Source organism: Oryctolagus cuniculus, chromosome X, assembly GCF_051225735.1.
Source record: "Oryctolagus cuniculus isolate XC-2025 breed Fujian yellow rabbit chromosome X, ASM5122573v1, whole genome shotgun sequence".
Taxonomy (NCBI): domain Eukaryota; kingdom Metazoa; phylum Chordata; class Mammalia; order Lagomorpha; family Leporidae; genus Oryctolagus; species Oryctolagus cuniculus.
In genome coordinates, this window is record NC_142888.1 from 58,089,226 (window position 1) to 58,161,314 (window position 72,089).

A 72,089-nucleotide genomic window follows, 5' to 3' on the forward strand; every position below is an offset into this window, starting at 1 on the left:
TCCTTTTCCATGTCATATATATATATATATATATGTATTTCCAAGTCATATATATATATATATATATATATATGTATGTATTTCCAAAGGTTGATGGAGGCACAGGCATTTAGTGGAAAGACATCTGAATCCCACATTGGAGCAGCTGGGTTTAATTTCTGACTCTGTCTACTGACTGCTGCTTCCCACCAATGTAGATCACAGGATGCATTGGTGATGACTCAAGTAATTGGGTTCCTGCCACCGATGTGGGAGACCTAGATTCTGTTCCCAACTCCTGGCTCCAGCCCTTGCCTATCTCCAGCCATTACAGGTCTCTGAGAGTGAACCACTGAATGATACCTAGCTTGCTCTCTCGTTCTCTCTTCCTCTCTCTCTCTTTCTCTCTCTGCCTCTCAAGTAAAAACAAATAATGAAAATGCATATTATGAAAAAATTAGTAGATTTCAAATTTTTTTGCTGCAGAATAATTTTAATTCTATTTTTCATGAACTTTTTGAAATACTTTTATACTATTCCCTTCTTTTCTCTGCCTTTTGAAGTCCATCTTCCATGCTTAGCTTCATTTAACTATTTCAAGAAAGACTACTCCATTTTGGGCCCTTTTAGCTGTCTTCTATCTCTTCTTGTTTCATTCTTTTTCAGTCTATTTTATCATTTGATGATGTTCCCTTTTGTTTATGCTGTACTTATATTACTGGACCTGTTTTCTTGGAAAAGGTAAAAGATGCTGAGGAATGACTTCTGAATTTTATACTTGCAAAGAATGTAATTTTCCTTCATTCTTGTTTATTTGAATTGAATTGAAATGACCTACAATTAATTGAGTTGAGAAATGTTAGGCTGGATGAACAAATATTTAGGTTGTGTTTCTTCTTATAGCCAAGTCAGACAAGACTAACTAGTAATTCCACTGAGAGTGGACATGGTTTCACCATAGATTTGACCTTTAAGATGTAGTCTATTTTGGATGCCAACTACATTGAGTCCACAGTTAATTATTTATTCCATTAGTGTGGAATAAAAAACAGGTACATTCTTAAAGAAGATATAATTTCCAGTTCCAATCAGAACTGAAATAGGAAATAGTAAATCTAAACATCTTCTGACCAAAAGGAAAGTTTGGGGCCAGATATTTTATTTTTTACAGATCCAGAATTGTTGTATTATAAAGCCTGAGGTTATAGTTATCTTGAAGAAACATTATTTTAAACTCTGAGTATTTTAACTTCACCTAAGTATGGTGCTTTTTAAAAAAATCATCCTTTTGGTTGTTAGAAGCAATTTGCATTCAGCTTTCAACTTCAAAATTCAAACAGTGAATTGAACACATTGCTTTCTATAATATGTTATACTATTATGCAGGGAATTTTTAGATGTAGACAAGGGAGATTCCCTGCAAAGCAAATTTGTCTTCTGATCTTAACAAAGACTTAAGGTCAGTTTTTGAGGACTGGGAAAGCATGGATGACAAACCAATTATACAGCTACAACTTCTCCTATCCTAACATATATCCTCTTGGTTGAAATTATACAGACAATCATACCAGTTTTTGCTATCTGTGAAGCAAATGTACACTCATTTCCCCTTTGTACTTACAAGTTGTGGATAAATTAACACTAATGGAAACTGATGTATGAAAAATTAAAAATTCAATAAATCTCTGTTGTTACCAATATTTCATACACTATTTCCTCAACATAAATAGTATCTCCAGGGTAGCCTTTGATTTTTGTGTATACTATTAAATATTTGTTTTAAATATTTTATTTATATGAGAGGTAGATTTACAGAAAGTAAGAGGGAGAGACAGAGAGAGGTCTTCCATTTGCTGGTTCACTCCCCAAATGGCTACAATGGCCAGAGATGGGACAATCCAAAGCCGGAAGCTGAGAGCTTCTTCCCGGTGCAGGGGTCCAAGCACTTGTGTCATCTTCTACTGCTTTTCCAGGCCATAGCAGAGAGCTGGATTGGAAGAGGAGTAGCCAGGACTAGAACTGGCTCCCACATGAGATGCCGGCATTGCAGGTGAATGAGCCTACTGTGCTACAACACTGGCCCCAAATAATGTTTTATGGATTTTTAAAGAAACTATGACTAGAGAAGGTGATTTTGATAGCTAACTGCCATTCATACTATCCTACTGTCACAACATAATCAGGTACTTCCCCAAAACTTGTCTTCATTGCTACCCTGAAACTCAGGGACTTATCCTAAACATGAATTTTTGCATGTTGAACCTTGACTTTTGATTTGGTTCTTCACGATAGTAGCAGATAGTGACCTTCCAACATTTTTATAAAATTAAGACTATTTTGGATCAATTTTAGAATAAGCAGAATTGAATATAAAGTATAGAGAGCTCTCCAGGAGTTAGTAAACATAGCCTCCTCTCATCAACATTCTGCACTAATGAATGAACCAATATTGACATGTAATTTTCAAAAAAGTTCATAACTTTATTTTAGGATTCAATCATTTTGTTGTATGTTTTATGTATCTTGATAAATTCATATGGCATATATGCTCCATTACAGTATCAGACAGAACAATTTCCGTTCCCTTCAAAATCCCTGCAGCTATACTTATTTGTTCCTCTTTCCCTGACACCTCTGGTGACCAATCTTTTCACTGTCTCTGTAGTTTGCTTTTTCAAAAATGTCATATAATTGGAATCCTAGAGAATAAAGCCTTCAGATTTGACTTCTTTCACTTACTAATCGGCATTTAAGTTTCCTCCGTGTCTTTTCATAGCATGATAGATCATTTTTAGTTATATGAGAAGATTTATCATGGGAATTGGCTCATGAGATTATGGACACAAAGAAGTTCCATAAGCCGAAGAGCCCAGAAATCCAGTGATACAGTTTTGTCTGAATTCCAAGGCTGGAAAAATACAGAAGGTTACGTAACTCTCAGTTCAAGGTTGACGGCCTGAGAACTGGGATGGGATGCGGTTACTGTGAGTCCTGCAGTCTGAACAAACAACAACCAAGGAACTCAGATGTTTGAGGGCAGTAGAGAATGGATCCTCCATATTAAAAAAGGAGAGGGAGAATTCATGTTTCCTCTACCTTTTGGTTCTGTTCAGGCCATAAATTGATTGGCTAATGACCATCCACATTGGAGAGAGCAGACTTTCTTTACTCAGCCTATTGATTTAAATGCCAGTCTCTTTGAGAAACACATTCACCAACATAATTAAGAAGATTTCTTTCACTAGATATCAGAGCATCCCTTAGCCCAGGCAAGTGGACACATAAAATTAACCATCACACTATCTTCCAAAGCAGCTGCGCTGTTTTGCATTCTCAACTGCAGCAAATGAGAGTTCATACTGTTCTAGGATTTGCCAGCATTTGGCATAGTCAGTGTTCTGGATTTTGGCCATTCTAATAAGTGTGTAGTGGTATCTCATCTTAATTTGCATTTTTTCTGATTAATATGATGCTCAGCATATTTTCATATGCTTAGTTGCCATGTATAGATCTTCTTTAGAAGATGTTTGTTAAGACCTTTGGACATTCGTTATACTGTTTTCTTATTTTCTCATTTCAAGGCTTCTTTGTATAATTGGATGAAAGCCTTAGATTTTAGCCTCTGCTATATTTTAGGAGTTCTACAGTTTTGTGTTTTATATTTAGCTCTTTTATCAAATTTTGAGTTAATTCTTGTGACAGTGTATGGTCTATATCTAATTTTTTTAAAAGATTTAAAAAATACAAAAGACAGAGAGAAAGAGATATAAGCAGAAACAGAGGGATATACCATATTCTGGTCACTGCACAAATTTCCTTAATAGCAGGAACTGGGCAGACCAAATCCAGGATCATGGAACTTAATCTGGATCTCCCACATGGTCAACAGGGATTTAACTATGGAAGCCATCACCTGCTACTTCCCAGGGTGTGCATTAGCAGAAAACTGAAACTGATATTCGAACTCAGGTACTCTACAATGCAGATGTTTCAGGCACGGTCATACCTGCTGCACCAAATGCCCATTCTTTGTGTGTGTCTATTGCTGGGCCTTTTATTTTGTTCCCCATGCATTGCCTTGATTACTGTAGCTTTATAGTAAGTTTTGCAGTCAGGATATGTCAGCTCTCAAACTTTGTTCTCCTTCAATAATGTGTTTTCTGTTCAGGGCGCTTTGATTCTGCATAGAAACTTTAGAATCAGTTTGTTGATATGCACATATCAACATAATCAAAATAATTTTCTGGATTTTGATTTGGATTGCATTGAATGTGTAGATCAATTTAAAAAGAGCAGACATCTTGATAATATTGAGTCTTTCTGTCACGGATGTTTTTCAACATATTCTTTACTAATTTGTTCCCCTCTATCCCTAATTTTTTTGAGAATTTTTATTATGAATGATTTTTATTTATCAACTGCTTTTACTTTTCTTTTTTTTTAACTTTTATTTAATGAATATAAATTTCCAAAGTACAGCTTATGGATTACAATGGCTTCCCCCCCATAACGTCCCTCCCACCGCAACCTTCCCCTTTCCCTCTCCCTCTCCCCTTCCATTCACATCAAGATTCATTTTCAATTCTCTTTATATACAGAAGATCAGTTTAGCATATATTAAGTAAAGATTTCAACAGTTTGCACCCACATAGAAACACAAAGTGAAAAATAGTGTTTGAGTACTAGTTATAGCATTAAATCACAATGTACAGCGCATTAAGGACAGAGATCCTACATGAGGAGTAAGTGCACAGTGACTCCTGTTGCTGACTTAACAAATTGACACTCTTGTTTATGGCATCAGTAATCACCCTAGGCTCTTGTCATGAATTGCCAAGGCTACGGAAGCCTTTTGAGTTCACCAACTCTGATCATATTTAGACAAGGTTGTAGTCAAAGTGGAAGTTCTCTCTTCCCTTCAGAGAAAGGTACCTCCTTCTTTGATGACCTGTTCCTTTCACTGGGATCTCACTCGCAGAGATCTTTCACTTAAGTGTTGTTGTTGTTGTTTTTTTTTTTTTTTTTTTTCCAGAGTGTTTTGGCTTTCCATGCCTGTAATACTCTCATGGGCTTTTCAGCCAGATCCACGTGCCTTAAGGGCTGATTCTGAGGCCAGAGTGCTGTTTAGGACATCTGACATTCTATGGCTCTGCTGTGTATCTCGCTTCCCATGTTGGATCGTTCTCTCCCTTTTTTATTCTATCAGGTAGCATTTGCAGACACTAGTCTTGTTTATGTGCTCCCTTTGGCTCTTAGTCCTATCATTATGATCAATTGTGAACAGAAATTGATCACTGGGACTAGTGAGATGGCATTGGTACATGCCACCTTGATGGGATTGAATTGGAATCCCCTGGTATGTTTCTAACTCTACCGTTTGAGGTAAGTCAGCTTGAGCATGTCCCGAATTGCTTATCAACTGCTTTTTCTGCATCTGCTGACACTATATTGTATTTTTCTTTAATCTGGTAACCCAGGAGAATACATAAACCACTTTTTGAATCTAGAAGCAGCATTTCATTTTGGCAGCACATAATTATATACTTGGGTATGTGATAATATTTTTTGAGCACTTTTACAATTATGGTGTCTGAGATGCTGATCTTTATCTTTCTTTTCTCTCTAGTTAATTTATTTTCCTTGTGATTTCTTTAATAATTTTTTCTTTGTCTTAGGTTTTATTCAGTTTGTCTATTATAGTTCTAGGGGCAGATTTTTAGCATTTATACTGCTCTGTTCTCTCTGAGGTTTGGTGTATGCAATCCTGGGAAATTCATAGTCATTTTTGTTTCAAATATTCTAATCCAGTTTCTCTTTCTTTTCCTTATGATATTATGGTATTGCCATTATGCATATTGTATACCTTTTATAGTCCCACAATTCTTAGAAGCTCTTTTTTGTTTTTCTTTCTTTCACTCTCCCTAATTATTATTTGAGAATTTTTGTATTTTGCATTTTAGTTTGTAAAGTTTTTACCGATGTATCTTCCAGCTCACTGATGCTTTCTTAGGCCATCTTCAGTTCACTATGTACCCTTCAAAGGCATTCATTTTTTTTTCAGTTTTAAAAAAATCTTAAGGCCTACCTAAGATTGATTTATATATATATATATATATATATATATATGAATTCTAAAGCCATTTGTTTGAAACACGATTTTTGCTCCATTTTCAAAAGATCAGTTGGTATTTATAAGTTTCTGTTTCTGGATTTTCTATTTTGTGCCATTGATACATCTATGAATTTGCAAACAATACACTGGATTTTCTGATATATTCAAAATATTTTTAAACTTATTGCCCATCTTATTTGAAAGACAGTGATAGAGTGTGGTGGGTGGGTGGGGGGGGAGAGAGAGAGAGAGAAAAAAAAAATCTTCTATCTAATGCTTCACTCCCTTAATGCTTTCAACAGCCAGGGTTGGGCTGAGCTGAAGCCTGGAGACTAGAATCTAAGCCACCACTCCCACTTGTGTGGCAGGGACTCAAATGCTTGAGCCATCATCTGCTGCCTTCCAGAGTGCACATGAAATGTAACCTGAACTAGAAGCGGAGGAGCCTGGACACAGAGGACACAGATCAGGCTAGTGTGGGATGAAGGCATCACAATCAGCATATTAAATTCTATGCTAAGCACCTGCCCCTGTTTTTCATTTTTTTTAATGTTTTTGAGTTCTGGCATTCTTTCTTTGAATTTCCATCTCTCTGCTTACATTATCCATCTGTTCTTGCATGTTGTTTATTTTTACTGTTAGAGCCTTTAACATATTAATCACAGTTATTTTAAATTCTCTACCACATGATCCATAAATCTGTATCATATCTGGGACTGGTTCTGATGCTTGGTCTATCTCTTCAAACTGTATCGTCTTTTACTATAACTCTTAATTTTTCATTGAAAGCTGAAGACAATATATTAGATAAGAGGAACTATAATACATAGGTGTTTTTTTAATGTGTTGGTTGGTGGTAGTTGAAGGAGATGTATTTTTTTTTCAACTTCTATTTAATAAATATAAATTTCCAAAGTACAACTTTTGGATTAACGCCGCTTTTCCCCTCATAACCTCCCTTCCACCCGCAACCATCCCATCTCCCATTCCCTCTCCCATCCCATTCTTCATCAAGATTCATTTTTAATTAACTTTATATACAGAAGATCAGTTTAGCATATATTAAGTAAAGATTTCAACAGTTTGCACCCACACAGAAACACAAAGTGTAAAGTACCGTTTGAGTACTAGTTATACCGTTAATTTACATAGTACAACACATTAAGGACAGAGGTCCAGCCGGTGCCGCGGCTCAATAGGCTAATCCTCCGCCTAGCGGCACTGGAACTCCGGGTTCTAATCCCGGTCGGGGCGCCAGATTCTGTCCGGGTGCCCCTCTTCCAGGCCAGCTCTCTGCTGTGGCCAGGGAGTGCAGTGGAGGATGCCCAAGTACTTGGGCCCTGCACCCCATGGAAGACCAGGATAAGTACCTGGCTCCTGCCATCAGATCAGTGCGGTGCACTGGCCACAGCGCGCCAGCCACGGCGGCCATTGGAGGGTGAACCAACGGCAAAAGGAAGACCTTTCTCACTGTCTCTCTCTCTCACTGTCCACTCTGCCTGTAAAAAAATAATAATAAAATAAAAAAAAAAATAAAAGGACAGAGGTCCTACATGGGGAGTATGTGCACAGTGACTCCTGTTGTTGATTTAACAAATTGACACTCTTATTTTTGATGTCAGTAATCACCTGAGGCTCTTGTCATGAGCTTCCAAGGCTATGGAAGTCTCTTGAGTTCACAAACTCCGACCTTATTTAGACAAGGCCATAGTCAAAGTGGAAGTTCTCGCCTCCCTTCAGAGAAAGGTACCTGAAGGAGAAGTATTACATTGTTTTGTGATTTTACCTCAGCCTTTTACTACACCTGTTTCTCTGAGTTGTGACCTTTTCAAGTGCTTCTCACTCTCTTACCCCATGTTAGATGCTTTAGCAAGTCAACAAAGTCCTGAATTTGATTATTTTACTTCCTCCAGTTTAATTATCCTCTGGTAAAATCTTAGTTGGTTAGGCTTCGTTGAAAAAATTTCTATTTAGGGCAGTGTTGCTGTGGATTCGTTTCTGGGAGGAGGAGCATGGTGGGGGCAAGAGGCACGGAGTCACCACACAGACCCCAGGAGTTGGGTGAAAGCGGGCCTGAGGCAAGCAGCCTGCAGACTCATTTATTTCAGTTGCTACAACAGCTTATATATCCAAGGCAGCCAATCTGGTCAAGGGGTGGTCTATGCCCTAACCAATCACACCCTGTTGCCAGGCAGTTTCTAAAGCCATCCAATCACAGCCTGTTGTCAGGTAGACTCTGTTGCCAGCGGCCATCTTGGCATGGCGTTTTCATTCCACCACATTTCCCCCTTTTCATTTATTTTTGAGCAACGGGAGGCATGATTCTTGGCCATGCCATTGTTGACCCCGTTTCCATGTGGTCTCCATATGCAGCTGTGCCTATCTTAGGTTGTCCCCCAGGGGATCTTACCTGTCATTGACTAACCAGAGCTCAAAATGGGAGACCACAGGATTGCTTGCTCAGATAGGGGTAGGAATGAGGAACAATGGTAATCAGGAATGGCATGACCGCACACAGGCTGTGGGCTGTTCGAGTGGCTGACCAGAGCTAGTGCGGTATAAAACAGTAATGGGTGTGGCTATGGGCAGTTTCTCAGGGTAGGATGATAGGGCAGGTGCGTCTGCTAACAAGGTGGACTCAGTCTTGTTCAGCTGGTTCTGGTTGGCTGTCAGTTGCAGGCTTGATGTTTCTTGCTGGTACCCAAATGGGCTGTCCCACATTCTCTGGAAAGACACAAGCATATCCTCGGCCCTTGCTTAGCAGAAGCCTTTTTACAGGCATTGGAATCCAGGGCCTGAATTCTGCGTCCACTCCTACATTTATGGGAAACATGCAGGTGGAATGGGGTCTAGCAGCTCCCCTGAGAGCCTGGGGTGACTGGGGACTACCACAAATGTGGGGATCTTCACTGGGTGTGGATGGGATGACCTCACATGGGTTATTGCCTCGAGGTCATCTAAGTTCATCCCATGGGTATTTGGGGGGGTGGCTGACCAGGCATTGCTGCATTGTCTGCTGTCATGTCATTTTCACCATCAGAGCTCTCGCTCCCTAAGTCATCAACTGGTGTCTGTGAGACAGGGACCTGGAGTGTCAGGCTCTTATCACTCACAGATTCATTATATTTGGTAATCTGTGTGGGATTCTGAGAGGGGGGGTATCTTTCCCATGTTTGAGCACTTAAGAGCAGTGTGCCATGCCAACTCTAGCCAAAGGAAAGACACGTATAGCATTGCTGCCATAACAATGCAATTTCCTAGCACCTCAGCAGCTGATGGCATTCTGCAGGGGGTTCCCTAAGTTAGACGAACAGACAGTGGTGTATCAGATTATATGTATGTCCTATGCTTAGTGGAGGACTTCCTTGATTCATTAGGTGAATGTCGTATGCCCACACGGTAGGCATGTCAGTTGCAGGGTTCCCTCTCTCAAGTGAGGGAAGATGACTTGGTTCTGAATTCTAGGATGACCAGTCCTTATTTCAGTTGCTACAACAACTTATATAGCCAAGGCAGCCAATCCAGTCAAGAGGCGGTCTATGCCCTAACCAATAGGCAGGCTTTGTTAGAAAAAAAAAAAAAAGATGTATTTCCAGTGGCTACTTTTCCTCTCTTCCTGCTAGAATTACCAACGTACAGTTTCCTCTGGTCTTCTCTGTGAAAGCTTAATAAATCTCTTATAGGTAAGATTCACAAGAGTGCATAAACATCTCTAAGACTTCACCCCCTTGAAGTTTCTAGTTCCCTAACTTGCCTGTACCAAGCCTCTTTTTATTAATTAATTTTTTAATAACTATTCTTTAGATTTTACTACCCCAGACTGGTTAATATAGAAGTTTCTGCATGTGGGTTTCTAGTACAAAAAATGTCTTTCCTCTGTATCCACTTATCTTCTGTTCCAATTTTGGGGACAGTGGTTTCTCTCATGACCCAACAGATCAATGAAATGTTGTTGCTTTTGAGTTTGTTCAGCTTTTTCCTTGTTGTGGATGGAGGTGTTGCTCTCCATGTTCCTTACATACTAGACTAGAGACTAAAAGTTCCTTTTATGAAGTTTTCATGAGGGAGAAATCTGTGGGAATTTTCTGGTTAAGTGCTGGCACATTAGTAATTCTAATAATAGGAATTTCCTAGCATCTATGAGTAGACAATGTCACCATGTTAGTCCTTGGGAAAAATCACCAATTTAATCAGCATAGAGGGTCAATTAACAGCAACAAAAAGTAACACTATAAAAGCAATGGAATGGATAAAGACAAATATCATACTGGTAAATTTCAATTGCTTACACAACCAATTATGTTTTGTCATGTTGATAGCCATAGTATTTTATCGTTGTTGTTAAAATAATGTATCACTTAAAATGCTTTCAGCTACATGTAATGACATTAGATTGTCTTAAAGGTTTACTACTTTCACATAATAACACCAGAGATCAATGGTTCAGGTGTTGATGGCTTCTTTCATTCACTTAGTCTTCCCTTGAAGGGATCTCATCTTCTCGTGCCTATAATGGATGTTCTGGTGTTCTAGAAATCTCATCTTCAAAGCCTGCTTTTGAAGCAGGAAAGGATAAGGCAGAACATTCTCCTAGTTTATTTTCTTTTTCACAGAAGAAAGCCTTTTTTTTGTAGAAACCACACACTAGGCCAACAGATTTCCCCATTAGATCCAATTGGTCCTAATTGGATTCCAGGTCCAAACCCTAGTGAAGAAAACATAGTACAATATTAAAATCCAGGAAGTTTGTATCTGTTTCTGAATAAGAATATTAGAATAGTATTTAAAGTATTATTATAAGGGTAAAATATTATGAAGAAAATATTTCATTTCTATTTGAAATTTAACATTCAACATTGAATTTCATCTTTTGATATGGATGTTGTAAACTCATTCCCACAATTTTAAACTTACCACATATAATTCTTTTAATTTTTAGCTGTCATTGATTACTTGTAAGATTTCTGTGATGTGTGAAGAAAAGAACTGTCTTAACCATGAGAATTTCATTGAATTAACATCTTAAACTATCATCTCTTGTGAAATATATAACTACGGTATATGAGAAACAGTAAAATACAAATGTGACAGTGCTGTAAGCAATCCAGCAGTAACATATTTTGTTGCAATGAAAGGTATATATCTGCATTTTATGGACGTATTTAATTCTTTCTAGATAGCATTCAAAATAATAAACTACTTGAAAACTTATGTTGAAACTAAGGGATGGTGTCTTTGAATTCAATAAGTAGATTCTGTTTATAAACTTAATTGCATTTATTTTGTAGTGAAGTGAATACATTGAATCAGTCTCCTTAATATTAGAACATGCAAATTAATTTAAAAGTATAAAGTTGTGATTTTTCCCCTTTATCTAGAATGTTTCAGATAGAGTGACTAGCTATTCCAGTTCAGTTTGAGAAAAGAGATTTCTTGGGATATTGTACTTTTAGTAGAAAAAATGGGAAAATATCAGGAAAACAAGGAAGAATTACTCTCTCTAGTAACAGAGCTTCTAAAAGCTTGGAGGAATTCATTTTAAAAGACAATTCATGGGCTTGAAGGAAGCTGACAAATAAATGTATTCATTGGAAGATATCTTTCTCCCTTCCTTACAGTACATAAAACACTCTGCTTTGATAGACTAGTTTTGCTTTTTAAGCAGATTATTCTTTTCCTTTAATCTTTTATGCTGCTACATCTATTATTTTGGTCTTTGCTTCTTATTGTAAAATATTTCTGACACTGTTCCTCAGTGCAGCCTATTGAGGTGGCAGCCTTCTCCTAATTAGTCTTGTTCCCACCCTCAAACCACTTGTGAACTAAAAGTCATCAAAAAATAAGGGCCAGAAGTTCATCTGGCATTAGTCAGGCTGATGTGATAAGACAAAGGGTAATTGTGATAAACACAGAGGTATTGACCAACCACAGGATGTGAAAAAGAGTCAAGGGCCACATCTTGATGTTCAACAATGTTTATGGGAACAGCAAGAAAACAAAGCACATGCTACCCAATGGCTTCCTGAAGTAACTGGCATACATCATCATGGAGCTGGAAGCGCTGCTGATGTGCAACAAATCTCACTGTGCTGAGATCATTCACAACATTTCCCCTAAGAGCTGCAATGCCATCTTGGAAAGAGCAGCCCAGGCGTCAGCATTGTGGCATAGCAGGTAAAGCTGTCCACCTGTGACACTGACATCCCATATGGATGCTGGTTCAAATCCCAGCTGCTCCGCTTCTGATCCAACTCTCTGCTAACAGCCTGGGAAAGCAGTGGAAGATGGCCCAAGTATTTGGGCCCTTGCAACCACAGGGGAGACTTGGAGGAATCTCATGATTCCTGGTTTCAACCTGGCCCAGCTCTGGCAATTGTGGTCATTTGATAAGAGAAACAGTGGATGGATTCTCTCTTTCTCTCTTTCTCTCTCTCTCTCTGTCTCTTCCTCTCTCTGTATAGCTCTTTCAAATAAATAATCTTTTTTAGAAAAAGAAAAAAGGAAAAGATGGCCCAGTTGACCATCAGAGTCATTAATACTGATGACAGGCTGCATGCAGCAAAGAAAATGAATAACAGTTCATGTCCACATTCTATTTGGATTTAAATAAAACCACAAAAACTGTAATCTGCATTGTCCTCCCTTACAAAAATATTTCTTATAATAATGAAGTTACAATATAGTATGTCATTATTCCAGGAAAGGGTAGATTTTATGAGAAGCATAACTTGGGAACAGGAGCCATTGACAGTAAGTATAATATCCATCTACATATAGATGGAAAAATGTTACAAGGTGAAGGAAGTAAACTATAAAAAGGAATTTTTAAATAGAAAAACAATAATGTTTATACATATATGGTTTAACACATTTCAATAAATTCACCAAAAAATACAGAATAGTTTACTTGCAAAATTAGTCCTCATGTCAACAAATAATCAAACCTAAGTGACTGTTGAGGTGCCATAAGACCCTCTTCCAGGGTTGAATCCGAGGACTCTGCTATCTGCTGGCATCCACCCAAGACCACCCATTTTGCAGTTGAACTTGTGTTTAAAGTGTCCTGATAAAATGGCAGCTTAGTAAGTTAAAGTTTAGTTCATAGCCACATGTGCAGAAAGCCCAAAGGTATGCAACTTCCAGATGTCAATCACAAATGCTAGTCATGAACATCATGACATCATTAGTCCACATCCCTTATACTTCAGAGCTAAAAGCCCAAACCAAGAAGAAAGGGTGCCATATTTACTCTTAACTGGTCTGTTCCTCCCTTAGAACTTATTTCAATAAACCTTTGCTTTACTGCTATTGCTTTTATCTCTCTGAGCTACAATTTGTATGGTGATTGCTGTCGGTGACACTCACTCTTCCCAAAATTATTTAATAATCAGAAGTTTCTGATAATTCACGGTATTATTTTTAAGATGATATATTTGGTTAGTGGCATGTTGCAAGTTCTCTTATAAATGCATTTTTGTATTAAATACATGATTTTAAAGTGTTTACTATCCTAAATGTAGTGTTTTGCATGGAAATTCTTTAATATTTACTATATTGAGAATTAAGGAGGACATATGATTAAGGTTTTAAAAACTTGATGTACTCACAGTTTTTCAGCAACACTTCTGTTAATGATATTGTAGCTAATTAGTGTGCTGGTTTTTTACTTGCTTTCACTGGATTTATTTAAGTGCTTATTTACTTATTTGTAAATAAATAATCACTGTGTGCCAAGATCTATGCTAGTTAACACATGATAGTAGTGAACAAAATAAATCGCAGGCTCATGGTGATTTTCCAGGTTTTTTAAAATATTTCTCTCTGCCTTTCATCAATTAGATGAGATGTAATAAAACAAGAAATTTTAGTTGAAAAAGATAAATCTTAATTTATGCAAAAATTATCACATTTATTGTACTAGTAGGAAATATTTTCAAGGCAGGTAAGGTTAGTGTTCAATTGATTTCCATGAAATAAATAAAAGCTCTGGGCTCTAAGCAATTGAACAAAACTAGGTCATAATGCTAGTGATATTTTGCTTTATGTATGAGCTTTATAGTTTGTCACTGACTAAGGGAAATTGCCATAGAATCATTCACGGTTCCTCTTCATCATGCATTGACTACTTAAGTCTTGTACCTTAATGTGTCTATTCCACCTCTTAATACATTTTCTCTCTTTCCTACTTGTCTTTGTATTAGCTCAAATATTTATAGTCTCACACATGGATTAGAGTAGCCTTCATCTATTTAGGCTTCTTACCTCCAGGATTTTCTACTCTTGCCACAGTCTTTGTATTGCCCCAAGAAGAATCTATGTGTAAAATGAAAATAAAACTACATCACTCCTTTGCTTGAACACCTCCCACGGATCCAAATTACTTTGCTGTAAGTATACACTAGTCACAGAAAACAAGATGTTCATCACATGATCAGAGCCAATCCTGTCTGCTTCATTCTCCACTACTGTCCAATACACGCATACGTATCTGCTATATGCGTGGCAATGTACATTTGCTTCACGGTAATAGTCTCTTCACCATTCATAACATGTTTTTATACCACATACGCTTAGACTTCTGTGCTGGTGCTGCTGTCTAGGTTGTCTTTATCTATCTTTCCACCTGACCAATTCCTACACACTTTTCAATATCCTTCTTTGAGGTACTCCTATTATTTTCAGATGGAAGTAGTCATACCCTTGATTTCCAATAGCATATTACACAAACATATCCTATAGAATTCTCCACTCTTTATTATCTGTTTATCTGTCTTCCCCACTCAATAATCTTTTAAGATCAGAGACTAAATCGGAAGATAATTTGAACCCCTAACCCCTGCTGTAGAGACTAGATAATTAGCTAGCTTGTTAATAATATTGGTGTCTAAGAGACAGTAATATATCTCAAACATCAAAGAAACTAAATTATTTATTCATAATAACCTGATGAATAAATTATAAATTTCTCATTTGTTAAAATAATCTACTTATAAATAATTTTATTATTGAAGCACTTTGTAAATAGTGATGTAATATGCAGGGAGGATGAATATCATTAATTTTCATCTTAAATTTGCTTTAATATTTAGATCTGGACTGGTGTTGTAATGATACTCTGTAACTTATTAACAATGAGAACATGAACAAGTTGTTTAATCCCTCTAATATTCATATTGCTGTGTAATATAGAAGTAAAACAGTATATACATCATAGGGTTGCTGTGGGGGGAAATGTGATTAGCCATATAAAACACTTAATATAATTCCTGAAAGACTGCAAGCATCCAATAGCCAACCATAATAATTATTATGACTCTTTTTTACCTATTACTTTTTGTCATATACAGCTGGCTCCCTGTATCTATGGGTTCTTCATATAAAGATTCAATCAACCACAGACTAAAAGTATTTGAGAAAAATCATCTGTACTAGATCGGTATTGACCTTCTTTTCCTTGTCATTATTACATATGCAACACAGAATAGTATTTAAATAGTATTTATGTTGTATTAAATACTGTAAGTAATTTAGAGATGATTTAAACTATTATGAGAGGATGTACACAAATTATATGCAAATACTGTGCCATCTTATAGAAGAAAATTGAACGTCTTGGATTTTGGTATCCATGGGGGTCCTTGAACAAATCCCCTATGGATATCAAGACAACTGTAATTAAGAAATATCTGGGTTTTGGGTGATCTGCTTGAGATTGATTGAAATGAGGAGAAATTATCTTGTTTTATTTCCAGGGATGAATTTTCAGTAATAAATTAAGAAGTGTGGATTGTTGTCTCATCTGAGGGGGAAAAGCTGATAAATGCTTGTGAACGTCACATCTTAAGGGTTCAAGCCTAATAAAAGTATGATGTTTTATTATTAGATAAAAGAAGGCTTCCTCTATGTCCACACTTTATATGAACTATGTCCCTATATAATAATAGTCCATTACAGCTAAAAGAACTATAAGACTCTTACTTTATTTAAGAAGGAGTGTGTAAGGAAACTGAAATGGAATAGAGGAGAAAAACAAAAACATAAGAGAAAATTGTTGCCTCAGGCAGCTATAGTTCCAGGAAACAATACGCATAGCAGCCTAACTTAATGCCTGCTACATAAAACCTCACATGAAAGGTCTATCTACCTCAGTTCCTACTACTCAGTACTAAATGAATATTATATATACTAATGGTGAAAAATAAAGATTGATGAGACAAAGTAAGCATCAGAACAGAACTAGATATGACACAGATACTAGGATTACTTTATAGGGAATTTAAAGTAACTGTGATTAATATGTTAAGATCTTACAATGGTTTGAACAAGCTTTGGCTCCCTAATTCATGATTACATTTCAACTTTAATGTCATAAGTTAATGATACTGAAGAGATGGAACCCTGATCTAATTATGGAGTCTAAGAGGTAGGTCTAATGAGAGGTCCTTAGGTCACTGGGGTAGTGTCATGGGAAGGTAGTTTTCATGGGAAGATTAGTTATAAAAGCTGACTTGGGCCTAGCTTTTCTCTCTCTGCTTCCTAGATTTCCATGTGATCCTTCCTGTGCACACATTCCATCTTTTCACTGCTTTTATCAGATACCAGATCAACAGGCCCATCCAATCTTGGACTGTGAAGCTCCAAAACTATAAGCCTAAATAAGCCCTTTTCTTTCTAAGCAGCCTGTATTAGGCATTTTAATTGTAGTGATGAAGAACTAATATTGTGCTGGAATAGAAAAGATAGAGAATATGAAAGACTAGATGGGTAATGTAAGTAGAGAAAATTAAAGCTTTAAAAGAAAAGGCAGTTGGCCCAGAGATTAAGACACCCATACTGGTATCAGAGAGCCTGGATTGGAGCCCCAGTTCCATGCTTGATTATGGCTTTCTGCTAATTCACACCCTGGGAAGCAGCAAGAGATAACCCAAGTAATCTGGTCCTTGTCACTCACATGAAAGACCCAAACTGAGTTCCAGGAACCAATATGGATGGGAGATTCTCTCTCTCTCTCTCTCTCTCTCTCTCTCTCTCTCTCTCTCCCTCTCTCTCTCTCTCTCTTCCTCTAATTTTCTTTCTCTTATTTTCTCTCTCTTTCATTCTATTTCTCTCTCTCTTTCAACTAACTAAATAAATAAATGTTATAAAAGAACTAAAGGAAGATGCTAGAAACAGAAAACATTCTAACAGAAATGGAGATTGCTTCTGTTTTTGATGAGCTCACCAGTAGATAGGACACAGCTGAGAATCAGTGAGCTCAGATATACATTACAAGTAACTCCAAAAGTGAAATGCAAACAGAAAAAAATAAAGCTGATCACAATGTGAACTGTGAAACATCTCAAAATGTGTAATACTCCTTCAATAGCAATACTATTAGGAGAAAAGTGAGAGAGGAGATCAAGAAATATTTGAAGTAATTATGGCTGAGAGTTTTCAATAATTTAATGATAGAGAATGGGTGCTTAGAAAGACATTAAGACACCTACATCCTGTCTTCGAGTGGCTTGGTTTGATTCCTAGTTCTGGTTCCTGACTCTAGCTTCATATCAGTACAGACCCTGGGAGGCCATGGAGGTGGCTGGCTATTAGAGTTCCTGCCACCCACGTGGGAGATTTGGATTGTGTGCCTGGGTCCCACCTTCACTGTGAAAATTTGAGGAATGAACCAAATAAATAAATACATACATAGTTACAAACCAATACATATATAAATAAATACATGAATAAATGACAAACCACAACACCCAGGCAGACCACAGATCCAAGAAGCTCAGAGAACAAATTGGATAAAGACTGAAAAAATTGCAAATGGGTATATCACATTTATGGAAAAAGTCAAAGGCATATTTTTAAAAATGTTGAAAAAAATCAGGTGTTGTGGTTAGAATACTTGTGTCCCCCCACCAGATTCATATGTTGAAGCTAAAACAACAATGTCATGCTGTTCTTAGGTGGGGCAGTTGGGAGGTGATTAGGTTAAAAAGGAGGAGACCTTATGAATTGGATCAGTGTCTACATGAAACCGGCCCAAATAATTTTGTTTGCCCCTTCCACTCTGAAGGTCACAGCAAAAAGTGAGCCCTCACCAGATACTGAACATGCCAGTTCCTTCATTTTGGATATTTCAGCTTCTAAAACTGTGAAAGATAATTTCTGTTAATTCTAAGGTATGCTGTCTAAGACATTTTGTTATACTAACTTAAACAAAATAAACCACTGTTGTAGGGTCATCACTTATGAAGGAACAATCATAATAATTAAATTATCTTGAGAAGCCATGCAAGAAAGTGTAAGTGAAATATCTAAAGTGTTGAAAGCAAAATAAAACACACAAATCTGGAAATTATATAATCTAGCAAATTATATTTGAAAGTGAGTGTGAGATAAAGATATTCTCAGGCAAAAACTGAGGGTATTTTCTACCAGTAGATCTTTCTTGCAAGAAAGGTTAAAAGAAATTTTCATGAAAAAGAAACATAGTAGGACAGGCATTTGGTATAGCAATTAAGCTGCCACTTGTGATGTTCACAGCCCATATTGCAGTGTATGGGTTCAAGTTTCAGTATTACTCCTGATTCCAGCTTCCTGCTAATCCATACCCAAGGAGGCACTATGTGGTAACCTAAGTGTTTGGTTCCCTGCTACCCAGATGAGGGACCTGGATTTAATTCTGGGCTCCTGGTTTTGGCATGACCCAGCCCTGATTGTTGTGGGCATTTAGGGAATGAACCAGTGATGGAATATAAACGTCTGTCTGTGCAACTCTGTCTCTCTGCCTTTCAAATAAATAAAATTTAAATTAAAAAATTAATAAGTCAGAAACTCAGATCTACTTAAGGAAAAGAGGAATATTAGAGAATCAATAAATACAGGTAAATGGAACTTTATTTTTCTTAATGCTAATCTAATAAAATAGTTTGTCAAAGTAATATCAATGTTATAGTCAATAATATAACTTGCAGATCATTGAATGACAGCAATGTGATGAAAGACAGGAGAGGGATTCAGACTACTCTGTTACAAGGCATTTGAACTACCTGTGAAGTATTGTATCATTCATAGTGGACCTGAAACAGTTTTTGAATGGATGTTACCAACTATAGAGCCAATAGCTAATAAATAAATAAATAAATAAAGTGTAATGAATATGCTAATAGAGGAGATATAAATAGAATCGATAAGCATACAATTGGACTGAAGAATACCACTGTGTGTGCGTGTGTATGTGTGTGTGTGTATGAGAGAGTGAGAGAAAGAATTAGCTAGCATGATTTATGCAGGCTGTCCACACCCAAGTTCTACAGTAGTTGAGGGACTCTTGTTAAAACGGATCTCAGGCAAACTGTAATTGAGTTCTTGAAATGGTGGCTATGTGCTGTTTTGGATATGTAAACCATGTGAATTGAGCCACACTGTTATTTTTAGAATGGAAGTCACTGTCTTCTACAATAATATATGAAAGCATCCTACTTGTTGCCTGAGGTTTTGACCAATCCCGCCTTTCCAGGAAAGTTTGACCTTTGGTGCAATAATCACAATTCCTGATAACAGGAGACATAATTAATACTCTTCCTTGTAGTTTGACTATAGGACCATCCAGGATGTTGTAAAATCTTGGAGCACATTTTTAAGGATGCTTGAATTTTGTGTCTCCTAGATTGCAACTCTATACTAAGCCACAAATAAAGTTCTTCTCTTAGACTTATTTCATCTCAGTACACACTTAGAAGAAGAAGTAATGTCTTTTAGTGATGTTTATTCTTCTCCTTGATATATTTTAAGTGTATTTAACAATGACCCCAAATTAACAATACTTTAATACTATGATACATAGTCCATATAATATTTGTTACATGATAAGGGAATAAGAGAGTGAACCAGCCAATGTAAGACCTCTCTCTTTCTGCCTCTACCTCTCTCTGTAACTCTTTCAAATAAATAAAATAAATCTTTTTTTTAAAGAAAAAAAATCTGCATAGTTTCCCAAAATTTTGCACCAAAATCTACTCAATCAAAATTCAATTTTCTTCCATTTTTAAAAGTATCCCTACATACGTATTCACTGAAACATAAAGACAAAATACTCAGGGCCAGCGCTATGGTGTAGTAGGTAAAGCTGCCGCCTACAATGCCAGCATCCTATGTGGGCACCAGTTGGGGCCCCAGCTGCTCTGCTTCTGATTCAGTTCTCTGCTTTGGCTTGGAAAAGCAGTAGAGGATGGCCCGAATCCTTGGGCCCCTGTACTGTGTGGCAGACCCAGAAGAAGCTCCTGGCTCCTGGCTTCAGATGGGCACATCTCTGGCCATTGTGGCCATCTGGGGAGTGAACCAGAGGATGGAGGATCTCTCCCTCTCCCTCTCTCTCTCTCTCTGCCTCTCTATAACTCTTTCAAATAAATAAATACATCTTTAATAAAAAGACAAAATACTCATGACAATTATATTCTTTTTTTTGCAACTTTGGCATATGTTAAAACTAGTAATCATAACTATACCTTCCACTACTCATTCTGTAAACTTTTGCCTTCAGCAAACATTTCAACTGGTCATAGTTTTTCACCTCATGGGCTAACTCAAATTTTCATTGCTGAAGAATCTAAGTCATTGAAAATCCTGCTTATATTGGATTGTAGCAATTGTCCGTTTACCTTAATCACAGAGTAAATTAATATTAAAATGCTCTAAGAAATGTCCTGTATTCTGGAAATAATCATACCTCCATCGTGGAGTAGTTCAATTTCTCTTGAGTAGTCAGAATCAATCACCTATCCAGCAAAGTAATCCATGCCAGCCCTACTTTTACCTGTTGATTCAGAGAAGTTGGGAGGTCAAGATGACTGGGTAACAGTCCAAACTTCTAGTTCATTGGAATCTCTGTTGTACCTTTGGTAGAAACATTCCTTCCTCTAGAACTAAGACCATTAGTAGAGCAATATTGTGGGAATAAGAAGTAAAACTTTTCTCATGGATCACGAGGGGTAATATCGAATGGTGTCATTCTCATTTCTATCCCATTGTTTTTGTACCCATGAATCCTGGCTGTGGGAGATATAGAACCATATAATGAATTCTGATTTAGAGCATACATAATGTTCTGGATTGTTTTCCATGGCCCTACAAGGGTGTGCTACCTACCTGGCATCTGAATTGAGTTTCCAGAAGTCTATTCCACCATTATATCAGGCCAGTAACTTTAAAGCCGTGGAGAATATGATAAGACAAGTGAACTACATGAGCACAGGCTCATTATCACATTGATTTTCTTGATCAGAAGTAATGCTATATGGATTATCATCAGAGTTGAGAAGATAGTCTGTAAATTCAAGGGACTGTTTTGGCAGAAATGTTGCACTTAGGGAAGGCAAATCCATATCCAGCCCAAGTTTCTACTCCAATAAGAACAAAACACTTCCCCTTCCATGATGGAAGGGATCTAAGACCTAAGACATTGGCACCAAATATCTGACTGATCACCTCAGAGAATGATGCCCTATCAGGAACTTTTTATTCATCATTGCTACTGCCATAATACACACTCAGTCATGGCCATAACCTATTTGGCCTTCGGTGATGGAAGTTTAATTTGCCGAGCCTGTGCATAATCTCCACAAAATCTCTAGCCATATTGTTGACAAATTAATTGGGCAATGACAGGAGTAGCTGGGGAAAGAGTCTGATAGGTATATACTGAATAGGTAATTCTATACACTTGATTATTAAACTTCTTCTCTGATGAGGTCACCCTTTTGTGAACATTCACATGGAACTAAAATATCTTCAGGTGTTTTGCCCATTCAGAGAGGACTACCTATTTCCCCAATTTCCTTCCATTTTTTTCAGTCATGCTCCTTTTAAGTCCCTCATATTGCAATCAAAATATTAACAGTAACTCAGGAATCATTAATACTTACACATCCAGACATTTTTCCTTCCAAAAAACATGCATATCCAGATGCACTGCTCAAAGTTTTGCATTCTGGGAGCGTTTCAGTTTACTACTGTCTTCAGAAATGTCCCAGAAAAAAGGCTGCATTGCTGCAGCTGTCCACTTTAAGGTGGTGCTGAAATGTTGTGCAGACTTCTCTGTAAACCTATCAGAGTTTTCTTGTCTTTTGTCAACTTTTCATAGGGAACTTCCTATGAGTCCATAAGTTCAGGCTAAAAGAGTAAAGGGAAAGACAGAAAACTGAAGACAATAGGCATTTGGGATACTTTCTTGTGTCATCGGGGCCTGCTTAAGCCTCATCATATAGGTACCATTTCCATCTAATAGTGGTATTGTTACACATGCCCAGCTCTGGCTAAATGTGTTAAATAACACTCAGTTTATGAGGGAAGCCTCCGGTTGTATGGAAGCTTGGAGGCTGATAGGTAAACATTTAGTATCTGCTAATATCCAGTAATAGGCCAACAGCTCTTTCTCAAAAGGAGGGTAGAACTCTGCAGCAAAATCCTAAGTACCTGAGCTATGCTTCTCCTACAAGAGCATGGAAAAGGCTCCAAAGAGCATCCTTATCTGTTACTGACACTTCGAATCCCATTGTATTTGCTGGATCTTATGGCGCAACAGGCAGAGAAGCTTTCATGTTCACTTGGACCTGTTGAAGACCCTTCTCTTGTTCTGGACCCTGATCAAAACCAGAAACTTTTCTTGTCACTCAGTAAATGGCCAGTTTAACAATCTAAGTTAGGAATATATTGCCTCCAAAAAATTAAGCATTGGTTATATAAGTGACCAGCTACAACTTACCATTCATCTTACAATGGATATCTTCTAGGAACTTATTTATTTGAAATACAGAGTTAGATAGAGATAGAGATAGAGATTATTGGAGAGAGAGAGAGACAGAGAGAGAGAGAGAGAGAGAGTCTTCTATCCACTGGTTCACGCCCCAAATGGCTGCAAAGACTGAGACTGGGCTAGGCCAAACACGGGAACCAGGGGATTCTTCTAGTTTTCCCACATGGGTTCAGGAGCCCAAACACTTGGGCCACCCTTCAGTGTTTTGCTAGGCACATTAACAGGGAGCTGAATAGGAAGATAGGAAGTGGAACAGCTGGGACAAAAGCTGGTACCCATAAGGAATGCTGGCATTACAGGAAGTGGCTTAATCTGCTGTAGCACAATCCTAGCCCCTAGAATGGGTATCTTAATATGCCCCATATGCATGGATCTCTAGAAATTTCTCTGATGTATCAGGTGCATAATTTTGTCAATTTCCCCCAATATTCTAATATACTAATATTTTAGTGTGTGCTTTTAAAAATTTTTGTTACTTTTTTAGTATAAAAGATTTTATACTTTCCATGGATACAATTCCAAAAAGACAACCATAATTCCCTCACTTCTCACTCCTTGGATCCCCCCCAAACCCCTCTCTATCTCTCTCCCCTGTATTCAATGGTTTTACAAAATGACCATTTCATTCTTCTGCATTTTTTGGTATTCATTATTAACTGCCACATATCAAAGAAAACGTATAATATTTGTTTTTTTGAGACTGGCTTCTTTCCCTAAGCCCAGTGGTTCACAGTTGCATCAATTTTGCTGCAAATGACAGGGCGTCATTCTTTTTTTATAGATGAATGGTATTCCATAGCATATACATACCACATTTTCTTTATCCAGGCATTGATTGATTGACATCTGGATTGATTCCATATCATAGCTATTGTGAACTGAGATCCATGTGTCTGTTGGCCATTTGTATTTTAATCCTTTGAAGATTGCCTGTTCATATACTTAACCCAATTCTTAAATGGATTATTTATTCTGTTGCTAATAAGTTTCTTGAGCTTTTTATAGATACTGAATATTAATCCTTTACCAGTTACATAGCTTGCAAATATTTTTCTCCCATTCTGTTGATTGCCTCTTCACTTTGTTGAGTGTTTCAATTGAAGTGTGGAAGCTTCTCAGCTTGATGCAATCACAGCTATCTACATTTTTCTTTATTACCTGTGCTTCTGGGGTCTTTTTCATGAAATCTTTGCCTATTCCAACATCTTGCAGAGTGCCCCCAATGTTTTCCACTTGTGATTTAATGGCATCAGGTTGTAGATTTAGATCCTTGATCTAATTTGAGTTGATATTTGTATAAGGTACAAGTAGGGGTCTTGTTTCATATTTCTGGCATGAAGATCCAATTTTCCAAGCATCATCTGTTGAAGACTGTCCTTTCTCCAGGGATTGATTTCAGCTCATTTTTCAGATTACTTCGTTGTAGATGTGTGGGTTAATTTCTGGGTTTTCTACTCTGTTCAATTGGTCTATATGCCTATTTTGTGCCAATACCAGGCTGTTCTGATTAAAACTGCCCTGTAGTATGTCTTGAGGTCTGCTATTGTGATGCTTCAAGCTTTGTTTTGGTTGCCTAAAATTGCTCTACTTATTCAGGGTCTCTTGTATTTCTATATGAATTTTAGTATCAATTTTTCTTGATCTAAGAAGAATGTCATTGTTATTTTGATTGGGATCACATTGAATCTGTAAATTGCTTTTGGCAGCATGGTCATTTGATGAGACTGATTCTTCCAATGTATGAATAAAGAAGATTTTTCCATTTTTTGTTTTATTTCTTTCTTTAATGTTTGTAATTTTCACATTCTTGGTTAAATTTATTTCAAGGTAGTAAGATTTTTGTAGTTATGAATTTTACTGATCTTACAAGTATTTTCTCAGCAATGGCATTGTCTGTGTATACAAGGATATTGATTACTGTATTGATTTTATATCCTACAAATTTACCAAACTCACTTATGATCTCCAATAGTCTCCTAGTGTAGTCTTTTGGTTCCCTTATAGAATCATGCCATCTGCAAACAGAGATGTTTTAACTTCTCCTTTTTCAATTTGTATCACTTTGATTTCTTTTTCTTGCCTAATGATTCTGGCTAAAACTTTCAGAATTATATTAAATAACAATGATAAAAAGTGGGCATCCTTTGTCTTGTTCTGGATCTTTGTGGGAATGCTTCCAACTTTTCTTCACGTGATATGATACTAATGTGGGTATGTGATACATTACCATGATCATTTTGAAGAATGTCTCTTCTATACCTAATTTGCTTAAGGTTTTTCATCATGAAATTATGTTGTATTTTATCAAATGCTTTCTCTGCATTGATTGAAATAATCAATTTTTTCTTAATTTTGATAATGTGATGTATCACATTTATGATTTGTGAACTATCCTTGCATACCAGAGATAAATCACCATTAGCATGGGTGAATGATCTTTCTGATGTGTTGTTGTATTCAATTAGCTAGTATTTTGTTGAGGATTTTTGTGTCTATGTTTATCTGAGATACTGATCTATAGTTCTCTTTTTCTGTAGTATCTTTTTCTGGCTTTTGAATTAAGGTGATGCTGGCCTCATAGAAGGAATTAGGGATGATTCCTCCCTATTTTGAATAGCCTGAAAAGAACTGGAATTAGTTCTCCTTGGCCTTTTTGCTAAGATCAAGTGAAAAGTAGTAGAATTCAGTAGTTAAGTCATCTGGCTTTGGGCTTTTCTTTTTTTCGGTGGGTCTTTATTACTGATTCAATCTCCATTTTGGTTATTGGTCTATTTAGGTTTCCCATGTATTCATTGCTCAATTTTGATAGATTGTACACTTCCAGCAATCTATCCATTTCTTTTTTATTTTCTAATTTATTGGCATATAGCTTTTTGTAGTAATTCCTGTTGATTCTTTTTTAAATATTTATTTGTTTATTTATTTATTTGAAATGCAGATTTACAGAAAAGCAGAGACAGTCTGTAGCTTTTATTTGGAGAATTTAGGTCATTAACATTTAAGATTACTGTTGATAAGCAATGACTTGGTCCTGTCATTTTTCCCATAAATATTCCTATCATTTCCTTTGTACTTTTAATAAGGAATTTCCCCCCTTCACGTCCTTTCACAATGATGACTAACATTTTCTGTTTCTGTGTGTACATCCTTAAGTATCATTTGTAAGGCTGGACAAGTGGTGACAAATTCTTTCAACTTCTGTTACTTTTGCAGTCCCTTTATATCACCTTCATTCATAAATGAGAGCTTTGCTGGGTACAGTATTCTGGGTTGATAATTTTTTCTTTTAGAACCTGGACTATGCCTCTCTATCCTCTCCTAGCCTGTAGGGTTTCTGATGAGAAATCAGATGTTAGTCCAATTGGGGATCATCTGAAGATAATCTGCCATTTCTCTCATGCACATTTTATAATTTTTACATTGTGTTTTACTGTTGAAAGTTTGACTACAGTGTGTTGTGGTAAAGATCTCTTCTGGTCATGTCTATTATAAGTTCTATGTGCTTCTTGTACTTGAATGTCCCTTCCTTTCTCCAAATTAGGGAAGTTTTTTTTGTTTGTTTTTTGCTTTTATTGCACTGAATAGGTCTTCCAATCCTTCTCTTTGCACATCTTCAGGAGTTCTTTAGACATATATGTTTGGTCGTTGAATAATAATTCTTAAATCTCAATGTCTATTTTCAGTTTTTCTAATTTTTTCTACTTTTTTTTTTCTGTCTGAGATATTTCCAAGAATTTATCTTCTAGCTAGGACATCCTTTCTTCTGTCTCTGAAGTCTGTTGCCAAGGCTTTCCACTGTATTTTCTATTTGACATATTGAATTCTTCTCTTCTGATAATTCAGTTTTAGTTTTTGCAATATGTCTATCTCTAGGCAACATTTTTCACACATATCATATATGGATTCTTTAGCTCATGAATTTGTTTCTCTGTGTATCTGAGTATCTTATGATCATTCTTATGAATTCATTTTCAGACATTTCATCAATGTCTTCATCTTCATATTCTAAAATTGGAGTGTTGATTTGTTCTTTTTGTAGAGTCATATTGTATTACTTATTCTTGTTCTTATATGCCTGCATTTAATTCTAGACATTTGTGGAAACACTTGTTTTTTTCCTAAGATGGCTTTTACCTTTGAACTATTACTCTGTGGCTTAGTGAAGTGTCTGCTCCTTCAGTGAATATACAGTGATGTGTACTGGGTGAGGCCAGGGAGCTCTGGTCATTGCTCAAGGGTGAGGTGAGTATCCAATTTGGGCGTGATAGATCTCCACTGTTGTCAGCAGGGTGGAGGATAGGAACACATCTGCTGTTGTAATCACAGCCTCACCTCCTGTCTTCCAAGGTGATCCATGCCTGGCATTATCCCACAGTGGCTACATTCCCCACCCATGCAGGTGCATGGTCTGTGTGGTCCTCAGTGTGAGCATGGCATCATGTACAATAACCCATCCCAACGATCAGGGAGCTCTGAGGCTCTGAGACCAGACACAGTGATTGCCCAGAGATTCAGCTACAATCACACCCTATTGTGCAGTCACAGAATTCCTATAGTCATAGTACTCAAGGCTCCAACAGTCACAGAGATCAGGGGATCCTCTGTCAGCCCCCTGTGCTTGCCCGATCCATGGAGAGTGCAGTGGCATTCCAAGAGTTATCTTCCTGTGCATGCTCTACCTTGACAGTTTGAGCCCCGGAGTTTGTTATATGGTGGGGTGATGGGAGTGTCTCACAGTCCTACATGAGTTCCTAGTCCCCTGCCAAACTTTAAGCCCTGATTCAAAGTGAATGTGGTCCACAACATTCTCCCTCTGGCACTATCACCTGTGAAAGGGGCTGTCACAGTCTGCTCTCACCTCACTCTCAGAAAGTGGCTTCCGCTGGCTGCAGAAGTCACAGGTGGTGCCCCTGCTTACTGCTGCGTGCTTGTACTGTCCGCATTGTGTCTCTCTTCTTTCTGAAGAATTTCCACTCCAAACTTCTCTCCAACTGCCCCCTGGGAATGCACTTCTTCTGTTATCTTCCCTTGGTCAAAATCAGCATATTTTTTCCCTTTTCAGCCATTTTGGAATCCCCAAATAAATGTTTTACTAGTAAGTTTAGAGTAGTTCCAACTTTTTGGTTACTAGTTTTTTTTTTTGTTTTTTTTTTTTGTTTTTTGTTTTTTGTTTTTTTTTTTTTGACAGGCAGAGCTGACAGTGAGAGAGAGAGAGAGAGACAGGGAGAAAGGTCTTCCTTTACCATTGGTTCACCCTCCAATGGCTGCTGCGGCCAGCGTGCTGCAGCCAGCGCACCACGCTGATCTGAAGCCAGGAGCCAGGTGCTTCTCCTGGTCTCCCATGGGGTGCAGGGCCCAAGCACTTGGGCCATCCTCCACTGCCTTCCCAGGCCACAGCGGAGAGCTGGACTGGAAGAGGGGCAACCAGGACAGAATCTGGCGCACCAACCGGGACTAAAACCCGGGGTGCAGGCGCCACAGGCAGAGGATTAGCCTAGTGAGCCGCGGCGCCGGCCATGATTACTAGTTTCAAATAGCATGTCATCAGTGTAACAGACTATTGTTAAATCTTGTGGAAGTGAAAAGCAATCAAGATCCCTGGAAACTAAATTATAACACAGAGATTAAGAATTGATATTCTTCTAAGGTAGACAGTGAATGTGTATTGCTAGCTTTGATAGTTGAAAGAAAATGGTCCTTATTGTTAAGTATAGAGAGAAAAGTATTGGCCAAGCTACATCAAGTATTGGGTTAACTTGCTCAGACGGTAAAACTACATCTAGTATAGCAGCTGAAATTGGTGTCACAGCCTAGTTAAGCTTACATTAATCTATTTATTCTTCAAGATCTATTTGTGGGGCTGGCGAGGTGGCGCACTAGGTTAATCCTCTGCCTGCAGTGCTGGCATCCCAGATGGGTGCCAGGTTCTAGTCCCGGTTGCTCCTCTTCCAGTCCAGCTCTCTGCTGTGCCCCGGGAGGGCAGTGGAGGATGGCCCAAGTGCTTGGGCACCTGCACCCGCGTGGGAGACCAGGAAAGAAGCTCCTGGCTCCTGGCTTCAGATCAGTGTAGCTCCGGCCGTGGCGGACATTTGGGGAGTGAACCAATGGAAGGAAGACCTTTCTCTCTGTCTCTCTCTCTCTCTCACTGTCTGTAATTCTACCTGTCAAATTAAAAAAAAATCTTTAAAAAAAAATCTATTTGTGTTCTGACTTGGCTGAAGGGTCCAATTGACTGGAAAACTGGTGAGAATCACCATTCTCACATCTTTCAAATCCTTGATGGTAGTATTAATTTCTGTAGTCCCTCCAGGAATGTGTTGTTTTTGATTCATGATTTTCCTAGTTAGAGACAGTTCTAGTAGCTTCCACATTGTATTTCCCATCACAACAATAACTCTCAACCTAAAAGTCAAGGAACCAATGTGGTGATTTTGCCAGTGGGGGATATAGCCACATGATCATTCAGAGACCCAGTGGGCCCACTGTGAGGTGGGACCTGAACTAAAAGCTTTATTGATAATCTGATATCAATTAACATGTAATCTGACTAGTGGACCACCATGAATTTTTGCTCTACTGGAATGAGTGTCAGCCAGAGCCAGTGTCCTGTTGTTCCAAAAAGGTCTGATTATTTCTTTTTTAAATCAACAGTTGTCCTGGAAAATGCTGTATTTTGTTTTAGGAAAAGCTAAGAGAAAGCTTTGAAATGCACATTTTTGGTACTATAATGTGGACATTCCTCAAGGGAACTCAACTTTTCCTTTGCCCAAGATGTTCAAGGCTTATAAACTGGTTCAAATGTGGTAAGTGATTGATGGGTCATGAATCTGTTTTTATGATTCAGGCTAGATATTTCACTTAGCACTTTTCTGTTTATACAGATCAAGTACAAATTTGGTAGGCTTCTGTTTTAGTCTATTTCTCCATAGCTGTAGCAGTAGCTAGGAATGGATACCTACAAAGCAAAGAGCTTTATTTAGCTCACAATTTTTAGGTTGAGATTCCAAGACTGGCAGCACATCAGTTCAGCTTCTGGCTGTTTGGAAGAGACTACATGGTGATTCAGGGGACGGGAAAGCAATTCAAGGGTGAGACTCACTCTTGTATAACAACTCACTTTGGCAGGAGCAATCAGAGTTAATCCTTTTATCACTTTGGAGGCCAGCATCCACTATGACCTAACCACTTCTCATTACTACTCATTTCTTAAAAGGTCCTACCACCTCTTAATTTCACCACATTGGAGACCAAGCTTCTAACACATGAACACTTGGGGATCAACCATATCCAAATTACAGCATTTTTCTATCTTTTTCACTTCTAGGAAATGCAACAAATGAATCTGGACATAGGTCTTATAGTTTTTATAAGAAAAATCTCTAAATGGTCAGAAATCTAATTGCAAAATGTCAAAATATAAAATTTTTGGAAGATAACATAGAAAATATAGGTGAATTTGCATTTGTTGATAAAATCTTAGATAAACATATCAAAAGTCTAATTCATGAAAGAAAAAATTGATAATGTGGACCACATTAAAGTTAAAGCTTTCTTTCTCTGCTAAAGAAAATACTAAGAGATTTGAAGAGATCATCTTTAGAATTAGAAGAAGTACTTGTAAATCTCATAACAAGTAAAATACTTGCATCTAGGATATATGAAGAACTCTAAAAATCTCAACTGTAGGAAAACATTACAACTGAAACATAAGCAAAAGATTTGGACATCTCACCAAAAATACACATGACAGCAAATAAGCATAAGAAAATATGCTCAAGAATTGTAAATGAATACAATGAAATACTAGTACATGGCTTTTAGAATAGATAAAATACTCCAAATTGACAATACTGAATGCTTACAATGATGTGGGACAATAGGAATTTTCATTTAATGCTGAGAGGATTGCAAAATGCTACAAAAGTTTTATAAGACAGCTTGCCAGGTTTTTTTTAACAAAGCTAATTAATACAGTTGTGCTCCTATGTATTGACTCAATTATTTTGAAAGCTTGTGTCCATAGGATAACTTTCACACAAGTACTTAGAGAAGCTTTATAATGCCCCAAACTGGAAGTAATCAAGATGTCCTTAAAAGATGCAACAGATGGGCCAGAATTATGGCGCAGCAGATTAGACTGCTGCTTGCAACACTGCCATCCCATGTGAGTGCAGGTTTGAGTTTCAGCTGATCCACTTCCAATCCAGCTCACTTTTAATATGCCTGGGAAAGCAGCTGAGGATAGCTAATTACTTGGGCCCCCGGAAACCATGTGGGAGAGCCAGATGGACTTCTGGGCTCCACACTTGGGCCTGGATCAGCCTTGGCCATTGTGATGATTTAGGGAATGCAGCAGCTGATAGAAGCTCTCTTTCTCTCTCTCTAACTCTGTCTTCAAAATATACAGATAAATCTTTAAAAACTCTCAATGAAATATAATCCATTAGAAAAAGAAAGGGGACAGTCATTGTGATATAGAGATTTAAGCCATTGCTTGGGATGTCCATGCCCTATATCTGAATGTATGGAATAGAGTCCCATCTCCACATGTTTTTAAAGATTTGTTCAATAATTTGAAAGCAGAGATAGAGGGAGAGGGAGAGGGAGAGGGAGAGGGAGAGGGAGAGGGAGAGGGAGAGGGAGAGGGAGAGGGAGAGGGAGAGGGAGAGGGAGAGGGAGAGAGAGAATCTCCTATCCTGTGGTTCACCCTCCAAATGGCCACAACGGCCCGGACTGGGCCAAGCCAAAGCCAGAAGCCAGGAGTTCCATCCGTGTCTCCCACATGGGTGGCAGGAGACTAAATACTTAGGCCATCTTCTGCTACTTTCCCAGGAGCACTAGCAGTAAGCTGGATTGGAAGTGGAGCAGCCATGACTTGAACCAGGATCATATGGGATGCTAGCACTGTACTCAGAGGTTTAACTTTTTGTGCCACAGCGTCAGCCCCCCATCTCCACTTCTGATCCAGTTTCCTGCTAATGTACCTGAAAAGCAGTGGATACTAGCTTAAGTACTTGTGTTTCTGCCTTTCATGTGGTACACCCAGATGGAGTTCCTTGCTCCTGGATTCAGTCCAGTCTATCCCTGGCTGTTGCAGGAATTTTGGGAGAGAACCAGCAGAATATGAATGAAATAAAATATTTAAAAAGTAACAAAAACATAGACAGTTATACACACCTCTGCCATGATAGGATGTATTGGTGAGGGGCCCATCATGCTGTTTGAATTTTGTACCTCCAGAACCATGAGCCAAGATACACATTTTTTCCTTATAAAGTTGATTTACCTCAGGGATTTTGTTATAGTAATGAAAACTAATACATGACAAATCAGATTTTCATTGCTTTTTGTAGTTTTAACAATTTGAATCCCTTCCTCAACCTTGCGCTCAGTTTCTTTCATTGAACCGAGATTAACTTCATTGATTTTAAAAGTTGCTGGTTTGAATACAGTATTAGATGCCAGTGGCAGAAATGGCAGGTAGTTATAAGTTATAATGATTTAAATGCTGTGTTTAGAACCAGGAGATGAGAGAGGGTGGAATATCTTTCAAAATTTTATGTCACCTAACTATCTTCAAATGACCCCACCTCCCAATATTACCACAATGGGGCTTGTTCAACGTATGAATTTAGGTCCAGAGACTAGTGGTGATATAAATGATTAGCTTGTAATGAAATCTTCACCCCCAATGTGATAGTATTAGGTTGTGGATCCTTTGGGGGATAGTTAGATCATTAGTAGAATCTAATGAGTATAGCACCCTTATAGGAAGAAACAAAGATTATTTCTCTCTAGGCCATGTGAGGCTACAATGGGAAGACCATCATCTGCAACCCAGGAAGAATGCTTTCATCAGTAACCAGATCTGCTGGTATCTGGATCTTGGACTTCCAATATTCCAGCTAACTGGTATTTTGTTCATAGAAGCATGAAATGACTAAGACATCACATAAATGAGTTGCAAGTAAAAGGAATTCCCTTCTGTACTTAGTGGAATAAACTAGATTCACAATCTTCATTGCACTGCATTCTCATTTTTTGAGTTTGTTAAGATGCAATTTATATAACCATAAATTGCTTTACAATACTTTTTGTTTTCATTTTAGAAATCTTACACATCATTAGATTAAAACTCCTGTGAGTATTAGATATTTCTGATTACATAATTACTGCCATTTTAAACTTCATTTTCTACTTTTATATTGTGTTTTTATATAAATGAAATTCATCTTGTCTGTTTACTTTATATATAAAATATATTTCCTAATTCTAATATTCTCTGAGTGGACTTTAAGACAGTCTATGCGTTTATAAATATGCAAATTTTCTTCTTTTCTATCTAATATTTAATGTATTGTATCATTCTTGGCATATTGTACTACTTAGGGTTTTCAATATAAGACTGAATAGAGGTAGAAATAGTGTACATCTATTTCCCATCAAAATCTCAGGTGGGATGATTAAATATTAAGTTAAAGATAGGTTATGTGCATATGGTTTATATCAAATTGACAAGGAAAGGATATTGTTTATGCTACATCTTGAAAGAATGAGTGTTGGGTTTTCCATTTTTGGTCTGACATGTAAAAATCTGGAAGCAGTCAGTCCTCCCTAACAATAAATAAAAAGTTGAATAAACAGGAAAATCAGCAAATCTTTGTTCCCTCAGAAGGTTAGGGTCACTACATACCAACACCTGCATAATTAGACTGGGTAGAGAGTATAGACATTCATAGTATGCATATGAGATTCTGCAATGTCCTTTGTACTTTTTTATTAAGGAGTTTAACATATTTATTTTACATATTTATTTAAGAGGTAGAGTTACAGACAGTGAGAGGGACAGGTCTTCTGTCCACTGGTTCACTCCCCAAATGACCGCAACAGCCAGAGCTTTGCCGATCCGAAGCCAGGAGCCAGGTGCTTCTTCCCATCTCCCATGTTGGTGCAGGGGCCCAAGGACTTGAGCCATCTTCTACTGCTTTCCCAGGCCATAGCAGAGAGCTGGATCGGAAGACGGCAGCCGGGACTAGAACCAGCGCCCATATAGGATGCCAGAGCTGCAGGCGAAGGATTAACCTACTGCACCACAGCGCTGACTCCTGTTCCTTTTTTAAAAAAAATGATTTTTTTATTTATTTGAAGGGCAGAGTTCCAGAGAAGCAGAGGCAGAGAGAGAGAGAGAGAGAGAGAGAGAGGTCTTCTATTCACTGGTTCATTCCCCACATGGCTGCAACGGCCAGAGTTGTGCCAGTGTGAAGCCAGGAGCCAGGAGCCTTTTCCAGGTCTCCCATACAGGTGCAGAAGTCCAAGAACTTGGGCCATCCTCTACTGCTTTCCCAGGCCATAGTGAAGAGCTGGATTTGAAATGGGGCAGCTGGGACTCGAACCGGTGCCCATATGGGGTGTCAGCACTTCAGGTAGCAGCTTTACCTATTATGCCACAGCGCAGGCCCCAATTTGTGTTTATGAAACCACAAAGGTGCGATCATGGGGTCTCTATACTAATGACATAATGTAATCCCAATCACTTCACAAAGGCCCCACCTTGAAACACCAAATCAGATTAAAATCCTCCCCCATTAATACCATTAACATAGATTTGGATATTAATTCCTACATCAGTTCAGGGGGACAAGTTGTATTCAGATCATAAAATGTTGGTAAAAATTAAATGACAAACAAAAGCAAAAATTCATAAATTTGCTTGGTATTATAGCACATAAAATTATGGTAACTCTATGCAGATTCCCTTAGATGCATTCATATGCCTTTATCTGTCAGAATTATCTCCCAAATCTTCCAGTACTTTTCTTCACAAGACCTTATTGAGGAGACAAGCTCACTAGTCATGTATATTCTTAATTCAGGACACTTCTTACTTGATATCAGATTAATGATCAAAAATATTAAACATGATTCAGTATACTAGGAGTATTATCCATCTGATGCAAACTTCTCAAAAAAAAATGTTGCTACTGGGCACTTGCCAGAAATGAATTCCTGGTAGAGTTATTATGGTTCTATAGCTTGATTCTCTCATTTTGTGGTTGTCAATTCAGGGTCAAGGACTGTGAATGTGGAAAAGACTCAACATATCTCACTTGTAAATAAAAGTAGCTCATTAAAGAATCTAGTCAGGGGCCAGCATTGTGGTGCAGCAGGTTAAGCCACTGCCTGCGATGCCAGCATCCCATCAGGACTCCAGATTGAAACCCTACTGCTCCACTTCTGTTCCAGCTCTCTGCTAATGAGCCTGGGAAAGCAGTGTACCAATGTATCTCTCTCTGTCTCTGTGACTTTAGCTTTCAAATAATAAAAAAAAAAGAATCCAGTCTATTTGGACACAGTTTTATTTCAGCTTTTAGTGAAACAAATACTAGTTTCTCATTGGGATAAACTTAATCCATTGCTCCACTGCTTGAATCAAACTCACTGCTGGGGCTCTTGATTCACAGAGGTTTTCCTAAATGACTTGCCCTGGCTAGTTGATGGTCAGACTACACCATACTCTAGTGAGATCCAGTAGGCTGTCACATGTCTTCATTGTCATCACTAGCTATGCAGAATGGAAGACAGATGTGACCTCTTTTCAGTGAGCAGAACTAGAGGATGTTCTTTTCACTCTAGCTAGTTCCCCTAGTTCCTCATGCACCTTGTTATATTTTACATTTCCCACTTCCCCTGCCTCTCACCTATTTGCTTGATGCCAATCACATAGCTGTTTGATCTGTTACTAGAAAAACTACAAATGGCAGATTAACATCCCTCACTCCTTATATCCATAATCTGCAGAGACAAATCAAAGCTGTTAATACCATATGTGTCATTCATGAAATGAGCTGATTCTTTGATGAGACTGTATGCAATTAAACTGGTAACGAATCTAGTATCCTTCAGGCAGCCATCATTGCTGCCTGAATCCATCATTTTAATGGACACGGAAACATGTACTCCACCACTGACCTAGAAAAGTTAAGTATGCTGTGTTTCCAAAGGAGAGGCTACATTGATTTCATACATATGATTCCTGCTAAAGATGATGTTGTGTTCTTACAATGGGGAGGCCACATTGCAAGGGTTTTTGCCTCTGCCAACTCTGAAATATTAACTGTATCAGACCTCATACCCTCTTAGTGCTATCTTGGTGCTATTATTGGTTTCTTATCGCTTTTAGACATTTTCCTAGGTTTTAGAATTTCTCTTCCTTTGTGATCATTTAGATTCAGCTTCTCCATGTGGTTCTTGAAAGTATCAGATTAAACTGTTTTTATATTGTTTTCAATCAAAAATGTTGAATATTTATAACAGATGCCACTTGACAACGGTGGATAGTCAAGGTATTTGATAAAACATGCACTGTTCCTACAATCTACAGTCATATGGTATTGATAAACAGTGGAACATATTTCTCAAAAGTTAATTAAAGAGGCTGGTGCTGTGGCATAGTAGGTTAAGCCTCCCCCTACGGCGCCAGCATCCCATATGGGCTCTAGTTCGTGTCCCAGCTGCTCCTCTTCCAGCCCACCGCTCTGCTATGACCTGGGAAAGCAGTGGAAGATAGCCCAAGTCCTTGGGCCCCTGAACCCATGTGGGAGACCCAGAAGAAGCTCCTGGCTCCTGACTTTGGATCAGCTCAACTCTGGCTACTGTGGTCATTTGGAGAGTGAACTAGCAGATGGAAGACCTCTCTCTGTCTCTCCCTCTCTCTGCCTGTGACTCTGCCTCTCAAATAAATATTCTAAAAAGTGAATTAAAAAAGATTTCTTACTATAGCTTTCTTCTCCTCTTCTAAACAACTCAGTAAGCCAATTTGTCCACTGGATATTCTTTCTCAAGAAAACAATAATCTCTTCTGAGAAGTATCCTGGTAATGATTCACTAAAAAGGTACTTGAGGGGTACATATAAACCTAATTTGAATAATTCCTTGACATGGTGTTTCTTTCTTTCCCCTAACAACATCCCCACGCTGGCGTGATTGGTGCATCCTCCAGATGTTGGTATGGCCAAAAGGAGTCTACGCAGATTCAAATTCATTCTTTATTTAAAATATTTATCATTAGATTCTTAGAACTGTATTTACGAATTACATTTAATCTGTTCACTTTGTATTAATATCACATTAACATAAAAATAATGTATCAGATGATAAAATATTTTATTTGAAAGAGAGAGCGAGAGAATCTTCCATCTGCGGATTACTCCCCAAATCCCGCAACTGCCAAGACTGCGTCAAGCTGAAACCATCAGTCCAACATCCAGTCCAAGTTTCAAATGTGGGTACCAGGACACAAATACTTAAGCAATCATGATGTCCTGCCTACTAGGATGCTCATTATAAGAAGCTGGAATGGAGCATGGAGCTAGGACTTGAACCCAGGCAATTGATATGAGGTATACATGTGCCAAGTGGTGTCTTAACTGCTGTACCAAATTCCTTCCTCTCAAAACTCATTTTTATAAACTCGGATTTTCTTATTTTTGGTATAATAATATAATGGCTAAAGACCACTTGCTGAGTGCTCAGCTCTGTGACTCCCCTATAGTGGTATATGTGGGCAAAGCAGTGGACATACCGGGTCTCTGCAATTTTATAAATTGTCCTTGTCCCCATTTTATCTGATAATATCAGATTAAAGTTCCAGGCACTGATAGGAGATGACTGATTGAAAAACCACATGGTTTTAAGAAATCTTCATGTCCTGCACCTGCGTGGGAGACCAGGAGGAAGCACCTGGCTCCTGGCTTTGGATCAACACAGCGCGGTCGTAGAGGCCATTTGGGGAGTGAACCAATGGAAGGAAGACTTTTCTCTCTGTCTCTCTCTCTCTCTCACTCTCTATAACTCTACCTGTGAAAAAAAAGTAAAAGAAAAAAAGATGCACCATTTACAGTTGTATTAGGACCCCAGGGTAGATATGTGAAAAACCAATAGTTTAATCCATCTTTCATACTTTACCCCAAAATAAATTATAAAAGAACTATTGGCTTAAATATGAAAACTGAAACCATGAATACTTAGAAGAAAATACTTAAAAATGTATTGATATGGGGGAGATGTTTGAAGTATGATCCCAAAGTCAGAAGTTATAAAATATTTTTGATTTAATTACATACAAAATTTAGTATAGAAATCATGATCAACAAAATAAAAAGACAAATGGTGAATAAAAACAAATTGCAATTCAAAAAAGAAATCTTCATATTTTAATGAATGCCTCCAGTAGATCACATAAACTTCATATGACTATAGAGAGCCATAAAAAAATGAATATCACCTTAATTGAACATGGGGGCTTTCCAAAGGACTAACATACTCATTATTATGTGTATATTGCCAGAAAATATTCCTATTAGCTCTAGAAAGCATCTGGGGCAGTTTCATCTTACTGGCCATAGTTGGTATGGATGATAGCCACAATAGCAGTCCCACTACATACTTATTAAAAAAGCTAGAATACGTAATTGTGGTAACACTGAATTCTGTAGTGGATAGAGAAAATCTCTCATATATTGCTGATAGTGACGTGAACGATGCAACCACAGTAGAAAATATTTTTGCAGTTTCTCAAAAACCTACACATACGATTCAAACTAGCAACCACATTTCTATACCATATACCAGGGAAATGAAACTTTATTCACACAAGAATCTATGCACAATTGTTAAGCTTAGCTTTATTTAGTCTCATATTGGAAACAACCAATATGTTCCAAAGTAGCAGTACTTTCCAACCATCAAACACTACCACACAATAAAAATGAACAACTGAAACATGCAACAAATTTAATGACTCTCAAGAGCAATTAGGCTGAGTGGGGAAAAAAGAAAAATCAGAAAAAGTTATGTTTTATATGATTCTATTTATATAAAATTCACAAAATGACAAATTTATGGTGATGCAGAATAGGTTACCAGTTGTTTTAGGGAAGGGGTGGGTGGATGTGACTATAAAGGGGTAAGATGGGGGGAGATACAGTTTTGGTGTTGATTGCATAATGTAAACATGTGACAAAATGCCATAGAACTATACACACAATGTATCAATGTCAAATTCCTGGGTTTGATATTGTGCAATTACTATATAGAATGTAATCATGGGGGTAAAATGAGTAAAAACTACAGAAGACCTTTTTATTCTGGTTATAATTTCCTATGAATCTGTAATTATTTCAAAATAAAACATATAATAAGTGTCATTGAAATAGAATTTATTAGCAGTACTCAAGGAAGATTAAAAATTGAATATTTCATTGCTATAGTATGACTATGATTTGGCTCCTGAATTCATGCAGAATTTTAAACATCAAAGTCATAAGTTAATGATTCAGAAAGGGTAGGAACTTAATCCAATTATGGTGTTTAAGAGGTAGGCCTATGGGTTGAAGCCGTGGCATAGAGTGTTATGTGGCTGCCTGGCGCACGAGCATCCCATATGTGCGCTGGTTAAAATCGGCGCTCCACTTCCAAGTAGCTCTCTCTTAATGTGTCTGAGAAAGCAGTGGAAGATGGCCCAAGTTCTTGAGCTTCTGCCCCCACATGAGAGAACCGGAAGAAGCTCTTGGATTCTGGCTTTGGTCTAGCCCAGCCCTGACCCTTGTAGCCATTTAGGGAGTGAACCAGTGAATGGAGGACTTCTCTTTCTCTCTGCCTCTGCCTATCCCTCTCTGTAACCCTGCCTTTCAAATAAATAAATAATTCTAAAAAAAAAAAAAAAACAGAAGAAGGCCTAGTGGGAGATCCTTAGGTCATTGAGGGTGTGTCTTTAGGTAGTTCTCTTGAAAGGGTTGGTTATAAAAGTCTGAATTGGATTCAGCTGCTCATCTACTTCCTGGCTTACCACAGAGTCCTTCTGCAAATGCTCTCTCATTGCCATCCACCATCTTCAACAGAGAGCGTACCAATTAGGCCACACGATATTGCACAAGAATCTTCAACACTATAAGCTTGTCTCCATATAAAGTTACTTGAGCCAGGTATTTTGTTATATTAATGAAAAGCAAATACAGCCTCAGAGGGGAATTCGGATAGTTCTTCCCATTAACATATAAATGGAGAAAAATATGCAAAAATGTTTGATAAAATGTAACTCACTTTTACTAAATATTTTATTAAAACAGCAGCAGAAAGGAAATCATTCAGTGTGTTAAGAAAGGTTTACAAAAATCCTACAACTAGGAGGTCGATATTGTGGCACACATAGCAAGTAAAGCAGCTACCTGCAATGCAGGCATCCCAGATGGGCGCCTGTTCATGTCTTGGCTGCTCCGCATCTGATCTAGCTCCCTGCTAATGGCCTGAGAAAAGCATACGAATATGTCCCAAGTACTTGGGCCCCTGCCATACATGTGAGAGACCAGAAGGAAACTCCTGGCTTCGTCCTGGCCCAGTCCAGGTTGTTGCAACCACCTGGGCAGTGAACCACTAGATGGAAGATCTCTCTCTCTTTCACCCTCTTTCTCTCTCTGTAACTCTTTCAAATAAATAAATCTTTAAAAAATCCTACACTTAATATGATATATAATCACAACCTAAGTTCTAGAATGGGAAATGAAAGCACATTCTGACTACTTCTATTCACTGTTGTCCTGGAAGTCCTAGTAGTGAACTATTGTAAGAAAAACAAAGGGATAAATAATTGTCATTATCATATTTGTAAGCATAGTTTTAAAAGTATTTGCACATAGGATTTATAAATACCTAGAGCACATATCACAACTTTTACATAAAAAAATCAATGTAAATATGCATTTTGTTTTCATATAATAGTCACAAAAATCTAGAAAAGGAAGTTTTGAAATGATGCTAGTTAAATGATCAAACCATCAACTATACATAGAATTAAACATTACTTCTTGATCTTGGTGCTTACTTTGTGAAATCTCATATAGCTGAACACTTAAAATTTATGTAGCTTAATTACTAAGAAGATAATTTCATTATACTCTGTCAATTACAACATTTTAAAATTGACATAGCTAATAGTCATTTCAAATAAAAATGACATCAGATATATGAGAGAAATCTGATTGCCATGGCTTGCTAATAGGATTACATATAATATATATTTTAAATATTTAATACACATATTATAATATGCATAAGATATATACAATAAAAAAGACAAACTTTTCCACAACTAAAGAAGGCATAAATAAATGGAGTGGTAATTTTCATTAAAGATTGGGAAGAATCAAATTCATGAGATGTAAATTTTGTCAAAATTGGTTTACAGGTTAAGATTCAAGATGTAAATCAAAATACCTGCAGATTTTTCTGGAAACTGACAAACATACTTAAATATTTTGTGGAAATACAAAGGGCCAAGAATAACAGTCTGCCATAAAGAATAACAAAAATGGAGGACATAAGCTTTCAGATATCATGACCCATTATAGAACTGTATTTATTAAAGCATTATAATATATTAACATGTATGAACAAACAACCCCATAAAATAGAGGAAAGAAACAGAACAGCACCTACAATATTAAATATTTTATGTCAAAGGTGATGTTGCAGTGAATTGGAAAAGGCTACTAATTTTCAGTAAATGGTATGAGTCAATTGAATGTATATATGGATAAGGGTGAATCTAGTTCTAAAACAATTGTAGATATAATTTTGAGAAAGTCCATTAACATTATAAGAAAACACAAACATATATTTATATGTTTATATATTTTAAATAGCCATGTAATTCTTAATTAGCATAAAAAAACCTAGGTAATTATATCTATCAGAAGACCACATTAAGAGAAAAAAAACAAGCTGCATTACAGATGGATAGTCTTGAAATGTACATATCCAAAAAGAACTCAAATTCAGAATACATATTTTCAAAAGACCTTCCTAGAAATCAAGAAAGAGGCAGATAATAGAAATTGGGCAAAAGTCTCAAGTACTTCACAAAAGAGGGCATTCAAACAGTCATGTCGCATATGAAACTATGCTCAATTTATTGGTCACTAGGGAATCACAAGTTAAAACCACAATAGTAGCGCTACATAATTGTCAGGATACCGAAAATTGGGTGATGCTGATTTTGCTTGTCTACAGATCATACTTTAGAGAAGACTACTGGCAATGATGAAGATTAAATGAATTGTCTGTAAGGAACAACGTGGATGAATTTCAGAAGCATATTATCAAACAAGAGAAGCAATGCACATGAGTATATATTTATTATATATTATGTCATTAATATAAATTTCAAAGACAGACAAAAGAAGTTATAGAGTCCAGGGTTAGAGGGGTAGTAACTATCATAGGTAATAAACGAGGACTTTTGAAATTGTTATTTTTCTTGATCTTGGTGATAGTTATATTTTTGTGCTCACTTTATGAAATCTCGAGCAGAACATACAAAATTTATGTACTTTATTTACTAAAAGGTAGGTTCCTTATAATTTAACAACAAAAAATGTTTGAATGCCATAGTTGTTACTAAGAACTGCATCAGATGAATGAAAGAGAAATCTGATTACCAGGGCTTGATAATAGGTGTTACCATTTCCTCAAATATCAAGAAGCTAGGAAATCAGATTCAATGGCTGTGCATTTGAGGGCTACTACAACATCTCAAGGATGTTCTTAATGCCCTAGTTTCATTACATTCCTCTGCTCAGTCATTCTTAGTAGATTATACTTAAGTTATACTGTTATACTCAAGGTGGGCAAAGTGTTGATCACACATCATCATAGTAGTCATATTCCATTTAGGAAGAAAAAGTGAAAAAGATGACATAGTAACAGATACAAGAAATGACAAATTTACCCCCAAATTCTCAATATATTTCTGCTTATGTTGAAATGCTGTTTGTTATAATTTTGTCACATCCTTCCAAGTTGCAAGGAAAACTGAGAAAAGGAGTACTTAAACCTTTCTTTCAAGTCACCCTAAAAATATACCAATTGCTAAGAAAGAAGTTAATATTAATTGGGATTAGCAGTGTTTTTACTGTAGATGATTAAGCATCAGAATCTATTTAATAATAAAAAAATTAAACATAGTCTACATTTAAAATAACATTTCGCATTGACTCCTCTCCTCATTTCCCCTAGTAACATTTTATGTTAGTGTACTTTTCACCATAATTAAACCATATCCAGCTTTCCCTATTTTTAATCCAACTCAAATTTACTGTAGCATACCTCAAAATTTTTGCTTTGCAAATTTAAAATTAATAATAAACAGGAAAAATTTACAAAGATAAACATAAAATTATTTTTCAACCTTCAAAAATAAAATTTAATTTCTCTTTTTAATATTATTTTAAACTGAACATCAACTATAAATACATTTTTACATGTGATATACACCTTTTTATTATACATTACCCAAACACTTGACAAATAGCTTCCATCACTCATTTTATTTATTTTGGTGATTTACTGAACTGGAGACATGTGAAATAATTCTTGGTTAATAGTCCAGCATTAAATGATTCATAGATTACTATTAAATAAAGAAAATATGAGCTCATTTTTCATTTCAAATCTTGTTTAGCTATGTTACACATACCAGTGTAGGTAATCTCATTATAATTGTCATGAATGGCATAAACTTTTGTTTTTAATATAACCATAATTTTGTACAGTAAATTCATCTATCCATCTGCTCAACCATTCATTTATTTGATCAATATTCACAGAGTTCCTACTACATGATGTATATTTTCTCAGGGGTGATATTGTAATGAACAAGACAGAAGCAGTCCAAATTCTCATAAAAATTATTAAATACTAGTGAAGAGAGACATTGAACAAGTTTTTACAAGAGTTGGGAAGAGTTTTTTTGAGAATGTTTTATAGGTATGTCAAAGTTTGTTATGATAGAGTCTTACATGAAGTAAGTTTGAGACATGAAGGAGGAGAAAGGAGTAGCCAGTCTTAAGTGGAAAATGTTTCAATTTTAAGGAAAATGTTATGAAAACGCTCACACACGAAGAAGTGAATAGCATGCTCAAAGAACAAAAATGCAAGGGAGTATAATAATCAGGTTTGTTTTGAGCTAAAATTTAAATAAATACTACACTGTAGACAGAAAAGAATAGATCTAAAGTGATGGATGAGAAGCCTATTTGAGTAGTCACAAAAAAATGATAAGCAATGGAACTAGAGGCAATTCATGGAAGTAGAGAGAAATGAATAGATTCTAGAGGTAATTAGGTGTTACAGGATGTGTAGGATGAATCCTAGGTTTCTGGCACTAGAAACTGAGTGTCTAGCAATGTGATTTACTGTAAGAAAAGTGAGTTTGATATTAAACACTTGAATTCAATTGTGGATGTAATTAATTGGTGTGCTTGTGAGATGGCCAAATAAAAATGTTAAGCAGCTAGCTGGGTGAATATGCTTGAAACTTATAGGATAGTTCTGGGAATTTTCAGTATATGGAGAATAATTAAAATTAAAGATGATGGTATCCAGGAAAAGAAATAGTAGAGAAAATAGTCTAGAAAAGATAACAAAGGAATAAAATGATGCTGTGAAAACATACCTTGAACATGGTGGGAATTTAATACATTCAGACTGATTTAAATAAAAATAATTCCATATATTATTGTAGGATTCAAGTGTTTGAACAACATAATAGTATAACATACTGCTGGTGAGATATTTTTTAATATTGTGTTCACATCTTAAATAATTTTGCACACCTTCTCATAGGTCACACTTTGTACTTCACCTTTAGGGACATGCTGAGACTTGAGACTAGTTCTGGATGTAGCCAGAAAAAGGGATAGTGGGGCTAAGTCCGGAGGAGAATCAATAGCATCCTACAGTGGAAGTACCTCAGGAGAGTTCATCACAGTTTCCTCAGTCAAAGCAGGATTCATCTCCTAGGGGTGGAGAAGCTCCTTCTACTGGTAAAGACTCATCAGAGTTTACCTGAGAACTAAAAGGTTAGTGTCTCCAGTATCATCAGGAGACATGAAGGAGAAAGAAGGTTTAGATAGGTGAAACTGGGAAGAGAAAATATTTCACATTTAAGGAGCATTCTGTGAAAATGTTCCCATTCCAATTATCAGGATCACATTCCTAACTAACCATAGATACTCTGAATATTGGGAATCCAGTTTGTATTTTAATTTGACCACATGTAGGATGGGATTCTGGGTTTGGATTACAGCAATCACAGCTCTGTGGCTAAAAGAGATGAAGTTTCTTTCAAAGTAAGGCATTGAAATGTTCAGCTCAAGTATGCATCACTTTATTCTTTTTCATTTTCTTTAGTACAATTATGAGCAACCAACCAATCTCAATACACTACTTAGTCTGACAAAAATATTTGAAAGTATCATATACTGGTCACCCAGAAACTTGCCTCTTAATAAGTATTTGATAGGGATATCCAATCACATCTCAATTATCACTGCACATTATGGACTGTCTGTGCTGTCTTTCCCACTGGAAATAGAACTACTAGTGCCCTTAAATCTAATCAGATTGGAAAATCAATTCCAGAAACCCTAGCATCAATTAGAAAACTCGACCTGTGATTCTTTCCCTTTAGAAACCACTCTCGGTACTAAAATTTGCATTATCAGGGTTCTCCAGAGAAACAGAACCAATAAGATGCATGTATGTTTGTGTGTGTATATATATGCATACACACACACACACACACACACACATACAAGAATACTTCAAAAACGTCATGGAAGATAGAATTAAAAGATAGGGCATTCTATGCAAAAATCTTTTTCAAATTCAGCACAGAGTTCCCATAATACACATTTTACATAAACTTTTTGAAAACCCTCATATATGTGGAATTCAAACATGTTTTACATTACAATAAATTTACCTTTTAATTCTACTTTCCACAGATTTTTGAAGTACCCTCGTTTTTGTGTGTGTGTCAGAGGGAGAAGGATTATTTTAAGGAATTAGTTCATGCAGTTGTGGGAAGTGGAAATTCTAGTGTCTGCAGGACAGGCTAGCAGATTGGGTACCCGGTGGAGTGTTGTTGACTTTCCAGTTTTAGTCCAAATATAGTCTGAAGACAAAATTGGCTTTTCTCAGCAAATTTCAGGTTTTTTTTTTTAAATTAAGACTTTCTTATAATTGAGTGAACCACACACACATAATGGAGGATAATCTGCATTACTAAAAGTCTATTTTAAAAGTAAATATCATCTAAAAACACCTTCAAGAGACATCTACACAGGTGTTTGACCAAGTATTTGGGTATTGTGGGCCAACCAATTTGACCCATAAAATTAACCATCACAGAGAATAATTTATGTTTCAATACATTATATTTCACAATTTTTGATTAGATTCCTATCTACCTGATTAATTCACAGCACTGAGAATTTTTTAAAACCTACAAACATTTATTAAATATCCATGGATAAAAGAAACTTTAGACTATATTTGATTCTTCATTGTTGTACAGGAATATTATAATGATCAATGAACTCATATACAAACTACTAATGTTCAAAATGTTGATGTGTGCTACAAAATAGATTTTATATACCAAGCTTAAATTTTCCTAAGCATTATTTTCCTTTAAAAATCTTATGTCTCACCTTTGGCTGCGGGAGAAGTCTAAACATTTCAAAACCAAACTTTCAATTAAAGCAAAGTTAATGTTGATTTTCCTTAAAACTTCAGGTGTCCTATTTCTCTCACTGAAGTTAAATTGTACTGTGAACTTTGTGAAATAACAATGGAATTAAGACAAGCCTTCAATTTTTCATATCACTAATGATAATGTAAAAAATCTTTTTCTCTATGAAGAGTTATATTGTAATCCTGTTCTGTTATCAAATAGCTGTAGATTGCCCCCTTATTCATACAACTTACATCTACATCCTGATACTTTGAGTTCTAATTTAGCTGGTATACAATTAATTTGAAACATGACAGACAGATCTTGCTTTCATGAGTTACACAGCTATTGATAATTTACATGGTAAATGTTAAGTTGAACATATTTTTTCATCAGCATTTTTCAATGTGATATACATTACTATGTTGGTGAATACATTACAGATCACAATGTCAATAGTGGTTCTGTTCAATCATGTACTGTTGTCTTATTTCTATTCCACCGATAATCCCAGACTTCTTAAAATGTGTTTAGTAACATTAAAAGTATAAATGTGTGTATGCTTATTTATCTTGATTATAAAGATAGTTAAACTGACATAGAGATAGATGCAGAACTGGTGAGTATATCGACAACTAGGCTCAAAGAAATATAAAAATATAATAACTGTCTCCCAATTCTTTTTTTTTTTTTTTTTTGACAGGCAGAGTGGACAGTGAGAGAGAGAGATAGAGAGAAAGGTCTTCCTTTTGCCGTTGGTTCACCCTCCAATGGCCGGCACGCTGCGGCCGGCGCAACGCGCTGATCCGATGGCAGGAGCCAGGTGCTTCTCCTGGTCTCCCATGGGGTGCAGGGCCCAAGCACCTGGGCCATCCTCCACTGCACTCCCTGGCCACAGAAGAGAGCTGGTCTGGAAGAGGGCCAACCGGGACAGAATCCCGCGCCCCGACCGGGACTAGAACCCGGTGTGCCAGCGCCGCAAGCGGAGGATTAGCCTAGTGAGCCGCGGTGCCGGCCATGTCTCCCAATTCTCACAAAATGTCTACATCCCCTTACATCCAAAGCCTTTATACTTATGCTGTAGTACATTTCATTAGCTTTAAAAATTATTGCTGCGAGTCAAACTGACTGATTCAATCACTGCCACAGTTTAAAGATGACCTATTCATCATCTTAAAGCTTCCATGGTTCTTGACTCTGAGCAGGGTTTAGCTGGGTCCTTTTCTTGGTGTCTCACGAGATAAATATCAAGATGTGGGTTGGGTCACATTGCTATCTGGAGTTTGAGACCTTTTTCAAAGCTCATGTGGCCTTGGGGCCGGTGTGGTGGCATAGCAGGTAAAGCTGATGCCTGCAGTGCCGACATCCCATATGGGCGCCGGTTCAAGTCCTGGCTGCTCCACTTCCCATCCAGCTCCCTGCTATGGCCTGGGAAAGCAGTAGAAGATGGCCCAAGTCCTTGGGCCCCTGCACCCGTGTGGAAGACCTGGAAGAAGCTCCTGGCTCCTGCCTTCAGATCGGCGTAGTTCCAGCCATTGTGGCCAATTGGGGAGTGAACCAGTGGATGGAAGACCTCTCTCTCTCTGCCTCTCCTTTTCTCTCTGTGGAAGTCTGACTTTCAAATAAATACATAAAATCATTAAAGAAAAAAAAAACTCATTTGGCCATTCCTTGTGGCTTTAAGACTAACGTTCACATTTTCTTCTTGACTGACAGCTAACTTCTAGAGGCCACTCACATCTTTGCCATATGGCCAGCTTGCAGTCTGGCAACTCACTTTCCAGAGCCAGAAACAGAATTGTTCACTTTAATCTGCTAAAATGGAATCTCATGTAATGTAACATAGTCAAGTATGTGACAGGCAATCACCTTTACTATGTTCTTTTGCTAGAAGCAAGTAACAGACTCTACCTGCACATAACAGAAGGGGTTTACAGTATGGGCTGACTCATTAGGGGGTCACCTAAGTGTGTTTTTGCCACATGGCATGCTGGTATGCTTTTGTCTTTAATATTATAAAACTTACAGTGGAATCTCTCTCTCTCTCTCTCTCTCTATATATATATATATATATAACCAGCTATATGTGTATAGATGTCTATGTATGTGTATCTAGACTATAAGCAAATCCACCTAAATGTCTAAATCTGTACACTTGATGACTCCCAATCCTCAATTTGCAGAGATCCTCCACTTTCCTGAAATATAGTTTGTAAATACTGCTACCTTTACCACTTTGGGTGATAGAATCCATCAAGTTATTTGAATTTCTTTATTCAAATTGATATTAGTTCTATAACATAGTGAATAATTATCAGCAAGTCAAAAATTTTAAAATATTTATAGAAAACTAAATTCTTAGACACTCATCTGAATAGAATTTTCTTATATCACCCATTTTCAACTCTTTCCAAAAGATATTTCTCCTCATGCATATTCCTATTGTCTTCCACCATCTAAAAGAAAGACTTTGAGAATACTCACTTAGCTTTTGGAAACAAGAAATAGAAGATGCTCTACAATATAGATTGTAGTCAGTTTACAGAGAAACTGCCTTTAAAATGGCCAATGCACTACCAGACACAGAAACTCAGCAGGTGAAAGGCACATGGTCGGACAACACAGCAGTAGCCATTTATTTGAGGGAGAAAGATTGCACCCTGAGGTTTATCTTGTCAGCCTTCCTGACATGCTCTTCACAAAGTTTAAAGCTGTTTGTTCTTTGGTATGCCAAGTGAATTTGCTGCACAATGCTCTGCTGCGAACTGCATGGTTAGACACTGGTTTGTATACCATCTAACATTCTACCTCTGATTCAAAATACCATTGAAGAACAAAATCATTTGGTTCCTTTGAATGTGTAGGGATTTTAATCAATCTATACTCTAGTTATGAATTACACTACTTTAGTTATGTAGAAATGAGCTTTTTGTTAAATCACAAAATCTATTCTCATTTTTCTACCTTATGAATTCCATAACCATTATTTAGACATCTACCCTATCTTTTGAATCAGGAATTCTCTTTATTCTACCTTTATTTCAATGGAAAGATTTTAATGCACAACTAAACAGAAAGCAAATCATCTTCATTTTAGTTATACCTTGATTGATCTTAAAATTTTGAGTTTGCTTAAGTTATCTATGGTGGTTGACAAAACAAAGGTTTCTAGGTTCTACCCCCTGACATTCTTATCCATTAAACATTGGGTAGGATCCAGCAATTGTCATTTTGATCATCAAGTGGGATGAGATAGATGCAAATGATACATAGAATATACATATAGACTTATTAGAAAAACCCACCTTCGAAGACTCTGTTTAAGTATATGTATTAGCTTTTCATTACTTTAACTAAAATATCTAAAAGGAACAATTTAATTAGTAAGAAGGTTTATTTTGGCTTTCCATTTTGGTGATTCACAGTTCAAGATTGAATAGCCCATTGTGTCAGGCATTGGTGATCCTGGAGGATGTTGGAGGGATGATCACATAGCAATCCAGGAAGCAAAAAGAGACACACACAGGCAGTACCCTCTGTTTATATAACCAACCCTCTGGTGAGAACTGTCTTCTAAGGGCAACGCTCAATGACCTAAACACCTCTCATTAGGCTCACCGCCCAGATATCATATTTAGGTCAAATTTCTACACTTAATCCATCAATCATTAACATATGGCTTTGGGATTTAAATATCTGCATGAGTTTGGGGATCCAAATCCTGTTCAAGCCAAAATGTTCATCCCTTGGCTCCCCAAAGATATCGTCCTTCTCACAGGCAACATAAAATCAACTCAGAACCTGAACCAAGTCCAACATTAATTAAAAAGTCCAAAGTCTTATCTGAGTGTCAAGGCAAACTCCTTTAAAGGTGAACCCTTGTGCATTCAAAAACCAGTTACCTACTTCCAATACACAATGGTAGGACAGGCAAAGGGTATGCATTTCCATTCCAAAAGGGAGAGAAAGGGAAGTAGAAAGGATTAATTTAACCAAATGAAGACTGAAAACCAGCAGGACAGACAATAAGTCTTAATGTTCAATGTCTGACATACTGAGAACACTGTGCTGGTGCCTGGCATCTTAACAATTTGGACAGCTTGGCACCTTAAAGGCTTGGGCAGCTTTGCCTCTACAACTTTGCTGGTTGCAGCCCATGCTTCAGTACTCACAGACTGGAGTCTCATCTCATGAACTTCACTAGGCATCGACCAGGTGGGGACTTCTGCAGTAACTTTGACCCCACATTTTCATTTGGCATGGACCTGGCAGAGGCTCTTTGCAGTGACAAAGCCCCTGCAATCAATCTTTGGGCCCCCATTTTGTCTAATACATACGTTGAAATCCAGGTGGAAGTTTCTGTGTTTCGCAGCTCTATTGATCTGTAACAATGTGTCTGTTCTCTGAGGTTGCACACTGATACCTGTGACACGGACACAAAAAAAAGTCATATTATTTGCCGCCATGTAACAAAATTGGCCTTTTTTTTTCAGTTCCCAATAGAATTCTCACATTTGAGGCCAGAGCCATGGTGTAGTAAGTTAAGTCATGGTCTGCTACACTGTCATCCAATATGTATGCAGGTTTCAGTCCTTGCTGTTACACTTATGATCAAGATCCCTGCTACTGTGTCTAAGAAAGTAATAGAAGATAGCCCAAGTAATTGGGCCCCTGCCCCCCATGTGGAAATATTGGATGGAGTTCCAGGCTCCTGAGTTTGGTCTGGCCCAGTGCCTGCCTTTGGGGCCATTTTGAGACTGGGACACTGGATAGAAGACCTCTCTCCCCACCCTCCATAATTCTCCCTTTCAAATTAATTAATTAATTAATTAAAAGAGATCTCATTTCCATCTGAGACCTCATCAGCATGACTGTTACTGTCCGAATTTCTACCAGCTATGCTGGTATTCTAAGTTGTCATCAGAGTCTCTCATAATGCTTTACTTAAAGCATCCTAGGCTTTATCCAGTTTGCACCTCCAAACTCTTCTAACTGCTTCCATTGAGTCAATTCTGAAGATTCCTTCACAAGCTCAAGTATAGTTAATATTTTTTTACCCTGTTCCTAGTACCAATTTCCTGTATTAGTCAATTTTTCATTACATCAAAATACTTGATAGGAGGGAAGGTGTATTTCAGCCTATAGTTTTGGAAGTTTACAGTCTAAGATCTGGTGACCCTATTGATTCAGACATCTGGTGGGGCCAGAGTATGGCAGGATGATCACTTGGTGAATGAGGAATGAGAGAAAGAGAGAAAGAGAGAGAGAGAGAGAATAATAATAATTATTATTATTCTGTGCTTATATAACTAACATTTTGTGAGAACTACCTTCTGAGATAAAGCATCCAATGCTCAAAAAAATCTCCCAGTTGGCCCACCTAACTAATGTCATAATTAGATCAGGTCTCTAATTTTAGTCTCTCAAATATTAACATAAGACTTTGGTGCTTAAATATCAGTATGAGTTTGGGAGTCAAATTCTGTCCAAACCATAACAGTGTGCCTTCATCTTATTCACTAATCCACAAAACTGGACCTGTTTAAATTGGACCCTGTGTACATGAAGAACAAATATTAGTCTTTCATTTGCAGAAATACAGATACTTATGTATCCAAATTAACACACCTGTTTAAAACAGCTAATAATGTATAAAATATTTTCCCTAAACTTTTTTAAAATTGAAAAAATTGAAAAAAAAACTATCAAATGAATGAATAAACTAAAGACTGTAAGAAAAACACTGAGGTTTCTTGAAAGTTTTATTCCCAAAGTTGGAAAAATTCAGCACCAATTTTCATAGCCTTGAAGAATTTGAGAGACTGTAATCAAGAGTTTTTGGAGACAACTTCCCACAAAGCTGTTATCTCAAATACATATGCCACCAGGGTAAATTTCAACAAGAAATAAACTGCATGTATGTCTTCACACCCATTAAGAGAGTATTGCTAAAATTCATATGATACTAGAAAATGCAAGACTGAAATAAAATGCATTGGAACACAATTATAAACATAAACTAGAATTTGCAATGTTTACATATCAACCTCATACTCCCAAAGCAAGTCAGAAAAACTCAAACTTTCTCTTAGAATACAATATTTTCATGGTGGTGGTGCCCGAAAGCATCTAGCAGAGGCAAAAGCAAATTCTATCCAGAGGGTTGTGCCTTCCTTTTAGTCTTCAAATAATCTTAACAGTTATTTTTTTCCAAGGAATTTTAGCAGCTCACATTTTAAAACAAATTCATGCAAAAGGACAAACAAAATAGAACATAATGTATAAAAAATTAGACAGCAGAAACAGATCCATAAAGACTTCATATCTTTACCACTGTGAATTTTAAACATCTATGTTTACAATACTTAGGTAAAACACAACAACCATGAAAATATCTGCAAAGAAATGGAAACCATAAAAATGACCCAGAGGATTTGAAAAAGTAACAATATAACATATAGAAGAAAATAAAATAAGTTAAAATAGGAATGGATGTGAGATCACATTTTCAGCACAGTAATACAGTTTAGAGACTTACATCAGTAAGATGGCAGACTAGGATTCTCCAGGACCTGTTTCCCTGTGGAAACACCAAATAAACAAATACCGACTAAAATTACTTTAGAGGAGCTCTGGAGCAAAATCAAATATTTACAACAACCAAGCCAATACTCAATCAAGCTAAAGCCACATTCGAAAGAGAAGGAAATTTCATGGCATTTTACTCTTGCCCCACCTCCTCCTGGCATGGTGTAACAGGGTAACAAGAAGTGTCTCAATTCCATGATCTCTCCCCTGGGCCAGAAAGAACAGACTCAACATTATTGTCAATGTTTTGACATGTATATAGACTGCCAGAGACTGGTCTGTCCGCTTAACTCAAAGATCAAATAGAAATGGTGGCATATACTGTGTACCTAAGGAGGGAAGCCACAGAATATATTGGTGGGTGCTGTAGTACATGGACATCACAGACTTGGAGACCTGTAAATGCCTGGAAATAAGAGGTTACTGGCAGAGATATGTAATAGAACATATAAGGTACCAAGCACCAAGCAAAAAAGAGGGAAAAAAAGATACAGAGATAAGACCAGATGGTATAAATGCCCAGAAAAGCAAAACTTCACGTCTCCACCCTAGACTAATTTCAAGACTCAGCGATCCTGTAATTAGAAAAGGTCTTCCATAATCATCCAAAATAATGGGAAATGTGGCTGTTTCTTCAAATGTATAAAGTGCAACAAAAGTTAACAAGGGATATAAAGAATCAGAGATACGTGGCCCAATGAAGGTAACAAAAATAAATTTATAGAAACAGTTTTAAAATAGCAGCTGCTAAGATATATTAAATGAATACTTAAAATAACTGTATTAAAAATGCTCAAAGAGCTAAGGGAAAACACAATGAAATCACGGAAATAATCTATGAATAAAATGAAAACATCATTAAAGAGATAGAAATAATGAAAGAGAACCAAACAGAAATTCTGCAGCTGAAAACTATAGTAACTTCATTTAAAAACGTACAAGAATGATTCAACAGCCAACTCAAAAAGGCAGAAGAAAGAATTATTGAACTGGAAGACACATCATTTGAAATTATCAAGTCTTGAAAAAATGGGAAATAAGACTCATGGGGAAATCATCACCCAGGCAAAATAAATATCACAAAATTTGAAAAGGAAGATAGAGAGGAAAAAAGGAGCAGAAAGCTTATTAAAAGTAACAATGACTGAAAATTTCCCAAATGTGAGGAAAGATGTAGGTGTACAAATGTAAGAATCTAAAAAAAGAAAAACACCCTCTAGATAAGATTAACTTGAAAGAGGCACATACTAAAAACATTAAATTCAAGCTGTCAAATGTCGAAGAAAAACAGAGAATCTTGAAAACAGCAAGAGAAATATCACATGTGAGGGTTCTTCCATAAGATTATCATTGGATTTCTCAGCAGAAATGTTACAGGCCTAAGGCACTGAGATAGTACACTCAAAAACCTTAAAGAAAAAAAAAAGGTGAACCAGAAATTCTATATTTGGTAAAAATGGGGACAACTCTTTGGCACAGTGGTTAAAAAGTTACCAGAGATGCTCCCATCTGATGAAAAGAATGGCTGGTTTGAATTTGGCTCTTACACTTCTAATTCAACTTGTTGCTAATGAGAACCCTGGGAGGCAGCACAGGATGGCTCAAGTACTTGAGTCCCTGGCATTGACATGGGAGAGCAAGATTGAGATCTGGATTCCTGGCTTTGGTGGACTGTTGTGGGCATTGTTTCTAATAAGGTTTTTGTGGAATCTTTATACTTTTCTACATACAAGATCATGTGGTCTAAAAACACAAATAACCTTATTTCTTCTTTTGCAATTTGGATGCCATAAATTACTTTTGCGTCTAAGACTCTATCTATGTAGGCCTTCTGGTATTGCATCGAATAGGAGTGGAAAAACTTTTTTTTTTAACATTTCTTTATTTATTTGAAAGATAGGTTCAAGAGAAGGGGAGAAAAAGAGAGAGAGATCATTCTTCTAACTGCTGGTCCCCAAATGGCCACAATGGCTGGGGCTGTGCCAAGCTAAAGCCAGGATCCTAGAACACCATCCATGTCTCCCCTGTGGGTGCAGGGACCCAACCACTGGGGGCATCTGCTGCTGATTTCCCAGGCACATTAGCACAGAGCTGGATAGGAGGTGGAGCAGCCAGGACACCCATATGGGACAACAGTACCATAGGCATCATCTTAACCACCTATGTCACAATATCATTCCCCAAACTTATTTCACAAGAAAATCTTTCCATCTTTCACAATTTAGTGTGATGGCAGCCATGGGAGTTTCATAAGTGTCCTTTATCATGTTAAAATAATCCACTTCCTTTCCTATTTTACTGAGTGTTTTTATGGTGAAAAGGTGTTGAATTTTGTCAAGTGCATTTTCCACATTTACTAAGATGATCATGTGGTGTTTGTTAATTGTTTCTGTTAATATATGGCCCTTTGTCCCTGGTCTTTGAAGAATTCTGTTCCTTCACCATTGCAGACTATGATAACTGTGGATTTTTCATAAATACGTATTATTATATTGAATGCATTTTCTTCAGTTCATATTTTTATAGATTGTTTATATCATGAAAGAGTGTTGAATTCTCAAACGCTTTTTTTCATCACTTGAGATGATGATGTTTTTGCCCTTCACTCTGTTAAGGTGGAATATTACATTGATTTGGCCTGGCCTAGCTCCAGCTGTTGCGACCATTTTGGGAGTGTACCAGCAGATGGAAGATTCTCTCTCTCTCTCTCTTTCTCCCCTCTATGTAACTCTGCCTTTCAAATAAATAAATAAAGAAAACATTTTCATCACTTCTAGAAAACATATCTTTACAGCTCCACAACCCTCTATGTAATTGGTGCAACCAATGATATATTCATACATTTGTTCCTAGTGACAGGAAACTGAATTAGATGTAGAGGAGACAAGATTCAAATCACCCATTCTATTTACTGGATAGGAGCATCTGAAATGACCTTCTAAGCACTGCGCCAAACAGCTACTCCCAATTTTACCAAATATAGAATTCCAAGTTGACAGTATTCTTTTTCTTTAATTTAAGGCTTTTGAATGTAGCATCTCAGTGCCTTTGGCCTGTAACAATTCTGCTGAGAAATCCAAGGGTAGGTTACAAAGACACTGCAGAAATTCAACTGTGCTTTCATACATTAAGAATGAAAAAATTTGAAAGGAAATAAAAAGAAAATCATTAACCATAACATAAAGATAAAATACATAGAAGCAAACTAAACAAACAAACCAAAAATTGCAAAATATTGATGAAAAATAATATTAAGACACCAACATGGGGGAGATATCACATATTCATTGATTGCAAGCTTAATATTGTTAAGATTTTATGACTTCTAAAGGAATATACATATTCAATGCAATCTTTCTCAGAATCCCAGCAACATTTTTTTGCAGCAATAGAAAATGTTTATACTCCAGTTTATACTAAATCGCAAGGGGCCATGAATTATCAAAACAAATTCTAAAAAGAAAATCTGAGTTGAACGTCTCAAACTTTCTAATTTCAAAATTTTTACAAAACTATAGGTAACCAAAATAGTTTGATATTAACATAAAGACACACATATACACCAGTGGAATAGAATATAGAGCTCAGAAATAAACTCTTGCATGTATAGGAAATGAATTTTGATAAGATTGCCAAAAATCATTCAGTGAAGGACAGGGTAATCTTTTTAATAATTTATGCTGGTTAAATGCAGCAAATGGTTAAATGCAGCAAAAGTATTCCAAATTCTTTGTGTAATACTAGAGGAAGTAACAGATATTTATTAATCATGTCAATTTAGCCTACATGTTTTGATTTGATTAAAATAGTAAAAGCAGAATATAAACTCAACTAATCAGAGGTAAAAGCGAATGAAACACCAAAAATAGTCCATCAATCCAAAATAAAGTTAGAAAGAAGCCAAAAAAAAAACCTCTGAACATGCAAAACAATAAAATTACAAACAAACAAAATACATTGATAATGTAGTTAAATCAGAATTAATGCAAAATATCTATAATGAAGAAATTACCAAAGTTGTAAATGAGACAAAATCAGATTCTCAGTATACTGATATTATCTTTCTTTAAAACTTTACCTTTAAAATGTTGGAATAACATATTACTCTTCTTTATTATTGAGAGTTTTGGTGTTCCCTTTGAGTCTCACCTCGTGATGACATTCATATACAATGAATGACTCTTCATGGGGGCCTCTGTTAAAGCTGCATGAGTCTGCATGCCAGCAGAAACAGCAGAAACAAAAGAAGCCAAGCCATTCTCTTATGTTTACATCCAAATTACACATCAGTGCATCTGCTTGACTGACTCTAAATCATATCCAGAGTCCTTGTGCAAGGGACTCTTGGCAATATGTTTTCTCTTTGTAGGATCTTCAAAATGTAAAGGCACCCTACAGTGCAGGTAGGATAAATATTAACTTCCAGTATGCTATGCCCTCCAAAAATATTTATATATGTTTCTCTTTTCCCTTAGATCTATTTTCTTTTTCCTCTGTAATATATTTTCCCCACTATGGTTTCTATTTTTTCTTATTTTCTTCAATCAGGTAAAACAAGATTTTGTAGTATCTTACGGTTTATTCTTTCATGTACTTGGCTGATTTTCATTTTCTTCATAGTGTCTGTTAACTTGTGGTAGATAGTGCCCTCTGAACTTTCAAACTTTTTATTTTCAGCAAGAAACACACACATATGTGCACATACACACATACCCACACACAAGGGGAAGGTCTTCCAAATTTATATAAAACACACACAATGAAAATATCTGCATTGATTTAAAAACTTATTGCATTAAAATGAACTTATCTTTTAATTCCATCTTCCATGAACTTTTAGAAATAAATATTAAATGATAGGCTTGTGTACTGTATCACGGAAATTTTGTTGCAGGTTGCGTTCCCTGAGAAGCCAACTCTTAAAGAGATCGGCACTTAGGATTGCTTTTAGTGCAAGTTTTTAGGAAGAACAGTAGTAATCCAGTCTTTACAGATGACTCAGCTGGCCCCACAAGGGGTGTTAAAGCACCGTCCCATTGGGCTTAGCGAGCTTGCTCTTTTCGCTGGCATCTTGACCAGTCTTTGGAGGCAGGCTGTCCTGGGAAGGGAGAGCGCCTCGGGGCAAGCTGGCTGTTTGCAGCAGACATAATCCCCACAATGGCTGATAGTTAAAAGATGTCTGTCAGGCCTCACTAGCCAAGAGAAGTAAGTCCTTCATTTCTAAAGGGGGATTTGAGTGGCCCGTTGTTGTAAGCGTGGAGAATAGGTTCTTGGAGCCTCAGAAAATGAACTGAATGACAGTCACAGAGACAGCAAGTACAGGCAACAGCTATTTATTATGGCAAAGTACACTCCTCAAGGCAGGTGGGAGCAAGCCTCTGGAGTTTCCTCAGAGTTGTCTTATGTTCTCTTTTTCCCTCTTCCAGGGCCCCTTGGTGGCTCTGACCATTAATTTATAGACAGAATTTTTGAGTGAACAGATGGGGAGTTGTCAGGAAAACTCTGATCAGAAGTTTTGGGCACAGAGACTCCAGCCATAGCTCCTGGCCTGAGAGATACAGCTAGGAATTTGGGTCAGGGGTCCTGGGTGGAGAAGTGTTGCCAGACCACTCCCACAGGTGTTCCTGGTAAGACTCCTGTTAGGGTCGCCTATTTGGCCATTGGTTGTCCATTATTAGGCCCCTCATACAATGCGCCTGCCAACATGTGCTTTATAAATTTAGCTACAGTTGTCTGCTCCCTGGGTTTTAGCCATTTGGGTTTGACTGGGTGTTATATCTCATGTAAGCAGGCAGTCTGTCTTTGAGCTACCTGCTTTTCAAACTGGCATTTATAAGCAAGTAACTAAACAATTGAGCTTTGTCTGAAATTATCTGAATTTCCCTCTTTCTTGCCCTTTTCCTCGGACCCTAGCTATCTCCTTCCTCACCATGAAGCTATTGGCCACAGTTGCTGGAGAATCTTTTACATTTGCTTCGGATGAGCGTGCCCATATGGTTTTCATGTTCATTTATTGGCCTTGGAATTTCTGCACCAGATGAATCCATATGGATAGTTGTCTCATACCTTTTACATCACTTTTTTTTTTTTTTTTTTTTTTTTTGGAATCCGTGTTTTGTCTCTTGTTTGTTTCTTTTTAAACCTAGAAGTTTCAGGTAGAAACTTATACCTTCCTGAGACCAGGGAGCAGAATCTGTACAATTTTCTTTTACTAAAGGATCAGGGCCCCAAATTCATGCTATGTCAAGTGTAATTCCCTGCTTTAACCTTTACCCAAGACCAGATCTCTTATCTTTGCATGGATGTCAGCCGCCATGCCCTAGGTCCATACTGTAATCACGAGGATATCCCTTGATTGCCACAGTGAAGTAAGCTTGTCAGTCTAGCTTAGAGGTTTTCTGGCATCTGGGGATTTCTCTTACTTTCTTTTGAGCACAAATATGTATTTAAACATTTTGGTCATGTCAAAAGTAACACATAACGTATTTTTGGCATGCAGTGCTGTCCACGTTAGCTCTTTTCACTTTGTCTTCTGAAAAAAAAATCCTTCCAAATCTCTATAGCATGTTAAAATTTAGGGTTATTTTTTTCTTCCTCCTTATTGCTAATATAGCCATGTAAACAACTTAACTATGTGACTAGAGAGATGACATGACAGGTGGAAGACTAGACCTTTATATTGGATTTTTAATTAGTGTTGAAACTTTTTCTAAAGAGACTCAATATTCCCAATTAAATAACATAACAACCTATTTTTTAATAGTAGAAAGTGTTGAGGTGATGCTTGTGAAGTTGATTAACCTGATAAAAGGCCAACTATACACACTAAAGTCAGAAAATTATATCCATAGTACAGCCATTACCTGAGAAGTTGTATATATTTATAAGTAATAGAAAATACATGTAACATGAATTTCTATATGTGCATATACTTGTATATGTAAGAATACCGCCAAAAGCTTCTGCAAAGTAGAATTAAAAGATAAGTTTATTCTGGTGCAATTTTTTAAAAAATCCAGGCAGTTTTTTTTAATAATATGCACTTTCTATGAACTTTTTGAAGATCCCTCACAGGCATAGATTTCAAAAAAATTTGGACCAAAATAAACTTATATTTTAGTTCTATTTTCAACTTTTTGGAATACTGTCATATGTGTCATTGTGTGAATGTTCTACTCTCCAGCACACAGAGGAATGAGCGGAAAGCTGAATCCTCAAAACATTCAGAAACTCTCTGAAACAGTTAACCCAACCCTAACCCTAACCCTAACCCCTAACCCCTAACCCTAACCCAAACCCTAACCCCTAACCCTAACCCTAACCCCTAACCCCTAACCCTAACCCTAACCCTTTTCATTGTGTGTGTATTTGAGGCCTAAGCAAACAATCATGATAGGTCTGGTGATTGGGAAATTAATAACTGGGCTTATAAACAACTTAAGGACTTTCTATATTCCAGAGCCATTTTACTTGTATTGACAATTCAGAGTTCATTGTGTGAAATTATGTGTTTTAATCATTGACATCATACATAAGTGTTAATTGTTAAATAAACATCAGGAGTCATTGTGCACTAACTTCCTACGCAGGACCTCTGTCCTCAATGAATTGTATTATGAGACTTAATAGTAAAACTTGTTCTCAAAGAATTACTTTGTTGTAGTGTATTAATTGAGGATATTCTTATGTCACACAAACTATAGTTATGTCTAAGTGCTTGCAAAAATGTATCATTCTTGGGTACCTCTTTAAAGATAATTAAATTTCAAAAAAAAAAAAAAAGCAAAATTACCATTGAGATGCAATGGCTTTGAACAGCCCTTGTTTGGACTGTTGAAGAACAGCTTTTGTTCTTGTTTTTTTTTTTTTTTTAATTTTTTTCTTTCTTTTTCTCCCTCATACAAAGTGCTGAACTCTTTACCTAGAATAGAGTTAGTTAATCTTCTGTGTATAAAGTTAAATGAAAATAGATCTTATCTTAGTAAAAATAAGACTGGAAACAGGAGAGGGAAGAGGAGGAGAGGTGGGAGTGTGGATGGGAGAGTGGGAAGAATTACTATGTTACTAAAGTTGTATTTATGAAATGTATGCAAATAAAAAAAGAAAGAAATGATGTGTTTTAGCTATGAGTAACAAGAATAGATCAGAGATTGTAAAATTACATTTTAATGTATTATTTATGAATATTGATATTAATTATATATGCACTATACTCTAATAGACTATCTCCAATAGTTATTTATTAGCAGAAAGAAATATAAAGCTACTTTAAAAAAACTATGTGTCCCACAGCCATTTTATACTTGAAGAATATATTTTTTACATAGTTTGGATACTTAGGTATCAGTAATTGAGGGGGAAATGATCTGTTTTTAATCACCTTTTTGGTTTTCTTTGATCAGCTTCTGATTTTTTTCTTCATTAAGAATTCTCTGCTCATAGAAGGAATCTTTATGCAGGCAACTAATAAAGTGTGTATCCCTGTGGTTCATATTCTTAAATCATAGAAATCAGTAATGTTTCTAAGTAGTGAAGGCACAAAATATGCTACTAAAAATATTAAAACAATGTAAATATTAATGCCTATGAATCAAAGGGGAGATGTGATAGATATTAAAATCCAAGAGTTTGACATAAAGTATATGAGAAACTAGGGAAAATAAGCTCCGTTTTAAATTGTTTTTCTACGTAATGGAATTGTAGCGTCTCTGGAGAGTACTCACGTGAATTCCATGAGTTCTCTCCCCCACCGTCTCTTTTTTCACAGTCTCAGTTCAGTAGCACCACACATTCACTAGGTCCTAATCTCCTGTTAATTCACCCCACCCAGAGTCAGGTTTTTCTGCTAGGCTCAGGGCCGGTGCAGACCTGAGGTCGCTCTGCTTATGACGTATGTCCAAGATGGCGCCTGCTCTTTGTCTTGCTCGCCTTTGAGACGTGAGCGGAGAGAGAGAAACCTGTGTCCCTATCGGTCACTTTTTTTTTTCTCTCTCTCTCTTCTAGTTAGCCTGGTGAACTCCCCCCCCCCCGGGGGTCGTTCCCTCTAGTCTCCTCTTTCCTCTTGCCTGCCGGTGTCTGAGGCTATTGAGGTCCGGCTCACCTCGCGTTCCAGCGCTGGTGTGTTGAGTCTGTCACTGGTGTCCCGAACTGTGGGCTCCCACGCTCTCCACGCAGGTCCGCTGTGAATCACGTGTTCCGGAAGAGTTTCTTCTGCTGTTTCTTCCCCCACTCTTCCTTGAACCTGCAGTATCTCCACTTTTATTAAACTGTCTCTCCCCAGACTATCAGTGTGCTCCCTTCCTATTCCGCCATCTTAAATTTTTTTTCTATCAATTTCAAGGCATATTAGTGTCTAAAATATATTTTTAGAGTAATACAGTGAAGATTAGATTTTCAAAATGTAGACTTTTTTTCTAACAGTTTGAATGTGACCAGCAAAGATCATACTCAGAAAAATTATCCTCACTTGTCTGAGATTTCACTCACCCTGGTTTTGTTTATCCATGGTCAACTGCTCTCTGAAAAAATGAATGTAAAATTCTAGAAACAAACAATTCAAAAATGTTAGTGCAACAGTGTGATGAAAATCACACTGTTTCGATCTGTCTACCTGGGATAGAATTCATACTTTTGTCCAACCTATCCACACTGTATCCAGTCCCTGACCAGGAGCCACTTAGTAGCTGTCCTGGTCATCAGGCCAACTATTATGATATCACAATGCTTGTGTTCAGGTTAAACATTTTACTTAATAATGACTCAAAGTGCCAGAGTAGTGATACTGACAATTTTATTACAGTATGTGGTTATGGCTGTTCTGTTTTGTTACTGTTGTTTTTAATCTCTTACTACACCTAATTTATAAATTAAACTTTATGCTAGGTATGCATGTTGATATAGGAAGAAACAGTATATGTAGGGGTCAATTCTATCAGCCTCCTTTGAGAATTTTGGATCATATCTTTCACAGATAAAATGTGATTGGTGTACCCTGAAAATGGCCACAGATGAAGACAAAATGGATAGTCAATGTATTTGATGGAGTTGTAATAGATATTTTTAACCTCACTGTCCAAAACTAAATTGATTTTCTTTACAGGATTCCCTCATCTCTTCTTGTATTTCATATTTCATGTTAAAGAAATCTTTGTTATAACAAATTAGAATTAAAAATTATCTTAACAATATTTTGTTTAGTTGAGAAGGAGAAGGGGAAAGAGAGAGGGAGGGAGGTGAAAGAGAAAATGAGAGTGAGGGGTACTGGGAGAAGGGGGAGAGATAGAGAGGAGAAAGGGAGAGAAAGAGAGAAAGCCGGGAGATAGGAACCCAATCCAGGTCTCATACGTGTGTGGCAGGGATCCAAAGACTTGAACCTGCTGTCTCCTAGGGTGCACATTCTCAGCAAGTTAGAAGTGGAATTTGGAGCAGACCCAGGAATCATACTCAGTAACTGTGATATGGGATGCATTTGTCCCAAGCTGTCATCTTTTTTTTTCTTTTTTTATTTATTTGACAGGTAATTTTAAAGACAGTGAGAGAGACAGAGAGACAGAGAGAGGTCTTCCATCCGTTTGTTCACTCCCCAAATGGCCGCTACGGCCAGAACTGCGCCAATCCTAAACCAGGAGCCAGGTGCCTCCTCCTGGTCTCCCATTTGGGTGCAGGGCCCAAGCACTTGAGCCATCCTCCACTGCCTTCCCGGGCCACAGCAGAGAGCTGGACCGGAAGAGGAGCAGCCGGGACTAGAACTGCCCAAGCTGCCATCTTAACCACTGCACCAAATGTTGGCCCTAGAATATTTTTAATCCATTCTTTCCTAGATCCAAGGTTCCAACAAGCTCTGTTGATTCTGCATGCCTAGTTAATTTATCAAAACTATAGCTTCCTCTTTTTTTTTTTTTTCATCATTATAAGACTTATTTAGAAAGTTGAAATACACAGACACGTGAGGGCATCATTTAGGCAGAGTGGACCAGGAAAGGTAAAAGGGGAATTTCATACCCTTCTTTGCTTGTCCTGGGTTCACAAGGTGAAGAGAGATAAAGAGTCCCCTCCTCTTCCCCAGGCTTTTTATTAGCTTTGACAAGGGGAGTGGTTACATAGTACTGCCAGGTCCCAGGAAAGGGGAGGTACATCATGGGGAGGGGTCATCTGGCTGATGATAGGATTACATGGGACGTGTAGCCTCTAGCTCATGAATTATCTGTCTCCCTGACTTATTCCACATCACTCCCCTTCCAGAGGTTCTGATCCTTCATCTAAAGGGGATGCTGAAGAACACAGGCTCATCATATCTTCTGTAGCTACTTCCTGCTGATCATGGATGCAGACCATGCCTGTCTTGGGTCCAGAAATTTCTTCCTTTCTCATCTAATAATCCGTATCATGAGCTGAGGAATTTTCAGTCACTGCCAATGGCTGTGTTCCCTACACGTTCATCATTACTTGCAGAGGTTGTTGAAATCTGAAATGCAAATTTATCAGTCAGTATGAGCAAAACTGGAAGAAAACAAATTGCAAGTGGAGTGCCCTTTAGGATGGGAAGAGTGTATTCTATTGATTCTCAGATAGTGGGTGGTGATAGGCTGTCCTTGTGCAGACTGTAAAACCATTTAGCCTGAGTATAGAGATTTTTAATGTCTCTTTCAGTAAACACACTACTTTTAGAGTAGAGGTGGCAGATCCCACTAATCGCTACACAGTATCTATCAGTATATGTTCCAAGACCTGTCTATTGTTCATAAGACATTAAACAGAGTGTCCACAGATATAAGTACTTACTGTAAAAGCTGGCCTGAAGTGTAAGCCAGATTAACTAAAGCAATGGTCAGGTTTTTAAAATTAGCTTCATGTGGTACAAAATGATCTTCTGGTATTGTAATAGAAGAACCCACTAAGGAGTTTTCCTGCCAATAACAGCTCCCAGAAAGAATCAAAAGAAGAGGTAGGTACAACATGTCTACCTTAAAGATAATAAGTCCTGATGTGACAAAAGCAACCGCTTTACTTATCTTTTTTGCCTTTTGAAGAGGTACTTGAGATATTCAATTGGCTCACAGAGTAGGCAGACTTACCTTTCAAGTGCACCTCGCAGACTCAGGAGTTAGAAGTTTAATCCTTGACACATGTACCCAGTTTGGGATGCCCTGCAATTTCACTGAGGTAGGCATGCTCATGCAGCACCTGGTAGGGTCCCTTCCATTTAGGCTGAAAATTATAGCTTCCTCGTCATCCCTTCCATCTTCACTTTTTCTTTCTTTTCAGGCAATACTACTACAATAATATCCCAATTTTCTTTCTCCCTAGATTGTTAGATGTTTTTCTTCTTTTTAGAATGATCTCTATATTTTGGCTGTATTGCATCATTAATACAAATGCCCTACATGTAACAATCATCCTTTTTTTCCTTTTTAAAATGTTTTATTAATATAAAGAGAACATATTTTTTGATTTTCAAAGGTACAATTCTAAGAAGAAAACCATACATCCCTCCTTTCCTCTCTCCCTCCCTCAGTTCCCCTCCTTCCTTCCTTTCTTCTTGGTTTTTTTAAATCTTTACAAAAACATGTTTTTGTCTACTCTACAATCACAGACTTAATGCACCACTAACCATAATATCCAAAAAGTAAATAGTAGAAAGACTATAGTCCCACAGGAGTATAAACAAGAGCTAAAAACAGCAATTACAAGATGTCCATTTCACTCTTATACATTTTTTGTATTCTATATTAACTACCACAGATCATAGAAAACATGATATTTGGGACTGGCTTATTTCACTGTAATCATCCTTTTTAAAAATAATACCAGTATTGAGATATTATTCACATACCATAAAGTTAATTCTTTTAAAATACAATTCAGTGTGGTTTTTTTTTCTTTTTAGCAAATTTACACATTATCATCTTTGTTAATCCAGAATAGTTTCATCACTTCATGAAGTAAATCCATATCAATTAACAGTCATTCTCCATTTTCCATTCATCCCAGCCATTAACAGTTACTAATCTGCATTTTGTACTTGTACAACATCTGGGCTGCGCCAGGCCAAATCAGGAATCAGAAATTTCATCTAGGTGTCCCAAGTGAGTGGCAGGGGCCCAAGCATGTGGACCATTTCCTGTTCTGCAGGTACAAAGGAATGCTGCATCCGAACTGGAGCAACTAGGACTTGAACCAGCAATCAGATATAGGATTGGGATTCTGGCTTAACAAACAGAGGCTTAACCTGATCGTGGCATACCAGCCCCCGTGTTTGTACTCAAATTATGCCTACTAATGTTATTATTCCACAATGGAATTTTCAAAGGTACTTAAGGGAGCAATCCTAAAAGAGATTACTGTACTGTGTACACTTTTAAAAGTTATATGCCTATGTGGCAATTCTCTGTGTGCACATTTTCCATAGTCATAATTGACATTAATTTAAGTTCAAATGCTATTGGTTAAAGGCTTAAAGTACAACAGAGAAGTAAATCCATTGGTTATTTTTCTTTGCATTTGTTTGTTGTCTTAAGCCTCTATTCTTCCTTAGTAAGTTGATAATTTTTAAACACAAAACAAATGAAAATTGAACCCAGATAATTCATACACATGTCGGAATTTGCAAGACAGTTTTAAAAATAAGTCAAACCAGTGTGCTGTCATAAATAATAGTAACAGTAATATGTATGTCTTACCATCAGCTTCAAAATTTATGACTTTTTTTTATTCCATATGGTTATCTTTGGGAAATAAAGCTCGCATCTTTGTGTTAACATAGAAAATCTTGCTTACCAGCTGAATCTTTGCAATTAGAAAATGTCTTTTTCTAACTCTTGTATTAGCAAAAACTGATATATAAGTCTGTACTTTTAGATGATCATGTTTTTAAGGAATATTGAATATAGTTATTTTACTTGATATTTTGTGTTTTATGGAAGAAATGATTAATCAAGAAAGAAGAAAATATGTAAAACAAGACTAGGATCTATAATGTCATTAAATGCTATCTTAAAAATTATAATTATAATATCCCTTGTTTTTTTCCTTTTGGAAAAATCTTAAATCTAGGCAACACAATGAGTTCAAATAGCGTTTTGAAATCATGATGGATTTTATACTACAGAAAAACAATTAGCTATCTGCATTTTTTAAGCTCACCTAACAGTTAACGTTCTATGTTCTATGTTTTTCTGGCTTAAACTGCACAAGCTTTTACTTTCTAATTAGGTAGAAACCTGTTTACTGCCTGTTCAGCAACAGTTTCAGAAATTTAAAAACAGTGAAAAGTACTCATTTTTATCCACGCTAGTGAATTTTTATTAAAACAAAATTTGGTAAGCTCTTTTGAAATCTACTGACTTAATAAAACTAATGGATATAAAATAATTATACTGATAAGACTACTGAGATAAATGATCATTTTATTCATTTAATAACAGAATATCTTGATGTGGGAAGTTTGTAAGCTAGATGGAGGAGCTGAGTTTTGACAACTCCAAGTGACCTGCATAGCAACACAGGCTGCTTGTTGCTGGAGAGTCCTGAGTGACTCACGTGGCAGCATGGGTCACTGTGAGACAACTGAGCAAAATCTCCTGCAGGATGGCTCTGGTGCTATGGCACAGTTCCTGAAGACAGCCCCAGCTGGCCCCCGGTTAATAGATCAGCCTGGCCTGCATGACAACTCCCTTCTGGAGTACCATTCAAGTTTCCTTTCCTTTCTGTGTACCATTCAAATGCCTTTCCCTTCCTTTCTTTTTAAAAAAGATTTATTTTATTTATTTGAAAGAGTTACAGAGAGAGGTAGAGACAGAGAGAGAGGTCTTCCATCCGCTGGTTCACTCCCCTGATGGCCACAACGGCAGGAGCTGCGCCGATCTGAAGCCAGGAGCCAGGAGCTTCTTCTGCGTCTCCCACGCAGGTGCAGGGCCCAAGCACTTGGGCCTCCTCTACTGCTTTCCCAGGCCACAGCAGAGAGCTGGACTGGACAAGGAGCAGCCGAGACTAGAACCAGCGCCCATGTGGGATGCTGGCGCTTCAGGCCAGGGCTTTAACCCGCTGCACCACAGTGCCAGCCCCACCTTTCCCTTTCTGTGTACCATCCAGGCTCACCTTTGATGACGCACCACCAAATCCCCTCCCCCCTTTCCAATGCAAAGCACAACTATCAGCACCATCTGGAAATATCCAATATGGCTGTAGAATGTGTTCTTGTGATGACCTTTAGATTACTATAATGTCATCGTAATAAAATTATCATGGGCAGTATTCCAATCCCATCATGCTCCTGACACCATAACACTTATGATGTTTCAAAAAAAGGGCATGGAAATGGATGGTACTCATCCCTGTTTCCACCCCAACACCTTTAAAACATTCAATTAAGCCCCATGCCAGACATCTCCCACTATGCCTCCCAATATTATAAAGGGATGCCCTGAAATTTGTGTGTGTGTGTTTGCGGGTCCTTTGTGAGGGTTTATTATTATTATTATTATTATTTTGGGTTTTTTCCTTGTCTGGGGTATTTGTGCTTTTGGTTTTTGCTCATTCTCTTTTTCTCTCAAGTTTGCCATCACTTTTCCTTTGCTTTGAGTAAATCATGTTTCCCTGCACATCTTTATACCTCCAGTTTGAATTCTTTCATGAGGAAAGTGAAGAACTTGGAATAAACTCAGCCAGGAACCTCACTGCCTACAACAACTGGAATTAATTGAAATTCAACTATTTACTCAGTATAGTTTATAATCCTGGAGTATCGTCAGTACCAGCAATGATCGTGTCAGACTACATCACTTCCTCAGTTCAGTGGAGACCATAGGCTCTGCATGTTTGGCTTGTCATTTTTGTGAGTGAACACAAAAAATAGAAGAACACTGTATAAAACTTTTGAAGTTTGCCTAAATATGTGGTCCTTTTCTCTTTTTAATAGAAAAAAAAGTCATAGATAGGTTAAGGTAATATTCCATTAAATTAGTATGATCTGCCTTTCCACATATAATTAATAGCATCACTAGAATACCTTTATTGAATATGTAATGTTTCTTCAAAGTATTGTTATGTCTATTTGCACAATTCAAATGATGAAAGATTAAAATTGACTTCAATTCCTAAATCATGAATACTTACAATATTGTCGGGTTACTTAATTGGTATGATATTTCTAGTAGTAACTGTAGTAAGAAACAATGTACAGCTGTGGTACTGTGCAACTGGAGGAGCAGGTAGACAGAATTGAGTCCTAACTTTACCAGTAACTGTATTCTTGGAACAAGTCCCTTTGTTTTAACAGACCTTGTTTTCTTTACCTCTAAAGTAAAGGAACTGTATTCTTTTGGATCCTTTTCAACTGCCATATTTCATGAATCTGTGAAAAGAATATACTCAATGTGTCCCAGAAGTGAATGTCACTTGCACATTTGTCATTTCAAGGATGTTTGCCTATAATAAAAATTTCACAACATGCTAAGTTCTAAGAAGGTAAGGGATCTTATTTGAACTAAAATGATCTTTCACAATAGAAATGAAAACAGATCCCTAATAGATATATTTATTAGTACTTTTCTTATATAATTTTTTCTTAATTTCCTTTGTTGTTTTATACATATTAAGTTCCAGCTGCCACAATTTCATGCATAATCTACTCAATGATGATATGCTTAATTTGACAGAGGTTTGGTAGTCATATTTTCTGTCTCTCATTCTTTCAGGTACATGGTAATATTACAAATCCAGATCTCATATTGTTGGATGAGGCTGTGTCACTAGTTGTGGTTAATTAGCTGAAAGCAGCTATCACTAATAGAATGAAAATTTAATTGCAAGTAACCCTTTTTTTTCCTTCTAGTACATGATTAACTTTGTCTAAGATGGTGGCTTCTGTCATCCTTGTACGAGAGTAACTATGAGGATCAGAGGAAAGCTTGCAAAAGACATAGCAAGGGCCAGAAACAAAACCACTTTGCTTTATGCCACTGTAATTCTGGAATTTCTTCCACAATATAAACTAGACTTCCTCAATTAACAAATGGTATAGTGAATGAATCACTTTGAGATGTTACCTTCTAATCTATGTAAGTATTATACTTGATTGGATTAATTACACTATCCAAATGCATTTAAATATATTTTTGTTGAGGACGCACTATGTACTAGGCTCAAATGCAGTTGCTTGGGATACAGGGGTGAACAAATAAGAAAATCCTTGCCTCATTGAGTCTAAATCACACTAGAAATAATGTTAAGTATTTTTTCTTTTATATTCAGATATATTCTCTATCCTTTCAACACTCTGCTCTGTGTTCCAGATGGCTTATTCTTAAGGTCAAATCCAAAGATTTCTTTGTTCTTTGACCTATGATTACGTTTGACCAGTGGGATGCGAGTTGATAAGGAAGACATCATAGAGAAGTTACGGAATGAAGTTTATGCATTTTCTGCCTCAGCCTTACTTCCTGTGAGTTTTTGTCATGTCTGCATCCTTCTACCAAGATAACAAAAATCATAGACCAAATAAGGTAGCATTCTCCATCTAGCTTTCCAATCTAAATTAGTGTGACTGCTCTCTCTTCTTGCTTGTTCATGTCTAAGCGTATAATGCCTTCCACTTTCTATCTCTGGGATACTGCCACATCTCTTGTTAGTTTCTCTAAACCCTCTTCAAACTCTATGACTATTCCATTTAATAAACTCTTCTACTTTTGAATGTTTCATCTTTTTTTATTCTGAACATTTACATATATAGGTACATGAACAAGAAGATTCCATATGCACATATATATGTATATATGCAGATCAGAGATTATATATATATATATATATCACATGTACAAATATATGTATGAAACTTTAAATAGGGCTGAGTTCTCTGAAGAAAAATTAAAGGTAAGGAATAGACAGTTCCTGACAAGTGCTATTTAAAACTTAATGGTCAAGGAAGATTCTTGTTAGAGGAAAATGATTTAGAGCAGAACCCTTACAAAGGGAGGCAGTGATCCATACAGAAATTTGGAAAAATTTTATACACACAGTAAACTTCAAGAACAATTTTTGGAGCCATGGATAAACTTAATGTTTTGGAAGACTTAATATGTTGAACTGAAAGAAGTCCAGCATGTTTAGAACAGATTAATGAGGGATAAAAGAGGAAAATGTGAGGATGGTTTGATCTAAATTATATTTTAAAGATTACTCTGGATTCAATGTGGATTAAAGGAAGCAAGATTAAAAGTACAAGTAGGAGATCCAGTAAGCAAGATATTATAGTAGTGCAAAGAAGAGATATGAATATGGTGAGAAATGCTTTGATAGAATATATATATTTTCTAGAAAGATCCAACAGGAAATACTGATGAAGTGAATGTGAAGTTAAAGGAAAAGAAAGAATCAAAGACAAATCCTAGGTGTTTGGAATGAGTGAGTTGATGAAACATGGTGCCATTTACATTAACAAAAAAACTGGAAAAGTAAATTCAAGGAGGAAAACCCCATAAAGTTCCCCTTTTCCATAGATAACTTTAAATTAAAACTTACTTTCGTAGTTTACCTAAAATTGTGCAATTTCCTTGGCAGTTCTTGGCTGGAGAAAGGGGATTTGTATGCTTTTTCCTTGCATCTGGATTTAGTCGTAACTGCTTTGGCAAACAGGATATGATGGAAATGAGGTTGTGTGACTTATAAACTGAATAATAAAAAATAATGCAGTTTATATTTTGTTTTCTGAAAAAAAAATTTGCTCAAAACCCTGAGATAGCATTGAGGAAGTCTGATTCCTAAGAGTAATTCACTATGAATAAGTCAGTTCCCAAGAAGAGATCATGTGTTGTTGCTCTTTTCAACAATTCTCATGTTTTAGCTTTCCCAAGTCAGGCATCGACATAAATGAATGAACCTGCAAATAACTGCCATCTACCAGCCACCGAGTCATTCTCAGCCAGCATATATGTCTACCTGAGGTACCAGGCATTGCAAATCAGAAAAACCAGGTCTGCTATGCTTTGTCTGAATACTTAATTTCTGACCCACACAGCATGTGAACCTAATCAAAGAACTTA